Source organism: Cupressus sempervirens, chromosome 7 (genome assembly GCF_028749045.1).
Source record: "Cupressus sempervirens isolate cs-2001-9-10 chromosome 7, ASM2874904v1, whole genome shotgun sequence".
NCBI classification, from domain to species: domain Eukaryota; kingdom Viridiplantae; phylum Streptophyta; class Pinopsida; order Cupressales; family Cupressaceae; genus Cupressus; species Cupressus sempervirens.
Window position 1 is genome coordinate 523,036,869 of NC_143124.1, and position 72,089 is coordinate 523,108,957.

At 35.4% G+C, this 72,089-nt stretch overlaps 1 protein-coding gene across 1 annotated transcript; it reads right to left on the reverse strand.

The window, feature by feature from the left end:
- Window positions 1–17,011: 17,011 nt before the first annotated feature.
- Window positions 17,012–47,268, reverse strand: LOC149547825 (uncharacterized). Its single transcript, XM_089791861.1, has 4 exons — window positions 47,058–47,268; window positions 45,457–45,726; window positions 19,545–24,289; window positions 17,012–19,345 (listed from the first exon to the last, which is right to left on the reverse strand). Exons 2-4 carry the CDS (start codon window positions 45,548–45,550, stop codon window positions 17,453–17,455), a joined length of 6,732 nt encoding a protein of 2,243 aa, XP_089647987.1. The 5' UTR covers window positions 45,551–45,726; window positions 47,058–47,268; the 3' UTR covers window positions 17,012–17,452.
- Between the last annotated feature and the right edge of the window lie 24,821 nt (window positions 47,269–72,089).

Consider the following 72,089-nt stretch of genomic DNA (forward strand, 5'->3'; position numbering starts at 1 on the left):
TCATAGTCCACCCCCTTCAAACTGCCCCTAGGTTTTTCAGCCTTTTTAGATTTTAAAACATTCATAATAAGAACCATAAGTCCCTCATGAAACACATGTTCCCCATTCAAATCATTTTGAATTGCTTGAATAGAAAAACCCAGTGACTACCTCAAATAAAAGGGGAAATTGATCCTCATACCATGCCTAAAGTGGTTAGCTAACATAAAGTGGTAACCATAAAGGTTTGTGAACCGCCCATCCAGAGTAAGGTATTCCATGATAACAAACAACACAAATCTCCAAGGTCGAGAAACAAAGGTAAGGTTGAAATAAGAGTTACCAATTTTCACCAGTCGATTTCACTCTTTTGTTGAATCTGCAAATTCATCAATAGCCCTATTCGACAGCTTCCTATCTCATTAGAAGTTGATGCCTTCCATATCTAGCCCTGTCACCTCTGCAATCACCTCTTTAGTACATCCATTCTCTAATTTTCGACAAGGATAGATTCGTCCCTCCATGTTTTGATAAATTGTTGTGTTATGATAGGATTATTTCATTTGAGCCTTTCCATGTAGCCCTTAAAATTTCCACTTGTCAATATATCCCATACCTTCTCTTTCTTCTTCCACTCCTTGCAGCTTGTGGGTTCCACTCTCTTCCTTTTCCCTCCCATTTTCTTCCCTTCAATGTTGTTGGAAAGCTTTCTCTAAAAAACCCTATGTACGTTGTTAGCAATATGAATACCACTGTCAAAGTACAAAATGGTATTACCAACCCACAATCCATGTGTAATAAAGTTAAGAGTTCTAAAAATCGTCACCTGCCATTTCCCAAGTATAATCAAATCATAATTGTAAATCTCTGACATCATCATTATTAAAACATCTCTGCCTACACCTCACTTTATCATAATCGATAACTTGGCATCCATCTGTAGGTAAAGGATTATTATAATCCCAAATAACTTTATGATCACTTAAACAGGCCATGTTGGCTGCCCAATCAACAGCATGATTTCCATCCCTAAAGTTATGGGTAACAACACATTTATCAAAAGAATTGATAATGTTAATAGCCTAAAAAATAATATTGCTAATAGTACATGAAGGCTTAGAAATTTATTAAGACAATTGATGATATTAAGTGAGTCTCCTTCCATCGAAACCTTCCTCAAATTAAAATTCTTAGAATAGATGAGACCATGAAGGGAAACACAAGCTTTAGCCACATGATTAGTTTGACTACCAATAGGGATAGCCATACATCCCACTTTCTCACCATAAGAGTTCCCGATAACTATACCACAACTAGTAATACCTAGGTTCCCTTTAGAGGCCCCGTCAAAATTTATCTTGAACCAATTCACCAGTGGACTATCCCATCTAGAAATAACCCTTAGATTAGGGCCTTGCGAGTCCTTACACAAGCTTCTAAGGTTCCAATTTTGGATCACCCTATCTTCCCACTCATTATGGGGTTGTTGGCCAGAACCATTAGCTTTGATATTTTCTATAATTAAATCCTTAACTTTATAAAAGACTTTATCAGCACTAGACTTCACACCTCTAAAGATCCTATCATTACGCTCCTTCCATATCCCCCAACAAAGATAAGAGAAAATAAAATCCCACAATATTAAGATCAAAACATTATTGGAAGGAGGAAACTAACTAGTGAAAAACATTTGGATAATCGCTGGAAAGACCCAGACCATATTCAACAGGTCACACACCTTGTCCCAGAGCCTTTTGGTAAAGGAGCAATGCAAAGTAATATGGTTGATCGATTCACAATCATTCTTGCACAAAACATACCTATTAATAATTATGAATCCTTTCTTCACTAAATTTTCAACAATTAAGATCTTATCCTACAAAAGAATCCAAAAGAAAATATTGATTTTAGGTTTCATAACTTTCACCAAGCCTTAGCCCAACAAGGTCCATGGTCCTCATCAAAAGAATTGGCATAGGCTGAGGAAACAAAGAACATTCCACTGGAATCAAACTTCCATATCAAATCATCCTCTTTTTTATTTTAAAAAGACAACATTCAAACACTTGTTAAGGTCAGCCAAGTTGTCTTTCACCCTTTTGAGGTCCAAGCATATATCGTTCTTCCAATAATCCACCACAAAATTACCAATAAGATTCTCACGTTGCTCCATATAGTTGTTCCATCTTGGATCTACACAAAGTGGATGATCCAAGATCCAAGTGTCTTCCCAAAAAAGAACTGTCCTTCCATTGCCCATCTTCCATTTGACCCCTTTCTTTATTATTTGTTTATATTTTTGAACATTTTTCCAGATCATGAATCCCCCTTGCACCAAATCATTATGAAGGAATTGATTAAAATTGTTTTTCTCCCTATTATATTTGTCAACCCAAATGTTCCTCCATTCCCTTTCCTCCTTATACCATCTCCATAATAATTTAGCCAATAAGAATTCATTCATTGTTGTAACTCTTCTCAATCCAAGTCCTCCCTTGTTAAGGAGCATTCATACTTTCTCCCAAGCAATTAGTGGTAACCTTTTTTTGATCTTCGTTCTTGTCCATAAGAAGAGCTTATGAATTTTTTCAATAGCAAGAGCAAACTTTCAAGGGATTTTGAAAAAGCTCAAAGCATAAAGTGGAACACTCTAAAGGATAGATTTTAAAACAATGACCTTTCCAGCCTGACTAAGGAGGGAACCTTTCCATCAAGTTTCATGTGAATTTTATCAATCAACGAACTCCAAAAAAATTTCGTGGGGTCCAGACACAGAGGTAGCCCCAAATAAAAGCTGGGAAGAGAACTGATTTCATAGCCAATAATCTTTTTGATTTTATTTTTCCTTACCTCATTGACATTAATGAAATAAATCACACTTTTGTTCCAGTTAATAACTTGTCCTGAGGCTCGCCCATAATCCTCCAAGGCAATTTTAATATTCCTTGCATTTCTAACTGAGGCCTCTCCCATCACAATAGAGTCATCAACAAATTGTTGATGAGAGAAAATCATAGTAGTAGAGGATGGATTTAGGCCCACAAAGTCCCCCAAAATCACCATTTTTTCCACAAATCTCCCCAAGCATTCAGCCAAAAGTATAAAAAGAATAGGAGAGATCAGGTCTCCCTGTCTAAGACCTCTAGAAGCCTTGAAGAAAGGGGTAGGAGATCCATTAGCAAGTACTGAAAAAGAAGCATAAGAAACCAATATATAGATCAAATTCCTTAATCTTTTATTAAACCCAAACGCTTCAAGACCTTGAAGAAGGAAAGTCCAATCCACTCTATCATATGCTTTGGAAAGGTTCAGCTTAAGAAGAAACCCTTCTTTCTTAGACACTAAAAGAGAGTGAATATTTTCATGAACTATAATGATTGAGTCCAAAATTTGTCAACCAGGAACAAACCCATTTTGTTGTCTAGAAATAATATAAGGAAGAAGAGGTAGAATTCTAGGGGTCAGCACTTTAGAAATAACCTTATAAAAGGAATTACAAAGGCTAATAGGCCGGAGCTAATTCAAACTATATACTCCTAGCTTCTTCAGAATAAGAGCAATGAAGGTACCATTCACTTCTTTGAGAATATTCCTAGATCCAAAGAACTCCTTAACCCCATTACAAACATCAAAACCAATGATATTCCAATACTTGTGGAAAAATAAGAAAGGGAACCCATCAGGCCCTAGGGTTTTATCTCCATCAAAAGAAAAAATAGCCTTAGAAATCTTGTCATAAGAAGGGATGGAGGTAAGAGATTTATTCAGATCTTCAGAGATGCAATTAGGAATACAATCAAGAAACAAATTATACTTAGCCACATCCAAATTGGGGTCACCTTGAAGTAAGTTACTAAAAAACTCCATTGACTCCCTTTAAATAGTCTCCTCATTCTCAGGGAGTCCCTCTTCCATGTTGAGTCTAGAAATTATGTTAACCATCCTATGCTTCAAAATAGTCAAATGAAAAAACTTAGTATTCTTATCTCTTTTCTTCAAAAAAAAAATTCTAGATCGCTGCCTCCAATACATCTCCTCCTTGGTAATGATGTCATGAATCTCCACCAGTTTAACGCTTTCCTCCTCCCTAGAGACAACCTCATATCCATCAATCTAAATTTCATCTTGTATTTCTTTCAGTTCCTCCATAATCTTCCTTTTATTTTCAAAAATGTTGCCAAAGGTTTCTTTATTCCATTTTTTTTATGTTTTTCTTGACATTTTTCAATTTAGCTACAACTTTAAACATAGTTGTACCTTCCACAGTTATATCCCACCACTCCTTTATGAGATTCTCCAAGTTCGGGTGAAGAGTCCATATTTTTTCAAACTTGAAGGGGAGATTTCTCATATGGTTAAGCATATTGGCCACTAGGAAAATGGGATAATGATCCGATCCCAATCGGATTTGAGCACTGAGAGAACATTTGTATTTTAGGAGCCAGTCACTGCTAATAAGTGCTCAGTCCAACCTGACCTAAATGAGATCCTTTTCAATTCTTTTGTTAGTCTAGGTGTACTCGGTCTTCTCCATGTTTGTATGGATATGTTTTTAGAGATTATTCCAAGTTGAAACCCTTGTGTTAAAAATTTACCATTCTTAAAGACATTGTGAAAGAATTAAAGTTTAGAAACCCTTGTTTGGTAAATTTGGAGATTTGTAATTGGATTAATTAAATTCGGGATGAGGGTTTGGAAAAGAAAATCATGATTTTATTTAACGAATTCGATCGATCGTAATTATTCACCCTATCAGATCTAAATTAGAAATGTTTATTAAAAAAATATAATATTAATTACCACAATAATAAATTATTACTGTGGTAATAATATTAAATAAATTTGGGATTCTTAGTTGTTTAAAAAATGAAATCTATTATATAAAAAAATTAATATAAAAAATGGGGAAGTGTGCCATTACCCCCACCCACCCATGCACCTTTCTTCTAACGTCGTCAAGAAGAGAGGCTACCAAACAGTGTGCACCTGTTGTAAGCAGACTGCAACTACTAAGCAGCCTGCAACTGCATACAAACAGTGCACGGCTGCTTGAGCCGTGACCGCATGAGCCCAAGGGGTTATGGTCATGGGTCCCAAAAACCAAAAAGAATAATGTTTATAATTATTATTATAGTTAAAAAATTTATAATGTTATTTATAGTACATTGAATATTATCTATTAATATTTATTAAATGGTTATTAATAATTATTTTATATATTAGTTAAATTTAAAAAATTGTATTATAGTTAAGGTTAATATGATAAAATATTAAAATGTGTTTTTAATTTAATTTAATTTAATGGAGTTTTGATTGCTAATTAATAATATTAAATTATGTTTCCTTTATTTAGGTTCAAATTTAATAATTATTAATAGTAATCATTAAAAGATTTTTTTTATAAAACATAGATTTTGTTTAAATGGGATAATTTATATGAAAATGGGTTTTATACTAAGGAATTTAATTACTTTTGTAAATTTGAAAACCTTAGTAATTATGACACTTTGAAAATGAAAACTGAAACTCTGTTTGTATATTGAACCTTCGTGATTTGAAAACCAAATGAACTATGAAAACATGTGTTAAATTTCTTGATGAGATATAAGTTGTATTTCATGTTGGGGTTCGGGTTTAACTTAGTACATTGACCATTCAAGATGTTTACCAGAGGCTTGGGGATTTTTGTTCTACAATGATGTTATGTATATTTTTTGTCATGATCTTTCATACCAACCATTGTGATGTAGTCACATATTTCTATTATGAGTTTTGATCAGATGTTGTTAGTGCTTTCCAGTTGCTTGTATAGAACTGAGGTGAATGGTGTGATTTTCCTAGTGTATCCTTTGAGTTTTGATCAATTACCTTTTGATACTTTCTAGTTGCTTGTATAGAACAAACATGATTATTGTGACTTTCTTGTTGTAACCTTTGAGTTTCAACGGTTATCTTTTGGTGCTTTCCAATTGCTTGTATAGGACTGAGATGAATATTGCAATTTATTTTTAGGTGTTTTCCAATTGCTTATAAAGGACTTAGGTGGAAATTGTGATCTTACGAGTTGCACTTTTCATGAGCTTAGGGTAGGTAATCTAAGGGAATGTTGGGAAGTGACTTACAATGGATGTCGGAGCCCTAAAGACGTTGCCTAGGTAACCCATTGTAAGTTGTTTTAATAAATGATAACATTCAATTAAATGAGTTTAAAATGAATTAATAAGAGTCATTGTATTTTCTCACCCATGCCTTGAGTGTTAATACAGGCTAGAATGGGAGTAGAGAGGATGCTTGATTACGATCTTACTTCATTAGTATGCATTGTCTGTACAAAAGGATACTAATGCCGCATAGAGACACTAAGAGGCCAGAGTCAAGAGAGGCTGCCAGAGTAAGCTTAGAGTTGGCTCATATGATGACACTTGCCCACTTATATAGTAGATTTCCTACGTGTCTTTGTTGCCTTTGGATTTAGATGTCATTTGTGTCTTGGTACCTTTGAGATAGTTTACTATCAGGCTTTCCTTGACCTAGATGTTGGTTATGACTTTTGGGATTGATATACTTATGGGACTTGATATTATCATTTCAACATAGTGGGAGTGGGCCATTTAGGATCCACGAGGTCGGATGGTAATGTTTCTTTGATGGGGACACAACCCAAGAACAGAATGGACACAATAGAAAAAGGGGAAATTATATTAACTGAAAAAATAAGCTAGTACATTCAGTACAGAGAAAATAAACTTCAAAATATGCCCTAAGGGCTTACAATAGCATAAATGTGGAGATAATTTCTCCTTTCAGTACCTCCTCTCAAACTCCACTCCGAACTGTCTTTTACAATGCCAGAAATCTCCTCAAATAGACCCCGAAGGGTTAAGGACTAGGAGTACATTCTAGAAAGTGTTAGTAGGCATCCACCGGCCAAATAGAAGGTTCCAGAAGCTGCGTTAGAAGTCGACGCAAATCTAGAAGAATCCAGAAACGGTAACCGAACTTCTGGGAGGCATAACTTTTGAACCGTAGCTCCGATTGACGAACCGTTTACATTTTTGAAAAGCTCTCAAAGCGCTCTATAGCCCTATGGACCAGCTACACTCGTCCCCCATTTTTTGGCCCTTTTTGAGGTCATTTAATGCCCCTAACCTGACTTTGAAGCATTCTTAGGAGGTCTCCACAACTCGAAAAACTATAATAACTTTCAAACCGTGGGGCCTTTTGACCTGATTCTTTTTCTAGAATGCTCTAAATTAGAATTACATCCATCTAGCCAATTTACACCTCCTAGTTCACCAAAATAATGGCTCAATTACATACTCCTATTTTTTCAAGATTTACACGAACACTGATAGTGGAACTGTGAGAGTTGGAACCTTTATTTGACACAAATGGGTATCCAAAAATGAAAACACATGAAATAGAAACTAAGTCTAAGTATATTTTTTTGGGTGACACAGGATTGCCCTTATACCTCTGGATGCTCCTGCATCAGACACCCAGGGTAGATTGAAAAGTGACCCTGTCACTTTATGAATGGTAGAGGAAATCCCAAATGGGAAACCTCAGCTGCCGAAATCCAAGTTGAGTCCTCAATCGGTCGTCCTTTCCATTTGATCAAATACTCTTCATACTGCCTGTTTCTGGTACTCCTACCCACATGATGATCTAGAATGTCTTCTATCTCCTCCTTCTTAGAAGCAGGAATCGGACATGGCTCTAACACCGGCTCCTCATCTGCACCATCATCATGATACTCTGTTAAATCTGCAATGTTGAAAATGGGAGAAATGTGAATACCATCTGGAAGCTCCACCTCATATGCATTTCCTGAGTCATGTTTCTTCAAAATTTTGCAAGGGCCAAATTTCTTCATTTTCAGCTTGTTGTAAGTACCGGCTGGAAATATTTCTTTTCGTAAGTGCACCATGACTAGATCCCCTACTTGGAATTCCTTATGTCTTCTCCTTTGATCAGCCCTAGCTTTATACTCTTGATTCATCTTGGTAATGTGTGCTTGAACCTCCTCATGTAAATGTTTGATATGTTCAACAAATTCCTCAACTTCAACACTTGAACTCTCCCCTTGTTCTATCTTCCTCAATTCTGGTGCAGTCCTTGGGCTACTCCCATATACAATTTGGAATGGTGATTTTCTAGTACTCCTATTTACAGAGTTATTATAAGAAAACTCTGCTTGTGATAGAATCAAATCCCATCCCTTGGGCTTATCCCAACTAAACATCTCAGCAAATTGCCCAGACTTCTATTTACCACTTATGTTTGGCCGTTAGTCTGCGGGTGATGCGTGGAACTGAATTTTAGGTCTATTCTCAACTTCTTCCACAATATCCTCCAGAAATACCTCACAAATTTAGTATCCCTGTCAGAAACTATACTCCTTGGGAGACCATGTAGTCTCACCACCTCTCTAAAGAACAAGTCTGCAATATGGACAGCATCATGAGTTTTGTGGCATGGAATGAAATGTGCCATTTTGGAGAACCTATCAACCACCACAAATACTGAGTCATTACCCCTTTGTGTCCTTGGCAATCCAAGAACAAAATCCATACTTATGTCCTCCCATGGCTTTGATGGAACAGGCAATGGCTGATATAGGCCAGTATTGTGACTAAACCCCTTGGCAACTTGACAAACCTGGCAACTCTGTACAAACTTCTTCACATCCTCTGAAATTTGAAGCCAAAAATAATGTTCTCTAAGAATGGCAATGGTCTTATCTCGACCAAAATGTCCTGCCATCCCTCCACTGTGTTTCTCCTTAATCAGATTTTCCCTCATGGAACTCCTTGGAATGCACAATTGACTCCCCTTTCACAACATGCCATCCTGAATCAAATAGTTTAACCACTTGGTTCTATCTATAGCAACAGGTCCTTTACAAGCTTTCCATGCTTCAGCAAAATCAGGATCCTCGAGGTACAATTTCTTGAGTTTATCAAACCCAACTATTTCAACCTGCATTATTGTAAGCAACAATTGTCTCCTACTTAGTGCATCTGCAACCCTGTTAGATTTTCCACTTCTATGCTTCAACATAAATGTATAGCTCTGCAAGAACTCTACCCACTTCATATGCCTCTGATTCAATTTACCTTGGCTATTTAGGTACTGTAATGCCTGATGATCAGTATACAAAACGAATTCCTTTGGCAATAAATAATGCCTCCATTTCTTTAAGACTTGAACTATTGCATAGAACTCTTGATCATAAACAGAATACTTCTTCTTTGCATCATTCAATTTTTCACTAAAATATGCAATAGGCTTACCTTCTTGGCTTAATACAGCCCCAATAGTGCTGCCACTAGCATCACAATCCACTTGGAACACTTTTCTAAAATATGGAAGTGCCAACATAGGTTGTTATGTCACCTTCTTCTTCAGCAATTCAAAACTTCTCGCAACTACTGCAAACCATTTGAACTCTTTTCTATCCCCTCTTATTGTATCAGTTAGGGGTGCACATATGCCACTGAAATTCTTAATAAACTTCCTGTAAAAACTAACCAGACCATGAAATGATCTTACCTCAGTAGCAGACCTTGGAGTAGGCCATTCCAAGATGGATTTTACCTTCTCTGGATCCATTTTGAGACCTTCGGGTGATATAACAAACCCCAAATAGACTAACTCCCTTTTTGCAAAGATACACTTCTTTAGATTAATTAACAGTTTCTCTTCCCTTAGCCTTTCAAGGACACTACGAATATGCAATAAATGTTCTTTCAAAGTCTTGCTGAAAATTAAAATATCATCCAAATGAACAATAACAAATTTTCCCAAGAACTTCTTAAGTACCTCATTCATGAGCCGCATTAAGGTGCTTGGAGTGTTCGTCAATCCAAAGGGCATGACTAACCACTCATAAAGACCCTCCTTGGTCTTGAAGGCTATTTTCCACTCATCTCCTTCTCGAATCTATATTTGGTGATAACCACTCTTCAGATCTATCTTTGTGAAGTACTGAGCTCCACTCAAGCAGTCCATACGATCATCCATCATTGGCAAAGGAAACCGATACTTGATGGTTATCCTATTTATAGCTCGAGAATCTATACACATCCTCCACTCTCCATCCTTCTTTGGTGTGAGTACTGCAAGTACTGCACATGGACTCAGGCTCTCTCGAATCAAGCCCTTCCTCAACAGCTCCTGAACCTGTCTATTTAGCTCTTCTGTTTCAGTAGGAGTCATCTTGTGAGTAGCCTTGTTACGCAAACTAGTTCCTGGAATCAGATCTATCTGATGACTGATTTGCCTTACTGGTGGCAATCCATCTGGAACATTATCAAAGATAATATCTCTAAACTCCCCTAGTAAATCCGAAACTTCAAGTGGTATTTCACTACTACCTTCTTTATCTTTCCTAGGAATCAAAGCATAGCACATATGTTGATGTTTCATGCCATCTAAAAACATCCTTCTATCAACAAGACAAATCCTAGCATTGCTACATACCTTTTCACCTTCCTTTTTCATGGGCTTCAATTTGTGGCGAACTCCATCCTTTGTCAGAGAGTATGTGTTTGCATGCCCATCATGTACTGCATGTCTATCAAACTGCCATGGTCTACCCAACAATAGATGGCAAACATCCATCGGAACAACATCACAAAGAACTTCATCATGGTAACTCCCAATTTTGAATTTCACTAAACATTGTTCACTTACCAGGACCTTATGATCATCTTTTACCCAAGCAATCTGATAGGGCTGGGGATGTTTCTCCCTCTTGAGCTTCAGCTTAGAGACCATCTCTTCTGATACCAAGTTATCAGTGCTACCACCATCAATGATCACGTCACAATATTTATCCTCACACTTGCATCTGGTACGGAACAAACTCCTCCGTTGTCCTAATTCAATCTCACCACTTAGTAGGTCTCTTTCATTTACCAAGGTCTCTCCTCTTTCTACATCCTATGAATGTGATGATTGTGCATCCTCATCCACATGACCAACCCTAGCTTGGCCCTCAGCTCTCCTATCTGTCCTTCCTTGTCGTTGGGGGCATTCAAAGGCACGATGACCTTCTTCATTGCAAGGGAAACAGGTACCACGAAAGCCTCCTCTTCCTTGTCCACGTCCTCTACCTCTTCCTCTCTGATTTCCAAAGTCTTGGTCACGGGAGCGGTTGAAACCCTCATTCCTTCGGTTCCTGCTAGTACCCTCATCTTCATTTTTCTTTTGGGTTTCATTGCGGCCTCCGGATGACCTACCGCTTCCCCTTCCTCCTTGACCGCACCCTCTTTGTCTTCCTTCAAACCTTTTATTCAACTTCTCTTCAACTCGTAGGGCAAACTGGTATGCATCTTCAATGCTAGTCATTCTTACCAGACTTAATTCCTCCTGAATGCTAGGTCGCAACCCATTGATATAACGAGCAACCTTCTCCTTATTTGCTTCTGCATGCCTTGCTCTAATCAAGAGTCGGTAAAACTCCTCTGTATATTCTTGGACTGATCTTCCTGCTTACTTTAACCCATGCATCTTCTTAAACAAATCAAGCTCATAGTCCATAGGAATGAACTGCTTCTTCAATTTGTCCACCATGCGATCCCACCTTGTGATCTTCTCCTTTCCTCTTCTGTTTCTTTCCAATTGGACCTCTTGCCACCAGATTTTGGCATGGCCTTTCAGTTTGGCCTTTGCAAACTTAACCCTATCTGGGTCCCTAATTGTTGGAAATATTCAAGATATGATAAGTTACTGAGAGGGGAGGGGTGAATCAGTAACTTCTAAAATTTTAAACAATAAAACTGTATGCTGATATATTCACCATTCATCCAAGTATCCTACTGTAAGCATGAAACAAAAATCATTTGCAACACTTGAACACACAGACTTGGTGACCCAGAAACCTTTCAAATAGAAAGTAAAACTAGGGTGGGGATGAAACCCACAAGCTTCGTTACTGCAGTATGAAGTTGGCCGGTTAAGGCTTACAATGACCACTTCTGGTGATCTGCCCTGTCAGGAGCACAAAGGATTGCTAGATCCACCTTGTTAGAGGATTTTCAAACATACAATAAAGTATGCACTCTGTTAGGAGATTTACAAAAGACTATTAAGTCTACCTTGTTAAAGGATTTACAAAAACTGATTCACCTGTTAGAATGAAACAGTGGATCTGATTACAACTGATTGCTGATAAGATCCGCTATGCTCTGATTCACCTTGATGTGATAGATAAAACTTTTCTGCTCCAAAATTCGACCTTGCTGAATATCTTCACAATTCAGCCCACATACTTTCGCACGCATGTATTTCTTTCACACTTTCGCAGTTTCATTAATCACAATTTCTATTGCCATTGCAATTTCTTTTCATCTCATTTCTTACTTCCTTACATCTGAATGATACAATACATTACATATATATACCATCCAAATAAACAATGCATGCAAGGTCGGCCAAAACAACAAGTGCAAATCTCTATACAAAGTCGGCCCAAGGTAAAAACTCGGGTTCACTGAACTGACTCGGTGTCCTTCTAATACTCGGCGTCCACTGCGTTACTCGGCATCATCATGCACTCGGTAGAAGTGAAGGCATGGTCCATGCTAAACACTTCGAGTAGTTCTGAACTCGGTAACCACTGGAGACTCGGTAGAAGAGATGTCACTCGGTGATAGTTAGTTTCCTTGATATCCGTCTGAGCTCGGTAAAAATTAATTTCCTTGATAACCTCAGGAGCTCGGTTATCACGAAGTTCTCGTTCAATACTAAGTACATCTTCACTCGGTAAACACTGGCTACTTTGTTCACCTTGATCACTCGGTAAACACTGACTTCTTTGTTTACCTTGATTACTCGGTAAACACTGGCTTCTTTGTTTACCTTGATTACTCGGTAAACACTGACTTCTTTGTTTACCTTGGTTACTCGGTAAACACTGGCTTCTTTGTTTACCTTGATTACTCGGTAAACACTGGCTTCCGATGAGAGCTCGGTAAGCATTCAGAATCCAATAAGTGTTGTAACTAATGACAAAAATGTATCATAATGCCAACACCTAATATCCTCATACTCAAAGTATTCTTCCAGTTTATTGATCCAATCGATCAACTCATCTGGTTTCATATTTCCTGAAAATACACCCACTTCAATTGTAGGTCTTTTCCCAAACTTAATAATGGCCCTAAAAAGCCTTTCCTTTGCATGATTTAGAACTTCCCCGTCAAATTCCCCTTCTGGTCCAATTTCGTCTTCTTCGTTGTCATCTTCACTTTCATCACCTGTGGCCACAATTGTTCCTCTACAGAGCTCCTCCTGCAATGCTTGTACCTGCCTTTGGAGGGCTCTAACCTCCTCAGGATTAATAGCTCTGGCCCTTCCGCCACGCTCTCTTCGTGGAGGCATCTTCTTAACTCAAACCCACAACCACACAGTCCTGATGCAAACTGCCTCACAGTCGGCGCTCTGTCTACACACTCAGGAAAACCAGCTCTGATACCACTTGATGGGGACACAACCCAAGAACAGAATGGACACAACAAAAAAAGGGGAAATTGTATTAACAGAAAAAATAAGCTAGTACATTCAGTACATAGAAAATAAACTTCAAAACATGCCCTAAGGGCTTACAATAGCATAAATGTGGAGATAATTTCTCCTTTCAGTACCTCCTCTCAAACTCCACTCCGAACTACCTTTTACAATGTCAGAAATCTCCTTAAATAGACCCCGGAGGGTTAAGGACTAGGAGTACATTCTAGAAAGTGCTAGTAGGCATCCACCGACCAAATAGAAGGTTCCAGAAGCTGCGTTAGAAGTCGACGCAAATCTAGAAGAATCCAAAAATGGTAACCGAACTTCTAGGAGGCATAACTTTTGAACCGTAGCTCCGATTGACAAATCGTTTACATTTTCGAAAAGCTTTTGAAGCGCTCTATAGCCCTATGGACCAGCTACGCTCGTCCCCCATTTTTCGGCCCTTTTCGAGGTCATTTAATGCCCCTAACCTGACTTTGAAGCATTCTTAGGAGGTCTCCACAACCCGAAAAACTGCAATAACTTTCAAACCGTGGGGCCTTTTGACCTGATTCTTTTTCTGGAAAGCTCTAAATTACAATTACGTCCATCTAGCCAATTTACACCTCCTAGTTCACCAAAATGATGGCTCAATTACATACTCCTATTTTTTTCAGGATTTACACGAACACTGATAGTGGAACTATGAGAGTTGGAACCTTTATTTGACCCAAATGGGTATCCAAAAATGAAAACACATGAAACAAAAACTAAGTCTAAGTATATTTTTTTGGGTGACACAGGATTGCCCTTATACCTCTGGATGCTCCTGCATCATTCTTATACCATTGAGATCCAACAACTAGATGTCGTTGCTGGATGTACTTGTGTAGTTGTTTCTTTCATTATGATCTTGTGTTTCTGTTGGATGGTTATATTCAGTAGTATTGTACTTGATTATGATTATCAGAGATCTTTTGAGATTATGTATATATTCATGATGTATATTCTTTGATCTTTTTATACCCTATGACTTGTACATCACATGATTATGCATTCTGGTTGTGCCAAATGGCATCTTATGTAATTGTATATTATTTAATTAAATTCATACTTGTGATTATTCTATGATGTGGATTTTGTTATGTATCAAATTTAGTATTAATAGAACTTATGCATGTGATTCAATGTCATAGAACCCTAAGAGATATAATTTGTTTATGGATTGTTTGTATGTATGTGAGTTATTGCTTCCGCTATGTTGTCTTTTGTTGTTTTAATCTTTCAACAACAACAAAATGTTTCGCAAACTTAGTAAAACTTTAGGTTAATTTTTTTTGGGTTCCCAGGCAGGGTGTTACAATGGAAACTAAAGGATCAATGGAGATCTTTAAATACAAAGACAAAAGAAAAAAGAAAGAGGGGCTGAATTTCACAATCTCCCTTGTGAATAAAGGAAATAGGCTAGATTTTATAGTTTCCCTTGTCCTTTAAGGCAAACGTGTGAAGCAATAAGAAGAAAGCACATACATTGTTTGATAAAGGAGATATTCAAAGGTTTATTGTGGGGTATACTTTGTTGTATGAGACAGGGCGATCTTTGTACTTCTTGATTTTATTGGGGGAAAAAAGGAGGGATTTATGAATATTTGTGTTTGTTTTAAAATATTTTTGTTTGTTTGCATTCTCTTTAGATTATTGTCCTCCTTTGTGTTTTGCATTCATTCCTTGATTTTTGTCACTTTCTACATCAAACCATGAATACATTCATTATGTGATCTTTAATCGTACAAAGGGAGTTATTGTTTATCTCCAAATCATTCTTTGTGAACACCAAGAAGATGACCTTTGATTTGTGCACCATCATTCATTTCAAAATCAAATCTCTACATATTAATATTCCCTTCCTATTTTTTGGGTTAAAAGACACTCCTGAAATCACAAATCAAAAGAAGCTATGTCTCTCAAGTTTAGAAGAAAACTACTAGTTTAAAAAACAATTTCTCTTACTCTTTATTAACACTCTGCCTTCTTATTAGGATGAAGTTTTCTTTGTTTGCTATTTTCTAAAAGACAAATATGTTGACCAACAAAAATTATATATATAAAAACTTTCACATTGTATATACACTGAAGGTGAAACTGCAAATGTATGTGTTCATTGTATATATTTAAAAAACAAAAGTTTTAAACCCTACTAGGATATCATGATAGACCCAATCAAGTATATATATCAAATAGAAACATATTATGTAAAAGAAAAGAGAACAATATAATGAGATGTCCAAATAACGAAGAAGATAAGCTTCATAATATAGCATAGAATTGCAACGAACTTGGCGAAATGGTGAGAGGGATCAAGGATAAGCATCAAAATATAGCATAGAATTGCAACGAACTTGGTGAAATGGTGAGAGGGATCAAGGATTTCCATATTATACATAAACGTATCTGTATGTTACTACAATAACGATAAATAAAACTAATATAGTATTATATACAGGACAAATGTATACCACTGACACAAATACGCACAAAAAGATTTATTTAATTAAAAGATGTACCCATAAGGATATGTTTGTTAGAGGGACTTAATAAAGGACATGACTATCCTCCCACAAAAATGTACAGTTACCAATTTTCAAAAGATTGAAAATATCATGGATTTTTTTTAAAATTTCAGGTGATCTTCATGATCTGTATAGTTTGTAGTCGAAAAACAACAAAAATTTTACAATGTTTTCGTGAATCTGGTATATTTTTAAAAATAAAATAATTTTTTTTTTAAAAAAAAAGAGACTTTGTTTTGTCATTAGTACTTTCTTTTAATATTGGTCTATCCCCTTCATCATAAAATAATAAAATGGTATAAGAGAATTGAGCTGCCCACCTCACGTGCTCAAATTTAAATAATTTGCCAATAGAGATTATAATACCACTTCCATATTAAACATACACATGCATAAGGTTCTATTTTAAAATAGAGATAACGACGCACCATTTGGATGGAGTTGACTATAATGGTATACAAAATGAGAAAAAAAGATTTATAAGCAAGTTGCATGGGATAAAATTGACCGTAAATGAAACAGATCACCCGTTCAGTTCCTAGCGCTTGTGAACTGAAATTTATGAAATTAATGTGAACTTGGGTAAAGACATAACCTTCACAAAACATATACATGATTGAAAACACTAACGTCTGAACATCTTCACCTGAACGAAGAGGTTGACCAATTGTTAAGGGACCCAGAGAGGTTGTACCGTAATCAATGGCAGTATAAAATTTCTTTGCCACTGAAACAGATATACAATTGAACAATAAGTAAGATAAATGCAGAACTCCCTTATTCCTACAAAATGATTTCATAACCTGAAGTGGCTGCAATATATGTACATGTATGAATATATTCGCTTCTAAAAATTATTTCAAGATGTTTGAAATGTAAGTTACCTAAAGATTATTTGTAAAGGGAAAAACGCTACACTAGTTTTTGATGCATGTATGACGGGGTATTTTTCTGACAGAATCTGGAAAGAGCAACAGCATAAAATACAGAACTCCTTATTGGTGAGTATGATTTAAACATAGCAAGGGTCCTCAAAGGAGACCGACCTTACACATTGGGTGGCACATGATCCTTGAGTTATGTCTGATTAACTAAACTGCATATGAACATTAAGAACTACATTTTAGCTTCGCTTGAGTAGTCGGAAGGAATTAGCTTACGGTAGGATAAAATGTGTGTATTGATTGATTAGTCTTGATTCCTAGCTAGTGGATGTGTGTTTGTCTTCACTGTGAGGATTAGCTCATGCGTGGACAAAACACCCACTAGGCTATAGTGATAGTGAACACAGGTGTCCACCCACTAGGCTATATTGATAGTGAACACAGGCTTCTTGGCCGTAGGGCCTCAGAGTTTTGAGCAGGCAGCCCCACCCTAAGGTATCACCTCAGCCTACATCTTGTCTAGTTGAGGGTAGGAGGGCGCATGCAGGCACAACATGATGGTTTCTTGAGAGGACGTTCCTTCTTGCTGCTTCCAACAAGGAAGGTTCGTAATGGGACTTTGATCTTGGGTCCTTCATCCAATACTACTTGTTGGAACCTCACGAGGGTAAGACGTATTCTTTGAACCTCCGATTCCAAAACCCGGGCCTTCTCTGAACCACTTTCTAATCTTTCTGATATTCTGGCATTTTGGTGGCAGCTGATTAAAGTCTCTTCATCCGATTTATGTTCTCTTCCACTTTTATCCTCCTGTATTCTGCTAATACAAGCAAATACATATTTGACATCCTTTCTCAATCTATTGTTGTGTTCTACCAACTGCTTGAGCTGTCCTTGGTGCTCTTTTAACTGTTTTTCAAGAGACTTATAATCCAATCCCTTGTACCATCTGTCATCCTTCAGTTTTTTGTTCTTCTGCTTGACACTCTTTAGCCTTTGTTGCAACTCCTGAATAGCATTTTGAAGGCTTTGAACTTTTTTATTGACAAAATCAAGCTGGGTCCAATATTTTCTGTTTTCCTCTTGCAAGATATCTAGTTCTCCTATATCATTGGTCTCTACCGAGATTTTCAATTCATCAACCACCACCTCTTTCTCCTGTTGCAATTCCAATGGTTCCACATCAAACAACTCTGCCTCCCTACTATGGGAAAGCTCTTGAAAATCCACTTTTCTGCTATTAATAGTCTCACCTTGAAGTTGACTATTCTCCTGCTGTAGGTTTTTTACTTGAGCCTGCAATCCTTTTATCTTGTATTTCAGTTTCTCTATGTCTACTATTGAGGGTTGCATCTCTACTGACTTTATTGCCAGGTCGTGTGCTGCTGTAGACTTGACATCAATAACTGTGCCTTTTTCACTCAGTTCCTTAACTCGATTCTCTAGCCTGGCATGATTCTCTTGGAAAAGCTCAAAATCTTCCAAAACGGTCTTATTTTTGCCAGTCGTGGAATCCACGTCAAGAACACTCTCATGCATTGGGAGCAATCCCTTATCCCTGCACATATAAGAATCTGCAACCTTTATGTCACATTTTTCATGAAACATTTTCTCTTTCTCGAAGGACACTTCATTTTGACATTCAATTTTACATCCTTTCTCTAATGTCAGAAACTTATCTCCCTCTCTATTTAGCTCCCAATCAGTTGCACCATTAGGTGTACAGCTCCTGTCTTCAATATGCTTGGTCTTATGGTTCAATTTTCTTCTATGACTGTGTGATTGTGAGGAGCCATCATTGATCCTTTTTTTGTACTTCAAACCTAAAGCGGCCTCAAAGTTGTCAATCTCACATGACATGTGCTGGGTATAATCTTTAAGCTTCTCATTTTCATGTTTCAAGAAAAGCATTTCTTGGAAGATTTCCTTAAGCTTATCTTCTGCAAATTGGCAGTTTTCCACATCTAAAGATACTCCACCTGGCTTTGGACCAATGAACAACTCAAGCAGCTTTAGAGCTTGCATTTGATGCTTTTTTGTTTTGTCAAGCTCAGCCTTTAAACTTTCCACCTCTTTCAATTGTAGGTGTTGTCCATCCTGAATAATCATCATCTTCTGTAGTTGACCAGGATTTTCTGCATGTTCATGTAGTTCCATTTTGTGTGAACTGTTTCCTGATTCTAATAGCATTTCCCCATTTAATGGATCATCTAACCTGACATTGAAATCAGAATTTTCTGCAACAGCTCCATGTGACTCATCTTTTGAAGCCTGATTTTTCTCTTCATACTCTCTGCCACTATGTCGAATCTGTGCATGCAGTTTCTGCAACTCATAAACTTGACTTTTCTTTTCCATGTTTGTTTCTTGCAAGTTTCTTCTAGCATCTTGAAGCAACTCCAGCAGATCATCCTGAAGAGAAGTTCCAAAATCTAGTAAGTTTTTCTTCAGAAGTGCATCCTTTCCATGTTTCAGTTGCATTGCTAGATGAAAATGTGCATGAAAATCAACTTTTCTTATTTAATAAGGAGAATGTGTGCTTTGAAAAACACCAATACATACCATAAAACAGTCTATTTCTTTGCAAGGTTATAAAAATTAGTGATATTACCTTAAGTTTGTGAGTGTCCATTTTAAGGACATTCATTTGATCCAAAACTTCTTGTTTCAACATGCATAAGTCTTCTTTGAAGGGGCCAAGTAGGCTGAATAACATTGTGAATTTAGCTACTGCATTGTTCTTCCCAGTTTCCAGATCACCAATGTTTTGCTCAAGCAGTTTAATGTGAGCAACCTGATTTGTTGCCTCAGCATCTTGTTTCATCTTCTCTTCTTCAAGCTCCCTATTCTGTAATTGAAGCAAGTGACATGTATGATAGATCTTTTGAAATCCATCTTTTAACAGTACATTCTCTAGCAGAGTAGATTGCAGGGCTTCAAACATTTCCTCTACACCTAGTTCCAACATAGTAGCCTGGTCAGTTTGATTTTGCAATTGACTTCTTAGTTCATCTCCTTCTTCTTGAAACTGTAAAACATCACTCTGCAGCTTCTTTTCCTGCACTTCACTAGAAGATAACTTCTCGCTAAGAATCTCAATCTGTCTTTGCATACCATGTAATTCCTCTTTTTCTTTTGTCTTGTTTTCGTTTGCATCTGATAATTCTTGCTTGAGATGAATATTCTCATCTGTCAATGAGGACATTTGCTGTGAAAATTCATTCACAGTCATTTGAATTTTGGCATGCTCCTGTTTGACATTTTCCATATCTTTCAACAATGTTATCTTTTCTTCATCAGCAGCTTGCAACTGCTGCCTTAGTTCACCAAGTAGCTTGTCCTTTTCTTTCAACATGTCATCACCAGTTTGTCGCTGAAGGGTAGTTTGCTCACACTTTTCATTAAGTAGCTTAAACTCTCTCTGCAATGTATCTGCATGTCTCTTCTCTTCAAGGAATGTTTGCATCACCTCCTGAAGTTTCTGCACCTCAGCTTCTAGCATTTGTGATTTTCCAGCAACACTTTGAATTTTGCTTTCAAGCTCCATTTTCTCTTTGTGCAACTTGCTTAAACTTTCAACCAATTGCTGTACATGCTCATCCTTTTCGAGGATGTTACCCTCCAATATAGTAAGAAGATTCATTTGTGTAAGTGTTTCAACAATAAACATTGTATTTTCTTGTTCAACAGCACAAAATCTGCCTTGTAATTGATCAATTTGTGTTTTAATTGCATTGTAGTCTTGTAGAGTTCTATGATGTTCATCTTGCAATAACAAGTGCCCATCATGGGAACTAACTAAAGAGTGTTGCAGATTCTTCATTTCTTCTTCTAGATTTCTTTCTGATTCTCGGAGATGGTTAATCTCCTCTGTCATTAAGGAAACTTGCAGCTGATGTTTTTTCAATGTCACTTGATCCATGGCATGTTCCTTCTTCGTGCTTAACAAATCTTCTGCCAATATTGCATTTTCTTCCTCAACAGCTTGCTGCCGCTGCCTTAATTCATCAAGCACTTCATCCTTTTCTTTTATTAAGTAACTATCAGTTTCTACTTGATGACTCATCCGTTCAAACTTTGCACTGAGAAGAGTAAATTCACTCTGCAATGCATCTGCATGTCTCTTGTCAAACTCAAAGCTTTGTACGGTTTTCTGAAGTTGATTCATCTCAACTTCTAACATTTGTGATTTTCTTGAGCCTGTTTGCACCTCATTTTCTAGCTCTTTTTTTTCTGCATCTAACTTCTGTAACCATTCAAACAATTGCTGTATTTTCTCATCCCTTTCACTAAGATTGCTTTCTAGGACAGTTAATAAACTTAGTTGTGTCAGGACTTCAGTAAGAAATATCTGGGTTTCGTGTTCAGAAACACAAAATCTGCCTTGTAATTCTGCAAGGCGTGTGCTGACAGAATCATAATTTTGTAGAGTTCTGTGATGTTCATCTTGCAACATCAAATTTGCATTTTCACAACTCATTAAAGAATACTGCAAATTCTTTGTTTCTTCTTCAAGATTTCTGCCTCTCTCCTCAGCAACTTGCAACTGTAATCTTAGGCTATCTGCTGCATGTTGTGAAATTAAAAGATCCTTTTGCAACTTCTCTAAGTTCTGAGAACTGATTGTAGCCACTTCCTCAAGGGAATGTTTTTTTGATTGCATGGCAGATATGTCTGTTTTCAACTGTTCTACATATGTACTCATTGCTGACACGACAGTCGAAAGTCTCTTGTTTGCTTCTTCAAAACACAAACGATCCATTTGAATGATTTTGACTTTTTCTATAATATTATCAAACAGCTGCATGCTTTGTATATGTGCATCTTTCTCTTGCCACCCCACAATATCAGGTAAAAGAAGTAAGTTTTGAAGTTTTTGAATCTGTAGTCTCAGTTCTTTGTTAAATTTCACTTCCAAAGAGAGGTTATCCACCAAGGAAACAGTTTCCACATTCTGTACATGTATTTCCCTTTCTGCTTTTGCCAACCTGTCTTCTACAGCTGTAAATTCTTGAATATGTTTTTGGCATTCATCTGATAGTGATGCATTCTTCTTTTCCATTTGATCTAATAATTGCTTTAACTTCCCCGTCTCAGTTTGAGATTTTTCCCGTTTTTCAGTTTCTTCTTGTATTTGAGTCCTCAGATCCTTTCCATCTGCTTCCAATTTGGAAACCTGTTTTTTCAAATAACTTATTTGACTATGACATGCTGTGATGTCAGAATCAGCTTTTTCTTTCTCCCCTTGGGTAACATGCAGTAGCTCACGAAGGTGTTCAACATTCCCCAATGTGTTTTTCAACTTCTCCTCTAGCTCCAATTTTTCTTTTTCAAGTTGAGGATGCCTTTTCTGGAAGTCATGTAAATGAGTTTCTAATATGTTCATCTGGTTTTTCTGCTGCTCGTTTTCAGTTGTTAGCGTAAGCTTCTCTTCCTGCAAATTCTGGTATGACAGATGCAGATTTTTTATGTCATCTTTAAGCCTCTCTACCTCTAGTGTATGGACTGACACCAGATCTTCTATGGCTTTCTTTCTCTCCACCAGCTCTTCCTCCTGTTGTTTTAAAATAGTTTCCATTGTTGAGTTCTCATCATTACATTCTCTGCAAAGCTCTGTCAATTTTTGGTTATCCTCTTGCAGACTCACAAAATATGACTGTAAATTATTCAGATCCAATCCTAATGGTTCAATTTGCTTCTCAATTTTCTGAAATCTTCTGTCTAGATCGTTTCTTTCCTCTCGCAAGCAGTACAGTTCTTGTTGCAGAGCATTCCTTTGGTCCACACGAAATGCAACAGCATTTAACAAATCAATTTTCTCTTGTTTCATCTTGAAAATTTCCCCTTCTAGATCCTTGATGGACATTGATCCAGCTGAGATTTGTTCAGACATATTGCTATTTTGTTTTTGTAGCTGAGAAATCTCTCCCTCTAGAAATTCTATTTTTTTATTTGCGTCTTTAAGCCTCTCGGTTCCAACTTGTATTTCTGCTGTCAACATTTTTTGACGTTCCTGGGACTCTCTTAAAGCCTGTTGGCAGCTTTTCAAGGCTGTGTTGACCCTTCTGCTGCTAGTAGTCTCATCTTCTAGCCTCATTCTAAGTTTTTTTTCCTCATTGCGCATAGAAGTTAATTCTTCTATTAGCATGCCTGTCTTCTGGATTATATGCCCCTTCTCTAGCTGAACAGCATTCTTCTCACTTTCTAAGTTCCGTGTCTTCTCTTCCATTACCTTCAAGTGTATAGCTCCAGCTGATAACTCATCTTTAATCCTATTGTTTTCTTCTTGCAAAAGAACCAACCTAACCTGCAAATCCTTTTCCCTATTTTCAGACATCTGGAAAAGAATTAGATCATTTTGGCGCTTAAGAATCAAATCATCTTTTTCTTCATGTAATTTTGAAAGAGCCTGTTGAAGATTTTGAGTTTCTTCTTCTGCCTTTTCCAACCGCTGAACACCCTTCATAACCAATTCACTAAGCCTCGTATTCTCTTGTTGTAACTCATTAAGCTCATCTTGAAGGTTATGCATTTTATCATTTATATCTGCATTTTGTTCATAAAAATCCGCAGACTGAATTCCTTTTTCAGTGCTCCCCTGGTTTGAGTTCTGCAATCCTGCCTTTAAATTTTGCACTTCTATTTGAAGATGTTCATGTTCCTTGCTTTCAATTTCTAGTTTGAATCTTAGAGCTTGCCCTTCATCGTCAAGCTCTTTGTTTTGCTTCTTCAAAGAAAATAATTGTTCCTCAAGAGAGTTGATTTGTTTGACTTGAGACAATGAATCGTCTTTCATTTTCTGTTTTTCTATTTGGACATGATTCAGATCCTCTTGCAACTGCAATATCCTTTTCTCTAGGGTCTTGTATTCTTCGATTATACCACTCAGCTGCTTCAATCCCTGTAGTTTTGCCATTTCACTTGCATCCTCTGTTGCATTAGGAGAAGATATGGCCTTGTTATTCATCTTGTTATTCATCTGAGAAGGAGAATCTACTTTCTGACCATTATCACTTTTTTGCATTTCATCAGTATCAAATGCACTCTTTGATTTTTGTGGACTTCCAAAAGATTGGTCACTTGCCCATTCCAAGCTAGATGCTTGAGGAAAGTCTCCATGCAGCAGTGTGTGCTGCATCTGGTTTGGAAATGCCTCTGCGATGCTATGATGCACTTGCCTCAGCTCCCCAGAAATGTGATCATATCTCTCTGCTAAAGCACGATATGCTCTATAAAACTCTTCAACCAAATGCACGAGCTCTGGTCGTTTTTTGTAATACATTTCTGCCCGCTTGGCAAATGAATCTGCATCCTCTTCCAGTAGTTTCAACATGGCATTGACGTTGGCATCCATATCTAGGAAAAGTACAACAATATTATTTACAAAATATCAAACTGAATATTATTTGCTTTCATTCTGAATTATATAGATATTTGCAATTTCTAGACATCAGTAATAAATAATATGGAACGCAATGATGTCATGATAAACCATAATAAGTCCTAATAATGTTGTTGCCTGTGACAAAAAATGCAAGAAACAATACATAATATCATAGTAAAAACACCAAATAATAATAAAAAGAAATAAGAAAACACATCGCTTTTTTCAGATTTTCAGTCATACATATAAAATGCTCCTTTTTCAGATTTCAGATAGCGTGTGTCTACGTTGACTACTCTCTGCAACCTTGGTCGAATTCAATTTGTTCCATATGGGAAATTCTATATGAAGATACTTTTAATTTTAAGATATTTACTTGAGAAAATTCCTCTTGTTTTTTCCTTTTGTTTTTTCTTCAACATATCATACATTTGCTTAGACCTGTCCCTTATCTTCTATTTTACAATGCCTACTATGCTTCATATGATGGCCTTTTTTAATAGGGCAAACATCAGTGCGAAGTTTTAAATAGCTGTGTAAGTGGTAGGGTGACAGTTATGATGAGCTGAGAATAATATGGTAAAGACCACAAGGCCTATGCTTATGATGATTTTGAATTTCAAATCACTTATTTCCAGTAAAAATAGCTAGCCTTCTTGAAGCACATTGTCAACAATAGCCAGTTAGTTCCGGGGGAATAAAGACACAGACAGACATAAAGATAAGGTCTTTTCATATATAAGATACTCTTCAATGATAGACACAGAAACTAAATCTCCAGCATGGCCTTAAAGTTTACTTTTAGTTCCCAGCCTACCAAACATGCATCTTGGGCACATGAACTTCCTTTGCAAACAAAAGGTTGTCTTCACTTTATCTTATAGATATTTGTCAAATTTATCCCTTAGGTTTCAGTCTCATGACAAGATTGAAGAAAACAAGGCTTGCTTAGCATAATAGGATGTGATCCAAGATATATTTCACAATCTACAGCCTTGGTCTTAGCCATACCTGAAAGACACTTTTAACTCACTTCAATGCATGCCTTCACCTGAATGCGTTTTGGTAAAAGTTTATTGTTTTTGGATTAATGTAAAAACAGGTTTTGAGGGGACCCGAAACCCCATACAAAAATTAGCCAAAATAAAGCATTAAGTCCATATTATCAGCATAGAAACAGGTTTTAAAAGGACCTGAAACCTAAAAGATAAAACATTATAATTCAGTACAAAATCCCCTAAGGGAAACACCTTATTGCTACTGGAAGGAACAGCAACCAGCAAATACAACCAGAGCCAACAACCAGTACCAGCAACCAGAACCAGTGACACACAAGGAACAACCTAAAAAACAAAAAGGGCAAAAAGAAACAGCACTGCACTTATACGAGCTCCTTCACAGCTTTGGCCAGGCTTTTCATGAGACTAGCCACTTCCTCAATACATTCTTTAGCAGTCGAACCTGGTCCCACCTCAATAGCCTTCTTTATGGTTAGTCCAGTGCACTTACTGGGACCCCCAATCAGAGAAATGGCCACTGGGGAACAATCTCATCAGCACTTCTCCTTCCCAGGCTGGCAGCAGCAGCACATAAACTTCTCGTCCTCAATCTCATCAGTAAAAGTTTATTGTTGTGTCAAGTTTTTTACATTAATAATTGTGTATGATTCATCTCTTAATCTGTGCAAAATTTTAAAAGAATATGGCAATTATTGGCTCTTGTAGAAGGAATCAAGGATAGAAGAAACGTATGGGAGCAAAAACTACAAATATTGAGCAAAATAAAAGTGTAAGGAAAACTCAAATGTTCCTTCATGACCATTTAGCAAAGCAAATCAGATATGGATATATAGACATAGATCTTCACTGACAAGGAGGTTCATAGAACAATTGATGGTAGAATACAGACCCTCAAATAACACAATTAAAGAACTAGCCATCTACTTTTAAAGTTTAGACCCCCAGTAGAACAAGCATAGTCTTGGAGGATAATGCCTTTATGGCAATAAGATTAAGGAAGACTTCATCTACAATACATCAAAAACATGCGAACCCAAAGATAAAGCATATCATTACAGCACAATTCCCTTTGGTTTTCTAATAATTTTGTGATACCACTGGCAAGAGAAGATGTCGACTGATGATCTAATTGATTGGTAAATCAATGTACAGTTGCTGGGCTTTAGAAATTTGATTTTTCAACATTCAGTTATTGTTCCCAATGGCCAATTCCTCTATATTTAATAAAGAACAAAGCAATATTTACTTACCCTATGTACTGGGAAGGATAGGTTGGCTACAAAGGGCAAACATTAGGTGCACAGACATAGAAACACCTTACCCATACCAAGGTAGACAATGACCTATTAAAGCAGTTCATTAGAAAGTGGAGGTGCAGGAAGAATAATGAGTTATAGAAGAATGATATATTGGTAATTTGTTATTAATATTCCTCATAATTTCTATTCAAGTGTCTCTAGTTAAAATACATGACGTGTATGAGAAGTTCAATTATAGGCACACAGATAATATATGCTAATTGAGAATAATCCATATGATATGTTTTAGAATAGATGCCACATTTCTTCATTCTAATTTTCATCTTAGTGGACTGACATTTCTATGAATAATCTAAAGAACAAATCTTGCACACTGCATAAAATCTGCTTTTCAGAATACTTTTTTAACATTCCTTTTCTCTTTAAATAACACATGCATCTATATGACCCGAAAAATTAGGTCTATATAACTAGATCACTCAGGTCGTAGTGTTTTAGGTTGATTAGAGTTCTGGTACTGTAAAAGCATAAATTCTCAAAAAGGTCCAATTTCTGCAATCTTTAAAAAATCTCAGCCAAAAAGAACTTTTTAGTTCCCCGAAAGCACAATTTAATCAGCCATTATTTTCAACAATTTTATAGGTTTAAATGGGGAAAAAATCTCCCAGAAAACACGATCACTATCCACCAATTTGTTGCGAAACCCTAATTTCATGAAATTGCCTTCTGTTGATTTTTCGCGCATACTTGAATGCTAGCCTCCAAGACATGGTTCACCATCAAAGACTCACTAGATTTCATTAGATTGCTGAAGAAAATCACAAGTGCAGACCTTGAATGCGTATATATTTCTAAAAGATGTCAAGGAAATTTTAAAATGGAGACACATTCTTCAATATGCTTCTGCCTTTGATGTTAAGAACATTAACATTGAATAATTAAGAGAAGTTATTTTTATCTCAATATTCCACGCTAATGTCATTTACCTTAGGCTTGTAGTAATGCTTTCGATGAATATAAATCCAAAGACAGAATTTAGTGGGAAATAGTATACAATATCACAAGTACTAGGGCTTCTATCTGATTAGCCAGATAAAAAGCCAGTCTAAACTGAAATGAAACTCTCTTTTTTAAATGAAACTCTATTCGCTCAATATCAACCTAACAATGTTTTTTCTTGGGATTTTTCTGATCCTAACTATTCAAAACAATTTTAAAATTTCAAATGTCAACAATAATATAAGGTGGTTGTTTACATTATAAACATTGGAGAACTGGAACCAGAGTTGTCCCTATAAGAAAATTAAAATATAAACTTGTGATGCTGAAAACAATGAACTTCAGCAATACTTTTTTGGTTGAATTTAATTTTCCTATATAATCTACAAGCTTAATGCTTTCTTAATTGGTGAGAATAGTTGCTTATAATCCATGCCCTCCAAATGTTAGGGACTACCATTTAGGCTCATCACATACATAAAGGTTGAGAAGGTCTGCAAGGAGTACAATAGAAGTGCATGAATTCTTTAGACATGTAGTGTAGTATTCCATGCATGTTAAATAGTTATCAGGCAAACTAGTACATGCATTGAGAAAAAGCTTGCCCTAGTCTTGGGGGCTAATCTGAATCCCTCCCAAGCAGACCTCTTATATTTTATCTTTAATGATCCCGATAGATTTCAGCAGCTACTGTTCCATTGAAAGGGAATGTGCCTCGTGCTTTGATTTTGCATTAGAACTTGTACCTAAACTCTCAAATTCTCAACTCAAGGTCCAGCACTGTAATTAAGTGTTAACTCCATCTACTTGTATGCAAAATCAAGAAAAAAATTCTTGAATAATAATAGCTAAAATTGTGGCAAGTAGTTTCTCTCATGTTTGTACTAGCAGGTTTTTTTAAACAGGTTTCTTTTTATCTGATGGAATTATATTAAACACAGCCTTTAGTATTTTATAAATCTGCTGAAATAGTTATCAATGAGAACATTCCAATATCATTTATGGCCTTTTCAGATATAAGACTCTATTTCCAAAGAACTTCCTATTACTCTGTGAGTCTGTCCTGAGCTATTTGATTCAAAACCTACTATGTTGAACTTTGCATTTGCTTCCTCTTCCATATAATTTCCCCATCAAACTCCTAATATTAATCCTATTTCACACTATACTAGAAATTACAAGTACTAGCAAATCACAAATATGAACCAATTGATTCCTGCTTCATAATTTATGATGTTTGCTCAAAACAAAAAGACCTTATTAATGATTTTTTTTTTCAGCCGAGGGATTTTGAGATCCTAGAGGCCAACTTGGATAGTCATGAGGTTGAATGACTTAAGAGTGGTTCTAAACTAGGAGCTTCATCACTAGGACTTACAGCCTTCTAACACAGCTCTATTTTTAGTAGAGATACCAATTGGCTAAATTTGATTTTTGGAACTTTGTACTTAGTTGACTCTCTACAAACTAAATTGTAATAGAACTTTGGTCCAATGTAACCATCTAGTTGTTATTTATGCACTGTGTAAGCATTCTTTGCGCAATACATGTAATTAGTGATATGAATATTAACAAAAAAACTCATACTTTCTATAATTTATGGGTTAAACTCTCTATTTCATTTGCTCTCTATATATCTATACCATGGAAATACCCTTAAATTTCAAAAAAAAAAAAAAGTTTATCTTTTTTCTCCAATTTGTTTTTTAAAAAAAAAAAATCACCAATTTTTTTTGTATATTAAACTTTTGGTTTGTTGATTTTTTGCCCAAACATTTTTTTTCCTGCTATGGTTCGTAGATGTTGAATTTCTGATTGTGCTCATCAACCACAGGCAAACCATCAGGTATGTTGCCTTCTCAACCATAATAAACTCTTATCATCACCCTCAAGCACAGCATCTCCTTAATAAAGCAGATTGTATATTCTTTTATTTTTTGTATCCAAAAGAGGAAGATAAATCTTTCTTTATATCGAACAAATAGGATTCACAAGGGATGCCACCCTTCCAAAGTTTGGGCCCTCATCAATTAAATATTAATATAATAATGTTGAGCACCTCAACATAATATAATAATTATTATACTATTATATAATAATTATATGATAATAATATAATTGCTATAATTATATTATCACAAAATAACATAACTATATTATTAAAGAGATGATTATATTATCAATATAATTATTATATTATTAATAATCAATAATATTTTATACTAAGGTCGAAGGCCAATTAGCATATTGTAGCTCTAGTTCGACCCAAGAAGGGATCTGACCTAGCTACAAAAAATCAACACTCCCTTTTATCTAGGGAGGATTCCTTTTGAACAACCAAGTCACATGGTGACAAACATCATGGTTGCTCCCAAAGGACATACCATCATGGCTACTACTATAGGTTGGAGTGAGGGCTGATACTTTAAACTTCTCTCAGAAAGAAGAATGCGACAAGGGTTGATACCTCAAACTTCTCTCACAAAGAAGAATGCGACAATGGTTGATACCTCAAACTTCTCTCATAGAGAAGAATGCTACAAGGGTTGATACCTTGAACTTCTCTCACAGAGAAGAATGCTAGAAGGGTTGATACTACCTCAAACTTCTCTCATAGAGAAGAATGCTACAAGGGTTGATACCTTAAACTTCTCTCACAGAGAAGAATGCTACAAGGGTTGATACCTTAAACTTCTCTCACAGAGAAGAATGCTAGAAGGGTTGATAATACCTCAAACTTCTCTCACAAAAAATAATGCTAGAAGGTTTGATACCTCAAACTTCTCTCACAAAGAAAATTCTACAAGGGATTGTACCTCGAGCTTCTCCCTCTCGGAGAAGAACTCATTAACAAGGTCTTCATGATGATGTAGCTCTCTCTAAAACAAATATCAACCTTTTGACCTCCTCATCCAAGGTTGCTTCCGATGAAATGTTAGATTCCCTCTAAATCTGATATCAAACTTCAAACATGATGTGCTCCCCTTGTCCAATTCTCAGCTTATTCAGGTTGTAATCACCTGCTCTAAATTAAATTCCCCTTCAACTTGAGACAAGTAACAATTTCTCTCCATAAGGCTTCCTTTGTGTTGCCACGACAAAACTCTTCCTTATTTAAATTCCTTGTTTCATTACTAATCAACATTCTCTAATTTTATTTATGTAAGGGTTGGTATTTCACTGACTCTCATCTCAACAAACATTACTACTTGCATGCTCTCACCACCTCAAGGAATGCAAAATGGTGTGTTGAGTCATCTTAAATATCGAGAAGGATACCAACTGAGCTAGAAGCAACTCACACCAAGAAGGAATAATATGAAATCAAACCACATTCATATTGTTGGAAAAATCTCCAGTGTAACAATATCTAACTTGACAGGTTTCTTTGGAAGGCACTTACAACAACCACACACAGAGAATTTGAAAAATATTGGATTTCCCTAGTTTTTGCCAGCACTGCAAACAAGAATATCCATATATAGCAAGTTGTTCATAACCAATACCCTTGAGCAAATGTATAACCAATATGTTGTTGCAGGACTTCCTTTGATCGATGTTGGCGCAATCTTCTCACCCCCCTATGTCACGTACACGCGAAAATAATCAGGTTAGAGACTACATAATTTTATGTTAATATGATTGCTATGGGCCTGGTCTTCAATTACTATCAATTGTATTCCTAGGTTATCCTTTCATCCATTTAATCTTGTTCAGTCTTTGTAATGGAAAGAACCTGTCTATCAATCGTGAGTTTCTTGCTTCAACATTAGCAACACATGTAGGGACAATTGCTAATTGGTCATCCCTTTCACTTACAGAACCCTACATGGTTTGAGTTACACACCTAGTATCTAACTCTGTTAGCTTTCGTAGTCCTCAAATTACAACTCTTCTTTTCAAGGGTCTAAATCATTGAATATTATGATGATTCTATGCCTCGTTGAAAGTAGGATTTTTATATCAACATATACTAGCACGAGTCTTCATCACTAGTGACATTGTGGTCATAATTTCCATGAACCATATTCATATCTAACTCTTATGATATTTACTCCAAACAATTTTAATTTTTTTTTTTTTTTTTTTTTTTTAAGTTAATATAATGTCTAGCCATACTCCAAACAATTGTTCATTTGTTTGCATCCTTAACAAGGTTTATCCTGCAACCAGCGAAGTGGGATAGTAAAACTATTTTAAGGGAGCCTATTGATTTGAAAGTATTGGTCCTTTTCTTTTCTCCCGGACTCTATTTTACTACACAAAGAATCTATTTAGACTCCTTCAAAAATATTAATCATACTCCTCCGTTGCTCATACCATAGTTACAACCATGGGAAGGTTATCATCATCATTTCCACACGACTAATGAATTAAAGAAAAACCACCAGCCAATAAGGGTTCGTAGTTGGCCACAATCTATACAAATGTCATCATAGATGGCTTCCTAAGCCCTCTATTATGCCCCCTTCATTCTCGTGGGCACCAATGAGAGTTTGTAATTGGCCACTATCTATATGAATGTCGTTATAGATGGCATCCCGAGCCCTCTATTGTGCTCCCTTCATTCTTGTGGGCACCCATATTGCCCTTCTCCAAAGAAAAGTTTTTGGTATCAATTGTGCCACCTTCACTAACCTTTTTCCTTTGTATCACCAATTTCTTATTAGGAAAATCAGAACATCTTATTCATGCAATCTATTCAATTATCATTGTAAGAAGCAACAAGTTGTTAATCCTTGGGGTAGTCAAATATTAAAACACGACACCCAAAGTTCCCAAATCTTTGTCAATAGTTTCACACTAGCATGCACAGCTAGTGGGGATGAGTGCCAAAGGTAAGGACGCTTGAATTCAAAAGCATTTTCTGGTAATTCGCTTTCAAATTTCATATTATCCAAATACAATTGTTGTGCCAAGCTCTCTACTAATCAATTGGGTTTGGCTCTCCAGTCCCTTACGTCCAACAAATCTCAAGGAAATTTAAGGTTGGTGCTTGCAAGTCCTTGCTAACCATCTTGAAACTATGCAAACATGAATTAACTTTCCACACTCGAAAAAAAATGAAGAGCAAAATACTTCTAACCTCACAAGCTTCAAGGAAGGCTTACTCTAATAACATGTTGGATTTTCAACAGTGCTCATAAACCACAGGAAAACCATCAAATTTGTTGCCTTCCCAACCATAGATGATAACTCTTATCATCACCCCTAAGCAAAGCATCTCCTTAATAAAGGAGATTGTATATTCTATATTTTTGTATCCAAGAGAGGAAGATAAATCTTCCTTTATACCGAACAAATAGGATTCACAAAGGGATGCTATACTTCCAAAGTTTGGGCTTTCATTAATTAAATATTACTATAATAATGTTGAGCCCCTCGATATGATATAATAATAATATATAATTATATAATATAATTATATAATATAATTATCATATAATTATATTATCACATTATCTCACTAAATAATTACATCTCACAATAATATAATAATTATATTATCAACATAAATATTATATTCTTATTAAACAATAATCTTTTATAATAAGGTCAACATAAATATTATATTCTTATTAAACAATAATCTTTTATAATAAGGTCAAAGGCCAAATAACATATCATAGCTCTAGGTCGGCCCAAGAACGGATCCGACCTAGCTACAAAAAAGTCATCAATAGAGAGCTAGGAGACACAACTTTACACTTCTTGATGGGTCATGTTGGAATAAAGGCGCATTATGTTGGTTAAGAATGAATGGGAGATTTTTAGAAGTGTTTAGGAAAAAGCTGTACACTTCAAAATAACTCAAGAAAATTGTTTTGGTGATTACTTGCTTTCAACAAGCACAATACATGTACATTGCCCAACAAATGCGCATTTCACCCCAAGCAAAATCTGCAATCTCATCAATAAGTAGCCAAAGCATGATTTTCGAAGAGTTCATAGTTTCATTTTCTCGTTTTCCATTTGTTTTGTTTTTCCATGCATGGGAGACTCAAGGGAGGTTGTGATTTTCTTCTCCATGAAATTTGTGGGGTTAGTTCTAATTGTAATGTGGATTTGTTCATTCTTGAACTCTTGCAAGTGTGTTGTAGCTAGTCTTTTCATGGTGAGAGTACTTGTAGGTGTGTTAAGAGTTGGAAAGCTGTTGTGGGAGCTCATGGGTGTTGTTATGATATTGTAAAAATCTGTAATCAGCCTTTCAAATGTGGAACAAAGGACTATTTACACTATAGAGCTTGAACTCTTAACACAACTAGGGTTTTATCCAAGACATATTGTGTTTGTATGTCTAATGTATATGTTTCTATTTCTTATATCCAAATGGTGAGAATGTATACGTGTTTTTCTTGATGTACACTTGTCTTTATTAATTTGACATTCATTTTAAAACATTAAGTGTCCAAGTTGAGAGCATTTTTTTAGAGAAATATCCTCTCCATTTACAAATCATTATATTTTGATTGAAGATAACATAAAATTGCCTCAAGAGCTAGAGTAAGCACTCCATTGTTGTCCTTCAAACATTTGTGAGGGGCTAACATGCCAAGTTTTGCACCAAAATTAACAGAAAAATGTGTACTTAATTTTCTCAACATTTTTGTGTTGTTTTATTATCCTAGCATTCTCTTGATATAGGTTTTAACATAGGTTGGATCTCCTCACACACATTGGAAATAGACTAGAACATAAATCAGATCATTACACAATGTCACTTACTTCATGAAACGTGTAAGGCTTGTAAATGCTACTCTTTACCTCCAACTATAGCAAACTAAGTTTGTCTTTAAATACCCAAATTTTTCCATTGTGGTAATTAAGTATTGATAACTACAAATTGCAGCGTTGCGGAGCTTATGTTGTAATGGATTAAATATTGCATTTTAAAAGATATATGTTGATTGTAATTAGGATTGACTCTTAACACTTCAAGATAGAAAATATTTTAAGAGATATAATATAGAAATCAACCAATTTTGACAGTATATTAGCTCCTAAGAATTGGCAATTGTATTCCATTAATACACCTATCAAGACAAATTTGGTTTACATAGACAGCCACATTTGCTCTATGTTCCACAAAGATACCTTCCTTGACCTTTTAGGAACATAACTGCATTGCAAAAGGTTTGCCTCACAAAGCTCAACTGACTCTTAACTACAAACATAAACATTTTGGAGATGCATAGAAAACAGAAACAACAAATGAGGTTAGCAGGTCATCCTTTTCCCAAAAAGTAAAGAAATAAGAAAAAGATAAAGAGCCCAAATTGAATTGAAATTTAATTTATTGTCTTGGTTTGTGGCCCTTGAACCAAAATTGGACCAAAAAGAACAAAAGATAGCTTTCTTCCATTACAGACTATTTTTTCATTACCAAAAAAAATATTGTAAAAAGCAAGGTGTAGCTTGATGTATGAAAAGTGAAGCAGCAAAGTGCAGCCTTAGTGAGCAGTGAGCAGTGAGCAGTGAGGAGAAGTAGGACAACAATGAAGCTTAAAGTATGCTTCTTTACTTTTTCCATAATTCAATTCAAAGTTTCAACAAAAGAAAATTTTCCTTATCTTCTTTTAATCTATATACATTTTGTGCTTGCATTTTTGAAACCTTAAAAAAATGGAACTATCAATTGTATTGACAATGCACCCTTAAATGAGCTTAAGGGCAACACAATAAGCGTTAACTAAAAAGCAAAGTTGTCTAAATAAATATGTTTAAAAATAGACTAAACTAAGAAAACTAAAAATAAAGTCTAAATGACCATTAACTAATGGTTCTAGAAGAACAAGCTAAGTTTAGCAAGAACCTAAGATACTAAAAATAATCTAATAAGCTCCCTTAAAAGTCATTTTATCAACTAACTTGTGGAAGATTGTATGTGTCTTATGGTCATAAACCATTCAGAACATTGTGTTACTACTAAGAGCCTCCTTGGATTTGCAGAATGTCAGTGACCAAGAGTAGCCAAAAAAAAGCAGATAAGGATGTCTCCTCCTTTAGAGTGATCTGCAACAAGAGACAAGAGCCTGGCGCTGACTTTGTCACTGAGATGAGTCTATCACTAACTCTCCCAGAATTTGCAAAATCTCTTATCAAAAATATTCAAAATACATCAAACCTATTTTTGGATAACACAAACGACCTTCGTTTTAGATGAAGACAAATATTGAGAACAACTGCCATGATTTTGAGGAAAATTTGGCAAACCCTCCAAACTTTTGCAGGAGAATAGGATGGCCCAAACTGCAAGATACTTGATTTGAAGATAACAAAGCATTGTTTTCTCAGGAAAAAAAAAAGTAAAAACCCTAAAACAAGAACACCTGATAGAAAATCCCCACACAAAGTTAGGGAATTACAAAAAATGGAAAACAATTTTTGAGGAAAATTGACCAAAACCAAACATGATTTTTGAGGTGAAAAATTGAACAAAACCAAACATATAGCTGGCACAAAATCTAAGACACGGATTAGCATACAAAACATTCATTTTTAGGAAAAATGGTAAAACCCAACAAAAACCAAAGAGCCCTCCCGAGCTGCAGAAACCTTGACAAGGGAATTCAGGAATTATTCCTTAATATTTTTTTGGAAAAAAAATTAAAAATCCTCCAAAGAAATTCATGAAGGAAAAAACATATTACAAAAACCCCACAAATATTTTTTGAATGGGAAAAGATTAAAACCCCAAAAAACCCACAACTTGAAATCCAATTTTCGGATTTAGGTTTTATGCCAAAAACAATTGCTACAAAATCTAAAATATTTCTTATGGAAAAATTTATTAAAACCCAAATAATATTTTTTTTGGAAAATTATTTTGACCCTACAAAAATAACTTTAAAGGAAAAATATTAAAACCCAATAGAAATGTTTTAGGAAAAATTTATTAAAACCCCTCTCATAAGGGATTCCCAAACTCGCTCCCATCCTAAACATGGATACACCTATATTGAGGATTCTTTCCATTCAGCCCCTGCCACAGGTTGTATTGTAAAGAGAAATTGGTCCACAAATAGCCTCATCCACTCTTTCTAAGAGAAACAAGTTTCCCTGACGAGGAGCAAAGAAGTTGGTACCTATGCTAAATGCCTTGTCACTTGAAGATCAATAAACCTTATCTTTGTGATGGGATGTTAATCTACAAGACACCACATTGATTAATGAGGAGCCACAAGAGAGATCAGTTGGGACTCCCCTCATAATGGTATATTTTTTATGGATTTATCATTTTATAATTGAAATTTGCAACCTTTGAGCTTTTGTTGTAATTTTTATAAGATATGCACATTGACAATGAAAGAAATTAAAATTCGTTATTTATTTGTTGATTCACATGTGAGCGGACAAACTATAGCAATATGTATGCATGTTTCTAAGCATCATTGAAGCCAACATCAAAAGGGCAAGTGGGATGTCATTCTGAGACCTAGGGTTGGTTTTTTAAGGGTTGTGGCAAGGGCGGGTAGGGCTTTGAAGACATTTTTGAGGTATTTGAGCATCAATCTGCGTACAAGTGATCATATTAATCTCAAAAAAATAATATAAATTTATATCTAATAATTTTGGGCAGATTTAGAGTGTTTTCTGTAAAAACATTATGCAGAGAAATTTCTATAAATTAGTAGAAAAAAATAGATAATATGAATTAAATCATGTCGAAGGATATTTTATTGCAAATAAATTTTCAAAAATTTTGTTCAATATTTTGAAAATGTTTTTGTTTTTCATTTATCCCTATTTGGGGACATTACACTCAAGGACTAGCAGCATGACCTCAATGAGACCACCGACTCTGCATGCATCTTGGCAAATCCAATTGGTGTTAACAACCTCCCGTCAATAATTAAAGTACTATCGGTGGTTAAATTTGTGTCAATGTTGAAACAAGCAATCCTGAATAAACACAAACTGCCCAACATGAAGGAGAAGCCATCAATGGCTGAAAGAAACCATTGATGGGTAGAATCATAGTTGGCACACTCACAGAGTAATCTGCGATTAGTAGGTAATCGCTAAGTTTTCTTGGCTAGCAAGTATTTGGAGAAAAATCTCGCCATTTCAAAAACTCAGCCAAGTCCAAAAAATCGCAAACTAATCATCGATTTCTCAATTTTTGGTAAAAACTCCAGAGTTATAAAGGAAAGCTTGGTCACGTGTTATTAGGAGCAATATAGGCCAGAAATTTTCATTTTTGGAACACCAATTTTCTTTTGTGCGATCAGAGGCTTGAGGAGGGGAGAGAAGGGTTCCAAGGTATTCTTAGGTGATTGCAAGCGATTGAAGCCAGATTTGAGTGGGACTGAAGAGGATTCCAACCGGTTTCAAAAGACAAATCTCTTTCCCAGGTAGGTTTGATGAGATTGTTTTTATACTTTTACAAATTGTTCTATTGTTTTCTTGTTGCTTGTGAATGAATTCAAATCATTTGAAAGCATTTAAACTCTATGTTTGAATCATTTGAAAGCCATTCAGCTCTATGTTTGACAAATTTTTTTGAAGAATATGTAAGATTTTTTAAAAATAAACCCTAGATGTCTGTTTAGTTCACCAATCTAAGTTCTAACTTTGTTTATTCATTTTTTCTATAAATTTATGTGTAGGGTAGTGGTTAAGCATTTAAAAGGCATGACAAGTTCATAGGAAGAGTGGCCACAAACTCCATGCCCATCTGGATATATAGGAACTCGGACTAGAAATGCAAAAGATCAAGCATGGCGGTATGCCTGTGAAGCTCCAAATGATGTTGGGAAGGTTATATGCATTCCATGTGAAAAACATGTTTTTGGAGGCATAAACCACTTCAAATGCCACCTTGCAGCCATAAAGACACATGATTCAACTCCTTGTTGCAAGGTAACTGAAGAAGAAAAAAAGATTCATCAATGCCCTACTTGCAGCTACTAAAAAGAAAAAATTGAATTGGGAAGGGCGAAATTAGCTATGAGAGCAGCCATAGCTGATCTCAAGGAGCTCCTATTGATATTCAAGAAGAAAAAGAAGCACTTGAGAATATAGTGGGATCTCTTCGTGGCCCGCAGATCCGCAAACAAAGTGCCTCTTATGCTGGTTCCACTCCTACATTACCCAGTTCTTCATCGCTATCCACATCAAGGATAGGGAGTTATTTTGTGTCCAAGAACACAGCTGGATCACAACCATCATTAGAGGGCACTAGATGGAACAAGGAGGTGCATAAGCAAACTAATATTGCAGCAGCTGATTTTTGGTTTGTCAGCAATCTCTCAATGTATGTGGCTGATAGTCCCTATTGTTTGAATTTGGTGAACTGCTCTTCTATGGCAGGCGGGAGGTATGTTATCGTAGGGGCTCGGGCAAAGTGTACAAACCCCCTTCTCGCAAGGATTTGAGTGGAAGGTTAGTATTTAACTGCTTAGTAACTGTAAATAATTGAAATCCACTTGAGTTCATTGTTATATTTTAAATCTTAATTGTTATTTCCTATTTTTTACTAACAGTTTATTACTCCTAAATTTTGTAGGTTGCTTTACAATGTAGTTGATAGGGCAAGAGTATTGATAGAAGACCAAAAGAAAGAGTGAAAGAAATATGGCTGCACCATTTTACCTAATGGATGGACAGATAGAAGAAGTAGAACTATTATTAATTTTTTGGTTGCTTGCAACAATGATGTGGTGTTTTGGAAATTTGTCGATGCCTCCAATAAAGTGAAAAATGCACACACATTGGCTTTAATGTTGAAGAATGTTGTCATGGAGGTGGGAATATAGAATGTAGTGCAAATCATCACAGGTAATGCAGCAACATATGTGGCAGCAGGTAAATTTAATTTTGTATGTTCAATGTGAATCATGAATGTAATGCTATGGTATTACTCAATTTAGATTTGATGTAAATATGGAAATTTTGTAACTAATTATTGATTTTTTACTAATCTTATAGGTAGAATCCTCCAAGAGAGGCATCCCACACTTTTTGGTCACCTTGTGCAACACATGTCCTTGACCTTCTTTTGAAGGACATAGGAAAACTTGAATGAGTGAGTCCAACTATGTAAAATGCAAAGCAAGTCACCAAATATATCTATAATCACCCATGGGTTCTCATTTTGATGAGAAGGATCACTATAGACAAAGATTTGGTGAGACTCACTATCACAAGGTTTGCAACAGCGTTCTTGATGTTGTGAAGTATTATCGACACAATATTGCCTCTGAAACAATTGTATGTGTGTGCTGATTGGGTTGCTTCACCTTACTCAAAGAAGCGAAGGAGAGGTTGTGGCATGGATAGTCTTTGATAATAGTTTTTTTGAAAAGCTACTGAGATTGTGGAGGTAACTTCAAGAATCAAAACATTAATTTTTAAGTTGATTCAAGTTTTATTATTAATTTGAAACTTACTATGTTAGTAACTAATTTGTATTTTTCAAATTTCAAATGTAGATGTCTATGCCCTTGGTTAGAGTCCTACTCATATGTGATGGGCAACAATCCCCAATGGGATGGTCTTTATGAGGCCATGGATAAGGCCAAAAAGGCTCTTAGAAACTACTACCATGCGAACAGATTCAAATTTGACCCCATTTGGGAAATAATCGATAGGACGTGGAACAATATGCTCTACTAACCCATTCATGCAGTAGGCTACTTCCTCGACCCCAAATTCAGGTACTACGATTCTCCTTGGGATTTTACAAAGACTTCATTTTACTTTATTTTGTACTAAGACTTGATTTCATTTTCTATTTGTTTTAGGGTTGATGATTCTAATGGAGAGATCATGGAAGGTCTCTCTAGATGCATTGAGAGGATGATATCCGATGAAGCGGAGAGAAACCTTGTCGTGACCGAACAACAGGTCTATGTGGAATCAAGGGATAATTTCTTCTCTTCTACATTATCAAAGAGAGAAAGAGGCTCTCAAGCCCCAGGTAAACCATCAAAGTTTAAACTTTAAAACTTTTGCAAATTGATAAGTTGTGTTTTTTTATTATCTTTTTTCATTGCTTTATAACATATTATATTTTGTGTTGCAGATGGCTAGTGGTCAACTTGGGATGGAAATGACCCCAATTTAAAGAATTTGGCTCTCAAAATCTTGTGCCAACCTTGTAGCGCATCCCATTGTGAGCACAACTGGAGCTTATTTGAGTCCATCTACACAAAGAAAAGAAACAAATTGACTCAAAAAAGGCTCAATGACCTTGTTTATGTGCACTATAATCTTAAGTTGCGCATAAAAAGAGCACAGAGTTCAGTAGTACCTAGTCCACTTGATCTAGATGAGATAGATCCTTATTCTGATTGGACGGCACAAGAGCCAAATCCATTGTTTTCAGCAGAGGAGGTTGCTGATTTGGAGAGGCAGGCCATGGAGAGGGGTGTTAGAACGGATTTTCATTTCACAATGGAAGGAATTGAGGACGATGACGATGAGGATTCAAACTAAGAGGAGGAAGCATTACCAAGGCCACATATAGGATGAGATACATCCACTTCCAAGATGCGGCGCCAATCAGTAGGGATGTCGAGCGAGGAGGCACAGCCATGGACTTCACAATCATGCAGCTCACGCCCAATCCCAATGCGGGGCACCTCTTCAAGGACTAGACCCCCTCACTTTTCTGCTATTAGAGCTGGAAAGAGGAAGATCTGATTGTATTGATGTATCTACTATTTAGTATTTACTTCTAGACTTCTAGTTTCATAGAAACTATTTACTATTTTGCTTCCCACCATCAGCATTCCGCATGAGAATGCGATTTTGTACCCACTGTGCATTTATATATATCTAAACACTCCTTGTTTCTTTTGTGTTCTCTTTAATTAACTCATTAAATGCGTCTTCTCATTGAAATTTGCAAATAATATGTATTTTTAATTGAATTTTAGCAGATTTTTAGGTTCTTGAGTTTTTTTTAAAATTGGCCGATTTTTTCTCGGATATACTTTCAGGGGCTTGACGAGTTGTTGCCAAGTGAGAGTTTTCCAACTATGGGTAGAATAAACCCATAGAAATTTAAGCACATGACAAATCTGTCAAAAGTTCACCAAAACTACAAAAAGTGCCTCACATAATTATACAATTTGACACCGACCAATCCAAAATGATTTGATATGTCTATATAGTTTTCTTATAATTTTTCAAATGCAATTTTGAGGACTTAAGAAAGTTTTTAACACCAACTAAAATAAAACGAGCCAACAAAGAACTTTTCATGCTAGCAAAACACAGATGCTATGACTGCTTTGTACGACAAGGGGGGACTTTTCACGCTGGCACAACACAGATGGTATGACTGCTTTGTACAACAAGGGGGGAGGCAAAAAAAACACCAAAGCCAACTTTCTCTTAAATATATTGAGTTTACTATAGATCCATAGAGTTTTGAAGATTCTAGACTCAAACATGAGGTTAGTTTCACCCTGAATTGCACCTAGTAAAGGCTCATACCTTATTCACCCTCAAGCCCATAAAGGAATCTACAACACTGGAGCTCTAATACCATGAAAAAGTAAGTGAACTCCCAACACCTACAAGACGAATATAAATTCCACAAGAGAGAAAATGGCAAGATTAGATTGCTTGATTGTGAATGCTTCAATGATTAAAATGTACATGAGAGGCCTTGCTGGTAAAGGCAAGATGAATGATTAGATTAGAAAGGATGCTGACACTTCTTAATCCAGTACATAGAGATAACTCCTCAGCAAAATTATTAATGACGTACGAATGGGATATTAAAAAAGTACAAAATATAAGACTAGACAACAAAACTTCTAGAAGAGCATCTAGGACCTAAGTTTATTTAAGTCATGTAAATAAGTCCCCTACTAGGAACTAGCTAGGTACAACACCTTTGCAAGGTACAAAACCTTACTGACACCAACACAGGCATCTTTGTCTTCTATGTCTTGTACTATTTTTATATTTTGCAACAGATCCATAACCTTCAATGACTTTGAAATATATTTTATCTTCATAAACTGCGAAATCTCAATCAAGTACAGAATTCTCACTAACTTTGACATCTTACCCAACTCTGGCAATTTCAGTTTACATGTATCTACATGGTATTTCAATATCTGCAATAAAATACTTAAAGACACATAGACAGGACAAAAGACAAAGATGATAACACATTCATAAACAGGGCCAAATAAACACACTTATGGAAAGTTAATAATAATAGACAGACACCAATGGACAGGAATACAGAGCAAAATAATTTAAAAGGAAACAATAAGCAACCTATGGACTAGGCACTGACAAAATGAAAAGATAGAAAACACAGGAGTCACCTTGCTTGCAATATTATTGCTCAAAGAATAAATTCAGTTTTTTCTCAAAGCTCAACTCTGACTGAGGAATGCAACCTTCCAGTGTGGAAGAAAAACTGTGAGGCACCTTGACACCTTACCCCCATGTCATTGCAAATTGAACTTTAAGTAATATTTTTGCCCAAAAACCAATACAAAGACTGTATACAACCTTTTCAACTTATATAGCACAAATTAAGAATGCATCCCATTTTAGATACACCAGGAATAGTTGTTCAAGATTCTGTGGTTAGTATTATTTACGGTGCATCTCTCTGCCATAAAAGTGAAAAATAATTTTCTTCAATTGTAAGGCCTTTGGTTGGATTCTTTGTAAGAAATTTTATCATTGATTAGTTTAATACGCTTTTTCGCTCATGGAATAGAAACAAAGTTCTGTACCCAGTATCTTATCTTATTGATGTAGAACAATAAACAGAAGCCTGAGCTGCTCACATTTGCTGGCCATTACATGAAATGTATTGTTAAGGTAGTACTTAGAAGCTATCAAGTTCTGCAGTTGTTTTTCTCTCTTCGGAAAATAAAATGATCAAGTACAATCCCAGATATGGAATTTAGCAGTCTCCAATTTTTCTTACTTTGATTGAAAAACTCCCTTGCAGGGAAACCTTATGGCTTGGATGCCACATTTCAAAGGTATCTCTTCCATCAATTTCACCCAGGACTCGTACCTGGTCTCATCCATTGGAGCACATCACCCCTTGAACATGGATGTGGTAATTAACCCTTCAACTTAACTAACAGAATCTATGGCTCTGGGAACTTGAAAATAAATCTTCCCGGTGATTTAATCATTTGAGGTCAGACATTCTAACTCCAATCTACAATTGTAAAGTCACCTTTGAGAACAATATCCTACCATATGTGGAAGATCTCCTTCTGACAACACTAGACGAAGAATATACAAGTTCAAGAGTTGGGGATAGTAAAATCAAGCCCACAAATATGGCTGCAAAGATCCTGTTGAGAAGATTGTTCTACCTCAACAAGGTCAAAGACAAGCAAACAAAAATGTAATTATTTTAAAACATTCAAAAATAACTTGCAAAGGCAAAACAACATGAAGATGACAACTTTAGAGATTCATTTTGACAAATTTATAAACATATACCAATACCCACTGGGAAAGAAAATTGTGGCTACCATTTAATAGAACCAGCCAGTTCTTCTCTCATTTGAGAAGGCCTGCTGAAGTTGTTGCCTTAAAACATCATGATAACCAAAGAAAAACATCATTTTAAAGACATTACCCTCTACTTGCCTATTTTATTATCTACCAACATTACCGCACTTCCCATTGACTATACCTGCTGACAGAACTTTAATAAGCTGGGTCAACTTTTTTTCCTGTGTAGGTAAACTCTAACCCTCGCCCATCATCAGATAAATGCAAGGAACATTGATTGTAACTGCTAACAGACCTTTAATAAGCTGGGTCGACTTTTCTTCTGGTTAGTAAATTTTAGCCCTCGCCGATCATTAGATAAATGCAAGGAATGTATCACCAACCTTAAACTGCTTTATTGGCCTAGCAACACATCCGTGAGTTTTTGTGCTGCCAAAATTTTCCTGGTATTTGCAACCATCCTCATCAGCAACGCCTGCTTTACAATAGCCACTCAGAGCCCCATTTTACTGATGCTGCATCCAAGGGGTTTTTCTTCGGCAAAATTTTGCCTGAGATTGAACACAATCTAGTCAGCAGGGCCTGCTGCCTCATGGACGCTTCGATGTTAAATCCAAGCTTAGGACTTACCCAACCTTGTCTGTGAGGTCTAATTCATTGCAGCCACATCAGCACAGGTAGAGTGCCCAGCAGGACTTTAACCCAGGCCGTCATTATGGCAATGGCTCCCCCTTATCACTGGACCAAGCAAGCTGAATCGATATAACACATACTTCCCTAATTATTTATTAAGATTTTTGGACTCTCCCAATTGCACTAATCGATTTTTTAGTCTGTTATCCTTTTTCTGTATGTGTACTAGGGAAACATAAGATACAAAGAGAAAGCTTGATTGGGTGAACCGTGAAACTTATCAATGACCATGACCATCACCAAATAGTCATGTGATGCTACCTCAAAACTCCTAACATCAACCAATTACTCCCACTTCAAGACTCATTTTGCATACGACCTTCATCATCTGATACACATCAATTTTAGGAAAATACCACATAACTATGGATGTAGAGAGTCACACTGTAACACAAACCTTGTTACAAAACACAGGCATAAGGTTTATTGAAATGGCCATGCGATTGACCACACTATCACTGGATGCTAAACTAGAATGCAGCTTTTTCTCTTGCAAATGCAGCAATAAAAAATATAGAACTGTTTTGATATCTATCAGGCAAGACAACAGAACTAGATAATGGAAGTAGAACTTCTTATCCCAAAACTATCCCTACTTCAGCAATACAATAAAAGTAAATCATTTTGCATTCCCAAAGTTTTCATGAGATTATTCATAACAGGCATGATAATATATTAATATTACATCACATATAGGCAGAAGGGCAATACCTGTCAGATTTTCTTGAAGCCATTTGGAATTTTTGGGGCTAAGGTGACTATCCCACCACCAAGAGTAACGACGATTAGATTTAGCTGAAAACATAGCTGGTTAATTGGGACACCGTTTGCAAATTTCTAGTTTTCCGGACTTTGTGTTTTGTCCACTTCACATAGTTAATAATAAAGCGCCAGGCTTTAACGGTAAACTACTGTTAACACTTTCATTTGGTAAATTGTTTTTTGCAAAACTCCACTCATTTAGAAAATAGGGAAGAGCACCTGCACGGCAAATGAAAAACAAAAATTCATAAATGTGGAGTTCGCAACAATTCCAGCATTGCAAAGAAATCTACCTAAAACTGTCTGATAAAAGTATATATATATTGCTTATAAGGCACCTCTATCATTTGAGTGAACTGCAAAACGCCAACTGGAAAAAAGGCTCTAACAATACTTCCATCATTGAAAGAATTTGTAGCAAAGCTGGTTAGTGAATGTATATAGATGTATATTGCTTGAGAAATAGAAGAACATTTGCACATATTTATGATACGAAATTTTGTGGGGCTTGCAACAGGCTAACTGAAATAAGGGCTCTAACAACACTCTCGCCTGGCTGATAAAATTAGATAAATGTATTGCAACAGAGGCAAATCTGCACGTGTATGATACATAACTCTGCATTTGGAAAAGGAAGAAGAGATAGAACAGCACTTCTATTTCCTGTTTTATAATTCAATAGACTCTTTATTTTTGCCCTGACGTAATTAGACCAAAACATGTGAATTGCAGAGAAGTCGAGCACTAATTCTCGACTACCTTCAACCAATCGAAAGGCTCAGATCGTTTCTAGAATACTAGCATGACTATACACGTACATCATGCACACCTAATACACATAAACCATACACACGGTCACACCTAGGACTTTAAATAGCACCTGTATCAAAACTGCGCAGATATCTCGAATGCTTCGAGTACCCACGAAAAAATCACAGAAAGCATGTATAGAATAACGTACAGAACATCAAATAAGGCAGAAACTAATGATATGCACCTTAATACAGTTCGAAGTTTTGGAGTACCCACAAAGGAAGACATCAAATCACAACGATACAACTCAGCAGATCAGTAAAAATTCCTATTAACTAATTACCATAACATATGCAAGATAACTAAGCAAAGTATGGCCAAATCTAGTTACCCACATTTCCATGACCTTTCTGCAACAAACAACTTCATCAAGCAAATAATGTTGACACCTGAAGAATAAATGAAGTAGAAAAAGTAATCACGCATAGATCACAGATTCCGAATCATGTGATCAACTACAAACCTGCCCACTAGTCTCAGACTCTTTGAAGTTCAAATTCTTCGTGTGCAAACCATCCAAGTTAAACTAATGTCACAAACCAATAAAATTGCCAAGGAAGTTAATTTACTTGATTGATCATTAGTTTACTTTATCTGATCATCTACACAAAAACCCATTTTGTTTCAGACCCCCACAAAATATGAAATCCTTGATTATAAACCATTCAGATTGGAATCATGTCACAAACCAATAACAATACCAATGATTCAAGCAAAATGCAGTCAGTTCACTTAACCTTGAACATGTGAAACATCCATTGCATCTTTCTCCTCCACCGTCAAAACTTTGGCTCTGCAAATTCATGTTCTACTGCTAGGCCAGGTATCTTTTCTGAGTGTATGGATATTATTAGTGTTGGTTGAGAGACTTGGTGATGGTCTCTGTACCACCCACCTGCTATTCAACGTTGCAGAGTAAAAAGAAAGGGAAAAAAGCTGCTACACCATGGGTGCACGCAGTTACTTACAAATATTATAAAAGTGGCAATGATGATGTTTGATTAGGTGGATTTCATCACCCCAACAATACCATGATGGGTTGTGCAAAGGACTTGAGGAATTGGCTAATTTGTCTGTTTCATACAACTTAGCGATGGCCACACGAGTTGAAAGCTCCATTTACCTTTCATTTCCACTTGTTAGCTTAGGAATCAAGGAAAGAACTGTGTTAAATTAGTGCCGTTTGGTAAAAAGTCTGGCTTGACTTGGAAATTTCCCTAACAATTACCTGCACTGACACTGACTCATGTGGGTGGATGTACTCTGTAGGCCCTCTTGGTTGGATTAATTATGGCGGGAATACTAGGAGATCTGGCTAAATGATAAGAGAATTGGAAGGACCGTGAGATAAAAAGTACCAAAGGAAAGGCCTAATATTTTAAGGGCAAGATGTCACATCCCAGAAGCATCTCTCAATGTACTTAGGTAAAGTGATTTTTTAATGTGTTAAGATGGTTAACACTGTCGTCGTATATAATTTTATTGCAAGGAATGTCTTAAATTGATATCCTGTGGAGGTCGAGGTATATGGTCCATTTATTCTAATTAGTTGAATAAGTTAGTATTTTCTATATAAATTATGTTTTTAAAGTTTAAACTGTAGGAAATGTTCACAACCCATCAATAAAAACTCTTTGAAATTCATGTTCTGGCTGATGATTAATATAATAAATTAGTATTTTCTATATAAATATGTTTACAAAGTTAAGAGTCTTGTTTTGAATTCTTTCGAGAGAAATGGAGAATAATTTAGTCTTTCTTTTAGTAATATAAGTATTCTCAATATATTGTACATATTTTATTCTTCTGGTTTGAAAAATGGTATGATAAAAGAATGACAAAGCGAGAATAGTTTGAAAAATGGTATGATAAAAGGATGACAAAGTGTGAATATGTAGTGATGAGAGTTTTACAATAGAGAGGTATCTAATATTAAGTTTTAAATTGTTGTTTTATAGATATGTTTTCAATTCATAATTTGGAATGAAAAGATATGGGAAGATTGAATGAGAATTTAAAAACAGAAATATTTTTTGAAATGTATAGTGTGTAAAATGTTTAAAATATTTTAATTTGAAATTTTTTATTTTTTTAATGAATTTTTAAATTAATAATTAGAAATTATTTAGATAATTTTGGTGTGTTTATAATGTCGTGAATTTTTTTATTTTCATAATAAATTGTTAGTTGTCTTGTCTTATCTATATATTTTACCTACATTATTTCAATAGAAAGTATAAAAGAAATAATTTAGAAATTGGTAGTTATAGAGAAAGACAATTAGCCTAATAAGATAGGCTTCGTACAAAAGAAGATAAGTTTCAAACTAGATGCTTTTAATGTTGAAATTAGTTGAAAATTTGTAAATTTTATAATCAAACATTCAATTTATGAGGATGTGGTTAAATATGGAATGAACACATATTAGAAAACAAAAGATACTAGCATTCATAATCCATTAATGAAAATAATAAAGATCTAAAACATAAGATAAAGGGTAATTAGATATCAATTTCCTCCACCTTTAGTCACTATGTCTCTTAATGTTTGTAATGTCTTGAAATGGAAGCACCTATCATTTAAGACCTTTTAGCTCTGTGTTGGAATTCTTTAAAATAGCTGAGAGGGGGTGAATCAATTATCCAAGGTCCAGATGTACAAATAAAACTTTTCAATGCTTAGTAGACCCATATCCATAAAACCTTATTATGCATGCATCCATTAGATCATATAATACTTAAACTTTGTAGGCTATTGTCCTAAGTCAAAACAACTTTGCAGAAATGTAAACAAGAAACATAACAAATTTAATAACACATTTGACACAAGGATTTTACGTGGAAACCCAATTTGGGAAAAACCACCAGTAACATGCTAATAATTCTCTCTTCTGAAGTGATGCCATGTGAAAGGCCAACACTGTTAAATGTTACAATGCACACTGTTAAATGTGACCCGGTGAAAGGATTTCAATCACCCTATTAGAAGTGAACCTTGTTGGAGGACTTTAGACCATTTCATTAGAATGTCACCTGGTTATAGGATTTACAAATGATTGTTAGGTCAACCTTAATCCAAAGGATTTACCCTAGACTGATACAATGATTAGAAAGTAACAGTAAGGCTTAATTTGATAACAAATTACAACTTACTTGTAGTTTATAGATCTATGTTTCGACCCTCCATTCTGCTTGGCATTCACACACTTCAACTCTGATAGCTTATTCACCCTTCAGGCATTCATACTCTTAAGCCTTCTTGCTTTGCATGCCAATTGTAGTCTATTATGTTCGGCCACTGAATGAAGCAATACCCTAGACTTCTTGTCTTCCTTAGGTTCTTGCAAAATAACAACCTTTGCTTTTGACTAGCTCTCTCTATAAATAAAGAATTGAAATCTTTTGCCGCTTAACCACAATCTTCCATTTTAGGGTTAGGTAGGATTAGGTAGGATACAATGAATCTACCCACTTTTCCATTTGGTTCCTCTAGAAACTTCTTCTATAATCTTCGTTGAATTCACCACAAAATGGTTTACCTTGAATTCTGTGCCATGAACTCATCATAGTTATTTTCTATATGCTTCACACAATTCAAAAAAATAAAATAGTGAGCTCAGATTCGTCAAATCTACGATTTAACACAAATACTAACACTTAGCATCAATATGTTGTCACCTGACTTCTATATTGTTCTTCCACTCGGCTTACACTAGTTTACTCGGTGAACACTAAAGTTTACTGATGCTCGACATCAACTAAACTTTACTCGGCATATACTGACAATCACTCAGCTTGCACTTTTTTTCATCTATGCTCGAAACCTCTTATTTTTCAGTCGGCTTCCATTGATTTATGCTCGGCTTGCACTAATAGCTCAGTAATGCTTGGCAGACACTTTTCATACTTGATCTTCTTCTAGTCTTAACTTGAGTAATCTTTCATTTCATACTTTTAGTAGATAAACAATACACTATAATATTAATGTCTTACTTGGTTTTAAGGCTTCTTTTACATACCAAATAACTCAACCTTTCTCTAGGTGCTATTATTATCTCCTATTTTCAAATCCTTTTCACCATTCAACTAAATAATAACTTTCATACCAAAAAGAAATTGTCTCACCAGCAAGTAATGGGTTTGACATCATTGACAAAATAAAGATTATTCCATTATAGGTTCTTCACTTCAAAACAATCTTATATCAATAGTCTTGTCCTTTGGTGATTTTATGTTCCATGGATTCATTTAAGATCAAATCATTATATTTTCGCTCTCTTACCTTTTATCTGATTCTTTTTCACACCACCCTTAAGACATCAGTATTCTCAATCCTTTAGATAACCTGGGTATAGGTTGACTTAGTCCACCTATGCCTAGAGGGTTTTTGGTCATGGGACTTGCATTGTCTCAGGCGTTTAATTTGTTTTTATCGATGCTCTAGTTAGCCCTCTTTATTTTCACACTCAAAAATAACTATTTAAAGGGGGGTTGGGTATTTCATTTTCACCATATACACATACAAGGAGGCAACTCAAGGCATGCAACAAGTTGTCTAGCATTCCTCAAGTTCCATCCAAAGATCCAAGGATTCATTGTGAGCATCTCCTCTTCAAGACCTAGCATTTCATTGTTGGCTATCAAGGGAGGAGATCTACATCATCTTGGCACTCTTTCTTTTTCATTTGCGTACATCAGGATATGTGGCCCCATGATATGGTTTTAATTAGATCCATTCCATTTGTGGAAATTTTGTACATTTCACATTGAAGACTCAACATCAACATCATCTAGCATTGCAAAACAATTCTTCACAAGGGTTTCATCAAGAAAGGTGAATTATTTCATTTGTCTTACTTCTTTACTTGCCTTTATATACTTTTCTCTTTCAAGGTTAATTCCTAAATAGGGTCTTGGTCGAGACAAGTCCTTCCGCACAATAATTCCTCATTTTGCTGCATGCAACTTTTGAAAGTAAGTTTTGTAGACAAGTCATGATACTCTTTTCATGGTAGATTCCAAATGAGTTGAAGTCTTGAGCATAGGTACAAGTCATTCTAATCAACTTGTACCTTTTAAGTGAACCTCTACTTGGGAAGTCAACCTATACCTAAGCAAAATCAAAGACCAACCCAATTTTGATATTTAGGTTTTCTTTTGGACAGCATAAAGCTTTTCTATTTTGGGAACTGTGGGTGGTACAAAATTAGCATTCTTCTCCATCTATCTAGTTTCCCCTCTAAAGGTATGCACTTTTCTATATTCCTACCTTAATGTTTCAAATTTGATTTTTCATGTGCCTAGTTACCATTTAAGTTTCCTGTGATCTCAATCCACCTAATCAATTTAATTTAATCACATTACAAATCTAAGGTTAATGAACATTTCATGAAAGACAAATTTCTTGCACACTTCTTTAATTTAATTTTGAGTTTTGCATTAGCGTCCATTCATCTCATTTGGGTTGTGCTAGTTTAACTTGGGTTATATTGAGAGTTATGCTTGGAAGCTCCTCAATCTCTTGTATCGAATGGCTTAGGGTGAAAGATGTTTAAGCAATGAATTCATCCCATCTAGTTTGTGTTAATAAATTGATTGCTTCCATTTCCCCCCTAGGTTTTATTATTTCTCCAATATACAACAAGTTATTAACAGATTCAATTTGAAACTACAAAATATAATTGATTTCTTCCTATCCACATGAAATTGAAATCTAGGTGTACTCTTCTTTAGTGATCCCACAATACTAGTTCCCACTTTTTGGCCAACTTTGACACTAAAATAAACATTTGTTTACAAAAACCCACTTTCATATGCTTATTACTCAAAAACCATAAAGAATTTGAAGACAATGTAAACTAGTGATTTGTAGAATTGTCTTTCTAGTTTCTAAAAATATTTTTTATTTCATTTTTTGAATTGATTGAAGTCCATTTTTGTTTATCCTTCGAGAAGTGGTATATATGAAAAATCAACACTTTTAAAGAGTGATGGTTGTTTTGATCAACATAGCTTTAAAAAAAATATGATAATGACAAAATTCTTTTAAAGCTAGAATGGTAACATCAACACCTAGCAACATTACTTAGTTTCATTCAATTTCATTAAAATTTATGGATTTTATTCGATGGTAAAGTGATATCAATGATAAATTAAACATAGGTTGATTTTAATCGATATAATTTATTTTGTATAAATCGAAATGGATTTTTTCTTGTTTTGCTAGAAGGTAACACACATACCTTTGATGAACATATTTTTTAAAATTTAGTTACTTCCATTTTCTATTTTTCCCAAAGCTTCAAACAAAGATTTATGAAATGGCCAAACAAATTATATTTAATAAAATTATCAAAAAACATCACAATAAACACAATGTATATTAAAAGTATAGTCATTAGAAATCTTATTCAAAGTACAATAATGTGTTATATTTAGTTTCATGAAATGGACCTATTCAGGCCTTGCTTGAGCCCTCAAGAGGGAAAATTTTGATAGAAAATTTGTAAAAAAATTTATTTTGGGACCTTCGAATGAAGCCCTTAAAGAGGGTTCGTACAAAGAGGGCTTCATTCGAAGCCCCCTAGGTGTATTTTGGGTGGCCCTAGGGGGGTTTGAATGAACTCCCCTAGCCCACTTTTTGGCCTCTTATTAGCCCTAAAAGGGTTCAAATGAAGCCCCCTGGCCCACTTTTTGACCATTTATTGGTCGTAGGGGCTTCGTTTGAAGCCCTCCATGTCGATTGGCATAAGGGGCTTCATTTGAAGCCCTCCATGCCGATTGGCATAAGGGGCTTCGAATGAAGCCTATAGCTTCAAACAAAACCCCTAGGGCCACAACTTCGAACAAAGCCCTAGGGGGCTTCAGTCGAAGTGTAGGCTTCATTTGAAGCCCCTAGAAAATGATTTTTACACTTTTCAACTAATTTCTTCATGATAGAAAGTGGGAACCATTATTATGGCCTTACTAGAGTAGAGAATAGTCTATAACGAGACCATAATACACCCACATAATGCTAATAACACTCCAAAGATTTACACTCAATATTTTGGTTCAAAAAACCCCACAAAACTAGCACTCATGTGACATGCCAAAGGTGACAAAATCTTGGTTGATTCTCAATTTGAAAGTTAAGAAATCACTTAAATCTCAAAGTACAATGAATTTATTTTTAAATTATCAACAAGGAAAAATAGACAACTATTAGGATTAAACCACGGATAGAAATAACAATTACATGCAAATATAACTAATATCAGAAAATAATAGATCACACAAAAAAGAACACAAGGCACCAAGATTTAACGTGGTTCACCCAAACCCTGGGTTACGTCCACCAAATAGCGAGTCCAATATTTTTTCGATCCAATGATTACAACCTGATTACAATCTGTAATCCCTTACAGCTCAATACCACCACAAGAACCAATTTTTGCATCACCTTATGAAACAATCCCTAACCCTAAGCCCTTTTATACAAGTATTTTTACCGCTTTAGGGTAATAATTAATAATTACATGTCGGCCCAAAATTTCGATAAAATAGGGCCCAAAAAAATAGAATTTATGAAGTATGTACAATACTTTCCTGCTCAGTCACCACAAACTAACAACAACTAGATACAATATACAAATTCTCCACACCACCATCATATCAAAACCTAGATCCAACATGCCATAAGTCCACATTATAATAACTTCATTTTAGGATTCTAAAAGCCACATTGTATAAATGTCAAGCAACCAATTACATATTGACTTTCAGTTTCAAAAATATTCATCACATATACAACAAATAGTGAATGAATACCTTAAGTATCAAGTTGATTGTACTCAATCCTAATTATAGATTGATGAGGGAAACATTAAGACATGCCTAATAAGATGAATAGATTGTATAAGAAACCAACTATTTCAACGAAATATAAGAACATAATTAATTAGATTTATCTCAAAGAAAATATAAGAACGTGACTACCAAGATCAATAGATTAGGTTTGTAGAGAAATGTGAGAATATATTCAAGAAGATCAATAGATCAAGCTCACGGAAAAAACATGAGAACATACCCAAAAAGATCAATAGATTGAACTAAAAGGAAGGACAAGAAGATTAATACCCTACACAAGAATAACTCTCATCTGTTCTCAACAAAATTTCACACTAAGATACAAAAGTCATAATTTAAACATTTCCCCTACCCAAAAATCAATTCAACTCCGTCAGCCATGGCCCAGCTATAACAACTTAAAGACCAAGTGAATCAGCTTCAAAGTAATTGCCATATGGACCTTTGCAAAGTGTTTCGTCATGTCTCAATGTAATGCCAGCTATTGATTGTATTGTATTGATTTGTTTTATATGATGTACTCTCTTCCAGCTACCTCGTGTAACTTTATTCTTTGTAACCTTGCTTTGTTTCAATAAATATAAATAAAAAAATCAATTCAACAAACTCAATCTTAAATAAAAGACCTATTTTTATGTGTGATAAAGGGAATCAAAACATGTAAAACTCATTAATTAGTGAAAATTATATCTTGCGACTACCATTAATATCCCCATCATCTATAAATATACTTATTAATGGACAATGATTTGGGCAGGTGAGATGCTTAAGACCATGTGGCCCTTGCTAAGACTGAAAAAGCAGAGTCTAAGCAAGGGCTACGTTGCACTATTCTTTAGCCAAGCCCCCTCTCCACCATTATTGTTTACAAGCAGGGAAGACGTGAGAAAAGGACACTGATTAAAAGTGTAAAAGGGCAACCATCCATTCATTTTCTTAAGTCGCTTCGTCTTGTACGTATTGGCAACATCAACACTAAAGCAGGAATCAAATTGGTACATGCATTTTAGGAAGCAAGCTAAAACCCACGTCCTCTGCGGGACCGCCCACCTTTATTCCACCTTAGATTACTCTTAAAGTCCATTTTTAATACGTTGGTATATTTCGTGCGATTGCTTTGAATCCAGTCATGTTGCACCGCCCATGACGCCCGCACACCGCCAAAAACACACAATCTTATCGTTGTATTCCACATGTCTAAGAAATTGTTATATGGTGATCTACGTCTCTCTATATTGAATTGTATGTGCAAGCATGTGGAAGGCCTGTATATGTCTCGTGTTTAATTATTTGGTGGACGGTGGCAGGTCTTTATGGGCCTTGCATATTCTTGCCTTCCAAGTGTGTACTCCTAGTCCTCCATAGCATGTCATATGTGAAAGCATGTCAATTTTCTATAGTAGTTTAATATCCTATTATTCACATGAGCTATGTTGATCCTTTGAAACTCTTTGCTAATCTTTTATTTTAGTGGTGGAGAATTTGTGTTCTTGAAAGGTTATGAATTCAAAACCTATGAAGGGGTAAGTATTTATGGATTGCTTGTTGTATTGAAGGCGTCTTCAATAAGAAGCACCGGTTACTTCCGTACTAATATAAGCTATCTTTAGATCCAAACATAGATTGCCCAATATTGTAAATTGTCTTTTCTTTCCTTTCATTTTTTACATTTACCTTGCTTGTTCATATCTATTGCATTACCCTCAAAGAAGAATGGGAAGAAATTATATGTGTTTTAGATTCAAGTTGTAGAAATAAAGAACATTTTATATTTTGAATAACTAAGGTGTAAGGGAGTCGAATTCAAATATAAAGAAAAAGTTAGTTTCATAGTAGAAACTATTTGAATGAAATGATTAACAAGTTGGGAGAATTGTTAATCCAAGCCAACAATTGAAAATGAGTAGTCTTCAAAAGGGCACTGCATACCCATGAATATATGAGTGGTTGTAACATCCAATACAATTAATGCATTGTTTTGGTCTCATAGACATAATTAAAGATCGATTCATTTTCATTTAAATTCATTCATCTCTCTCCCAATGTCTCCCTTATCTCTTTTTCTATTGTCTATATTGACCTCTCTTACATTCCTTGTTAACCTTTTAGTTTTCATTCCTTTAAATTGACTTAACATGCTCAAACCTCCAAGCACATATCTGAAGTCCCATTTGGATGAACTCTCCAAGTCCACATTCATTTATTTTTTATGGTAGTTTTGGGTATAGGTCGCCAAGTTTGACCTATACCTATTGTTGATGTTTTGTAGCTTCTGTTGGATAAAATTCTATGAGACTGTGTGTGTGTGTAATTGATGTATACCTATATACATTTAATATATACATATATATAATGATGATATGTATATGTATACATATACATATACATATAATTGATGTATACATATATACATTTAATATATATATATATATATATATATATATATATATATATATATATATATATATATATATATATATATATATATATATATATATATATATATATAATGATGTATACATATATACATATGTACATTTTTATATGTGTGTGTGTGTGTGTGTGTACTCAAAAATTGGCAAAGACCTAAATCACACAATTCCAATCAACCAATGCAAATTAAGGAGGAAATTAGAAGAACACAACAAACTTTTAAATCAAAAATCATACCAAGTCATTAATTATTTATCAAATCAACAAGACCTAAATCAACTTTAAAAGAGGAGAAAAAACAATTCAAATTCATAAAATGAAATTCAAAAAGGGAGGAAGAAAAAGACAATGTGTTGAAAATAAATAAGACATTTATTAAATCAATAAAGTCATTTATCCTCACAAAAATGAAAATCCATCTTTTATATTTAAAAGAATTAGAAGAATCCTCATTTATCCTCAAAACCAAGTCTGTTGGACTCTTTCTCCTGGTCTCTTATGAGATATTTTCAGTTTCACTTCTATCCACTAGTCAAAGGTGAAAACCCTGATTCTTACCCCAACCCCTTCTGAAATCCTATAAATCGGAGGGAAATCCAAGAGCTAAAGGACCCAAATTTTAGGCATCTGCACTATAGGCACATTCTGAGTTATCATTATAGCATTATCATTCTAGCAAGTTCATAGCATTTTAGCATTATTTTAATGTTATTTAGCATCATTTATTGTGTGTTTAGCTCATTGTATGTCCATTGTCATAGCATTCTAAGAGTTGTTATCATCATATAATTTGTATTATAGTCATAGATCTTGCATGCATTCTTGTGGATCTGCATTCTAAGCATACTCTTGTTCTATAACTGTCACTGAGATGTTGGATTGAGAGATTTCTTAGTGGTTGTAGTCAGGGAAACATGAGACACTCGTAGAGTTTACATTTTGATAACGATTTATTGGGTTTAGGCTAGTTCATTGTCATTTTATCTACATTATGCATTAAGGTCTCATGAGTACGCGATTATATCATGTACAAAATGGTGCCCATTGTGGGGCTTGAACTCAAAACCTCACTATTTTCAAATCTTTCAGTCTAATCTTTCATTTTTAGTATAGATATGGATTCTTTGTTGTTTTCTTGTGCAGATCTGATCGGTTACATTTTCTACAACATTTAGGAGGTTTCATAATAGCGACAGTAAACTCCCAAAGTCTTCTCTGAATGCACAAGGGTTAGATCTGAATCTTCTGACACTTTTGAAATCTATTTTAACACTTCCAAACAATATTCTGACACTTCTGAACTCTGTTTTAATGCATTTAAAACCCTTTGTAGTGCTTCTAAAGAGTTTTGTAACACATTTAAAACTTTTTGTAGCGCTTCTGAAGAGTTTTGTGGTGCATCTAAGCATTTTTGCAGTGCATTTAAAGTATCTTACAGTGCATTTGCTTTTATTATAGCATATTTGCTAGATTAAATAGCACATATAACATTTTTTGTAATGCATATGAGCATTCCTATAACGCATTTGATAAAAATTACAATTTCTTGAATCTAACTTCCAGATCTGAATATCGGTTGCTTACACGTCCCTTTCGAGTTAATGAAAGCTCTCAGATTATAGACAATACGTAATAAGAATGAAGACCCTCATAAATGCGCCTAGCCTTTGCTAGTTTCGAATCAGGTAAGTGGACCTCGACCCTTTTTAATTCAAAGTGTGGCAGTTCTAAGTTCCAAACCTAGTTTAATAGAAGTGTTTGATCTCACTAGTCTAAACGGGAGTAGGCCTATGCTCTCAACTTTCTTGAGCTGATCAAAATGCCCAGCCTTCTGTAAATATTAGTTCCAATCGAATGAGGGAAGAACCCACACATAGTTTAACTAGGAGCCCCATTGTCTTTAATAATATAAGGGCTAGTGATTGAAACTTTGTATCTGTTGTGTTTGGGAAGTCAAGACAGTAGGAATATGCTCTCACTCTTCTCGAGTGATCAAATTCCCAAACCTATTTGTGATTTCCATTTCCTACTTTCCACTAGGTAAGATTATCTAGCCATAGAAAGGTTACCTCCTGAGTTGCCTTAGCAGGGCCGGTAAGAGGGATCGCCTCCCAATCTTGTATTCCCAATCGAATGCAAGCCACCCATGTTCGAAATATAGCCTTCCTCTAGTAGTCCTATGAGGATTACGCCAAACCTCCTTAGCGTTGTTGGGAAGCTCTCTGTCACAAGAGAGGTAAATTCAAACATAGTCAATTAAACACTAAAACCCACTAGTTATCGACTTTAGATAACCTTGTTAGGAAAGTTTTTTCTTCCATTTTCTAGGTGTGTGCGATTTTATATTTTACTTTGGTTTCTACTGCTATTATGCTTGGATGTGTCTTAAAACTTAATAAGAAACACTAGTGCGGATCACTGTCCTTCCAAAAGATGCAACTTTAAATTGGTATTGAGAAACCAAGTCCAAAACAAGGACATTGTTGACCAACCCTGAAGTAGCGCATCTACTGCATGAAATAGTGCATTTGAATTATCCTATGACGCATTTGATCTCTATTATAATGCATATGCCTACAAAATAACACATCTAAAATATTGAACAACGCATTTGCCTAGCCAAACAACACATTTAAACCCTTGAACGATGCATATGAGAGATAAAATAGTGCATATGAGTATTTAAACAACACATATGATCAATTAAATAATGCATTTGACCATTCCTATGACACATTTGAGGGAAAATCTAAAACAGAGGCTATCTGCATATGTGACACTTGCAAACCAACAATAGATTTGGATACCCCTTTCCTCACTGGTATTTTCCAAGACTGAGAGATCCTGAAATTGATCGAAACCATTTTTGAAACAAGAAAAGGTACAAATGGCATCACTAATCCAACAATCATTATTGCTTCCTTTCGTACTCAAGTCAGAAATGTTCGGAGACACACATCCATTCCCTACCTGACTTCGTGAAAGTAACTCACCCTATCAACAATCGCCAAACACCTTGTCCCACCTAGCCTTGTCGCTCCAAACGAATCATGGTCAACGAAAACCCTTGTAGTGCAAAAATGCATAAGAACTAAAGGAATCCTACCTACATTTCATGCCACCGTGTAAAACCAGTACAACCACAAAGCTGAAGCGATCACCTATACGAGTGAGTGCTAGAATAGCCATCAGAACCATCAAACTCACAAAACCTCTAAATCTCATTGAGCCTGCCACACCAATAGATTGTTTACCAAACGTAGTTACTCACGAGTCACCCTTGTTCAACCAAAATTTAGAATCCTTTGCCATAATGGGTTCACCTAGCATATGGGATGACAAGAGTATTGAAACCAAAATTGAGGAGTTTCAACAAAATCCCAAACTTGTCGACATCATGGACAAGATACTCGAGAAGCACAAAGAACAATACATATTAGCCTTAGCACAATAAGGTGTGAAATTGCCGATTGATTTTGATGTGACCAATCTAAAATGAGAAGAAGAAGAATCACCCCTAGATGTAGTGACACAAAAACTACAAGGCCTACTATTGGAAATGGAGCGAATGAAGCGAGGAAAGATACAACCCGTGGAATTTAGCCTCGAAAAGGTGTGTCCTCTTCCTTTTGATAAGAGCATTACCTTCACACCTTTCCCTCAAAATGTAAAAATAACAAAATATGATAAATATTTGGCACAACATATCCACAAGATCACCTCCGACAATTCTATACCCTAAGTATGGAGTTTGTCCATGGCACGACTTACCTAATGTGTCTGTTTCCTAGGAGCCTCAAAGGGCAAGCCATGGAGTGGTTCTCCAAACTACCCTCCAACATTAAAACCTTTGACCAATTGGTGTCTGTGTTCATCAAGGCTCAATATTCCTATAACATGAAGAAGGAAGTTACAATGATCGATTTGTGTAACACAAAACAACTTCCCGATGAGTCACTCAAGATCTTCCTCCAATGGTGGAGGCACATGTTCGCCAAGTATCATAGAGATATACCTAATAAAGAGAAGAGTGACATCTTTGTTAATAGTCTCTCCAAACCAATGAATTACTAGCTCCAACTTCAAGGGCCTAAAGATTTCAAAACTAGCTTAGAGAACACAACTAAGGTAGAGGAGACCCTACTAAACAATGACATTATTAAACTATCAAAAGATGGTAAGGGTTTTTCAAACAATTCCACATAGACTCATAATTCCTTTGATCAGGTCACCGATAAACAAAAGCCATGGTGGAGAAACAACAATAAAAATATTGTCAATGATGGGGTGGTCGAGGCTAACCACGTTAAACCACAAACCCAACCCCATCCAAATTAGTCATATCCCATTGTCAACAACATTAATTCAAATACACCTTCGAAAGACAATGCTCGTTCATTCTATCGACGTAACACGACAACTACCTCAATGTCTAATCAACAAGTCACTTACAACCAAGCTCCTCCTCCACGCAGATCTCAGACTTCCGAGATGCCTAAAGAGTATACACCCATTGGTGTGTCTTATGAGAGTGCTTTAAAAACCCTCTTGGTTGATGAACTCATTGTACTTTTCGAGGCCAAACCTTATGAACCTCAAGTCAAGCCGAAGTGGTGGAATGACAAGCACATTTGTGCCTACCATCGAAACAGGGGGCACTTAACAAACAATTATTTTTCCCTTAAGGGGCAATACAAAAATTAATCAATGATGGAACCATCGAAGTGAATAATCTTAGCAATAATGATGACCATACGACCTTCAAGAACCCTTTCACGAGTCATGAAAAGGGAAAATTTTCTAGAGCCAATTAGAACACACCTCCTTACACTAAGGTTAATTATGTGCATCATTATGACAACACCATCAATATGATCTCTGGCTTTGATGACACCATAAATGTCATCATAATTAAAGATTAAAAAAAAAAGCAATCCTCAAATGTCGTTACCCAAGGCTAGGTCTCTAAAGTTATCTTACCCAGACTTGTGACAAATCTCGATCCTACAACTACAAATTCCTCCTTGCCCAAGAACAACCTGGTCAACCAATTACTTAAGACTCCGACCCATATCTCCATTTTTGAACAATTTCAAATCTCCCTGGAGCACAAAAAAATACTTGCAAAAGCCTTAGTACCAAATGACTTGGATGTGAGTAAATTTTAGAACATGGTCAGAAATCTAGTTGCCCCTCACTGCATATCTTTTTCAGCCCAAGATGACATGTCCGTCATCCAGACACAAAACTCTCCTTTGCATATTGAAGTCTTTATCCATAGAAATAGAGTCAAGAGAGCATTGGTTGATGGTGGGGCAGGTCTCAATATTTGCACACTCAATTTAGTAAAAGCCCTAGGATATATAAAGGATGTTGTTGACCTAAGAAAAAAAAATCACCATCAAAGCTGACGACAATGAGGAGAGATCCTCCAAAGGCATGGTTATTCTACCGATCAAGGTAGGACCAGTTGTAAAAGAAATTATTTGTTAGGTCTTAGACCTGCAATTAACTTATAACATCTTGTTAGGAAGACCATGGATCCATGACAACAGGTTGTTCCTTGACTTATCATCAGTGTCTTAAATTTCCATACATGGGTCAAGAGGTGACCATACCTAGGGATCAACACTTCGCCCAATATTGTAACTCCCTTGTTCCTCATAACAGGGAAGAAACTGGTACCTCACAGACAACATTAGCCAGTCCACATCCATAGGCACTCCATGCTCCACCAAACGAGATGACAACCACTCATCAACATCGACTAAGGGAAAAGAGAAAGTTGGTTGTTCAAGTCCTTCCCTTCCTTCACCATCATCATCCAAAGACCCTAAATAGTCACACTATGAAGAAATGGATAGATTGATGAAAGAATTTGATAGAAAGTGTAAATTGCAACACAAAGGGGTGGGCGAGTACTTAGTCTCCTTATTTGATCCCCCACTTTCTCCAAGATCTCATGGAAAACCATCATCCACCACTAGGCCTTATTGCACACATTTTACCAAAGCAAGTGGAGCATCTCCAAGTTTGGTAGAAGAAATCAGTCAACAAAACATTGACATCTCCCCCCACCTACATGGAAAAAGGTTTTGATCTAATGAAAAATATGGTATATACAAAGATGGTCCATTAGGGAAAGGGACAGGCATTGTCGAACCTCTAATGGCACATTTTAGGTCCAATAAATCCAAAAAAAGGGTGGGGTATGGTGAACAAGATAAGACACAAGCCTCTTTTGAGGCTCATCCTAAGCATAGTGATTCCTCCTCTTCCACCTTAGTGTGGATACCTAAAAAAAGGGATGGTAATAGCTAGAAAACAATTGACATCATAAATGTAAATTTATCCCTCCTAGGTTCACATCCCATAGGAGGACCACCCATAAATACCACTAATAAAAAAGATGATGACAATTCCACTAAGTGGGAATTCAAATCACTATTCGATGAGTCTCTTCACGATAAAGAATGTGATGTTGTTCACATGTTCACACCCAACAGTTTCACTACACAAGGAACAACCTCCCATTTGGATCTCACTTCACCAAGAGTTAGGGTACAACAAAGTAGCTTAGACGATGATGAGCATATGGAAAGGTTCCAGTTTAAAACCCTATTTCCTAACTTCTTTCCAACAGAAGTTGAAGATGACTACTATGAGCCTCTCACAAGCTCTACTTTTCCCAACACTTTAGAGGAAGCACATGTCATAGATCTAACTGATGCAACGTATGAGCCATCTAATAAGATCATGTCTTTAAACCCCGTTGAACCCTTTTCATATTATGAATCACTCTTTATAGTCCATCTCAAACTCATTAGCTGGGATACAAATGAGTTGCACCACATTTTTCATTTTGACAATGACTATGATGTCCTTCATCTACCTTAACGTGGTTGAGTCATCTCATCAATGAAGAACAAAAGAAAGGTATATAGTTGAGTCTGATATTAATCACTTCAGTCACACTAGAATAGGTCAAGCATTTCATAGTCTTAATGATCACTACCAAGTTGTAGCTAATCTTGAGAAAAAATAGAAACAAATAGATGTGACACATCCCAAGGTGAAAACCCAATTGTGGCACCCACAGATGGGGTGATTGATCCCTTACCTGAACGCTTTGAGGAAAGATCTTCTATCTTGATTGAATCAGCATAACAAGTCAACATTGGCACAGAGCAAGAACTGAGGGTCATTTATCTGGCACAATCCTTACGCATAGAGGAAAAAAATGCATTCATTCGCTTCTTTGAATAAAGGCAGTTAAAATTTGAGTGGTCTTAAGCAGACATGCCCGAATTAGACCCAATTTTAATCCTTCATCATCTAAACATTTCTCTGGAGGTCAAGCCAGTAAAACAAAAGCTTAGAAAGATGCATCCCCATATAGTTGTACTAGTCAAAGCAGAGTTAGAGAAGTTGATCAGCATCAATTTTATTTGGCCCTTGGTGTATGCATCATGGATATCTAACATTGTTCCCATATCAAAGAACAATGACAACATACACATCTACATTGATTTCTAAGATTTAAACAAAGCATGTCCTAAAGATGATTTCCCCCTTCCCAACATTGACACCATTGTAGACCTGAAAACATGCCATTCCATGTTTTCACTCATTGATGGATTTTTGGGGTATAATTAGATCATAATAGCACCAAAAGATCAAGAGAAAATAACCTTTAGTTGTGTGTGGGGTACGTTTTGTTGGAATGTAATGCCCTTTGGGCTAAAGAACACTAGGGTCACCTATCAATGGGCCATGACCACTATCTTTCACGATATGATGCACATCTTTATGGAAGATTATGTGGATGATATCCTTACCAAATCCCATACTCGAGAAGAACATCTCCCCATATTGGACTATGGCTTGGATGATATCTTGAAAAGGTACAAGCCATAGTTGATCATTTTCCATTTGGATGCTCCTGATTCCCTCTTGTATAACTCCATCATCACTTACCTTCACGATAACACAATTCTATTTGACCTCTCACATAACCAAAAATGTAATTTCATTTGAAAAACCTCATGCTACACTTTGGTGGCTGATACGCTATCACTAGTACATTTGAGGTCATTTTTTGACCATTAGTGGTCGAAATTTCAACCCGATTTTCAACCAAATTTTGACTAAATTCAACCAACCCATTGGTCAAAATTTTTCTCATTGAAATTTTGACCAATCTATTGGTTGGTCAAAATTTCAACCAACATGTTGGTCGAAAACTGCACAAAATTGTTGGCACAATTTCTACTTCAATGCTTGGTAGAAAACTGTCAAGCATTGGTCAAAATTTCGATCAACGCTTTGTCATTTTTTTTTAAGGCTCACACTTGTTGAGGTCCACTTCAGCAATGGCCCTTCCTATGAAATTGCTATCTAAAACCTTTCTAATGAGATAATGTGTTATGAGCTCTTCATCAGTGGGATTGAACGTGAATCTAGGAGGTAGTTATGCATCACCCATATCATGACTGTAACTAAAGTTAAGAGCCTCTATTATTGAAGTCTCTTCCCTATCACCCATATTCATTTCCTTTTCTATAAGTATGATAGTATGATAAGTATGCAGATAGCTACTATGAAGACCAAAAACCAAGTGATAATTTATCAATGATCATATGTATATCCAATGATGGTCCATGATTACTATGTAATAGGATGACACACAAATCGGGAGAAGCTATATCAATAAATATAAATAATCAAGAGAACATCAATCAACATATGACTAAGAAATGATAAGCATACAACACTCATAACCAATATCAATATGGAGGAACAATAATTATGTTATGATAATGATTAAGTGAAAAAATGACAAACTTTGAGATCTATTGAACCAATGAACCATATTATTATACTAGCTCATGCACATTGACTAGTGAGATTATTACTATTGGCATCCAATAAGGAGAATATTATAATCAATAACTAAAGGCTGATTAATTATTGAATGAAAGGATGCAAATCTAACAAGGAAAAGGTGTGTCTAGAAATGATCATGAAGGGATACAATCTTCATTATTAAAAAATGTTATACTAACTGATCTTATTGTTAGAAGACTTGTAATGGAAAGGTACAATTAGTAAAGGAAATGAAGGGACACGAGACATGTCCCATACAATGGCACTCCTCACTCAAGGATGTAGATATAAGAAAGCTTTTCCATTGATCATTCAGAAATACAATACAAATTAGACAAAACACAAAACAATTTAACACAAATGTCTTATATTCATTTAAAGAGGTTCTTCTAAATCTATTTCTTCTTTTAGTCACTTTATCTTTATTATTCCTAGCTAAAAGAAGTGAATATTTCTAAGTTTTGAATCTACATGAACAGTGCACAAATTTTATTCAATAGAGGTATGAAGAATACTCGTGATAGATAGTCGTTGTTAGTACGCTCCAGAATATTGTCAGTTGGCTTGTTCTCGTATGTTTTGATTGTCTCCAAGTAACAAGCACACTCTTCCACACTATAATCTCCAAACAAAAATCCTAATTAAAGACAAAAAAATTCTCCCATTTAAAAGAAAATAAATTGCATAGGTTATTTACAACAGGAATAAGGGGCAATATATCCTCAGACCGATGATCTTCATCTTTGTTGTGGGCTATGGACTAGGTAATTCTTCATTTGGAAAGAAGGTTTCTGTCATGGCAGCAGTGCATAAAATATCTCAAGGTAAAACTGATATAAGCTGCTTGAGCTCAAAGTTCTGTAGTCCATAGATGAAGAGGCAAGGAAAGAGCTCATACCCTTAAAACTAAGAAAGAAAGCTGCTCAATTTGCCAAGAAAATTGTTGATGCTCAAAGGAAATCATTTAGGAGATACAATGTCAATACTTCAAGGATATGGTTTGTTAAGACTATCTTCAAGGCTCCCTAAATGAAGGATTTGGCTTCATAAACTTTAAAACATTTGAACTCGAGGATTTTAAGGCTCCAACACAATTTCAATACCCCAATACAACACTCTCTCAAATTGTTCCAATAGTCCAATTCTTTGCCCTTTAAGCTTGCTGCATACTTGAATTTGGATTTTCCCAAGATATGTGACAATGTAATGATGCTCACTAATGCCTTATTTGGTGTATTACAACATATCATGGATTTCCTTATGTTTGTTTTGGATTAGCACAACTACCCTTGATTGGTACCCTATTTTTATGCATAAAAATGACTACTTTTTCAAAGGAAGTATCATCAAATGACATCCAATCAACCCCAACTCCTGGAAAGTGACTTATTACCTCTTCAATTGCAAGGAATTTCTATCTAATACCCTGCAATATCAAAACCCCCAAAGTAGCACTCCCAAACCCTTGAACTAGGGCTTCCTCAATCCCCCAATTACACACACTTCCAATCCCAATTAACAATGGATTCACCTTCACATGAACATTTTTCAATATCTCCAATCATCAAATAGACCCCTTGTTTAGGTAGAATGTCTACTACTATACCCGATCATGCATTTTTAATGCACTGTCATGCTGTTGTTTAACTAAGATCACTCCTATCTTGTTTAATCCTACATGTGCTTGGTTAGTAACTTATAATACATGTCAATTCTAGTCATTTCATGAATATCAAGCCCCCATACTCATGGCATGATTTCCATTATTCTTAAATTCTATTGCAGTAAGTAAATAGTTAAAAGAAGTCACTGGTTCAACAACTGGTGCGGCAACAAGTTTAACATAATGTGGAAAACATCAATTATAAATGTGGATGGTTAATAACTCCTATCAATGCATTAATAAAGCAAACCAAATTGATTTGAGAGTCCAAAGGATCAAGGAAATCTTGCAGAAATTGAAGTTTTATTGCTTGTAGTATTACACCAATCCATACACCCGACTCCCTCTTCTATATCTATAACAGTAGCTCCCTCTTACATACATAAGACTTCACAATATAACCAATTCAACCAACTTTCATTGGGTTGAAAGGTTCAAGTCTAAAACTAATACTTCCCTCCAAAATCTAAATGATTGTCATATGTTTGAAAATTTGAACTTAAAACATAAATCAGCTTATTAAACATTAAAGCCCTTTTCTCATTTTTAAAGTCTTTCACCTAGTTTCCTAATATCCCTACTAGACTCATCCTCAACCTATCTTAGAATCCTAGAAACCTTATTAAGAACATTTTTGAAACTTGGACAACATTGTTCTCAAGCTGAAACTGATGTATTATATTGAGGTCCAACACCTCAAAATGTTGGAACACCTTTAATTCTCATGCAAATTTGTAACTCATATTGGGCTTGCAAGAGATGAATTATGCATCAATCCCCTATGGACTAGTATAATTCACTGTTGCCATGCATAATTTCACCTTTGATTTAGATCTCCATAAGGCAATGCATTAAATGTGAATCAAACAGTCTATTGTAAAACCTCAACAAAACTAAAATGTGATTAGCACTAAGGTATGCCCTTCCTAATTAAGCATCAGTCCCATATAGGCTAGTGTAATTCATAATTACCATGCATTATTTGATGTTGATTGATATCTCCTTGAGACAATGCATTAAATTGGAGTGAAACATAGTCTGTCGAAAAAACTGTTAATAAGACTTAAAAGTTAAATGTTATCAATAATAAAGTATGCCATTTGTAATGAGCAAAGCACTTTCAAAATTGTACTGGGTGATTGATCAATCAAGAGGAAATAGTTGAGAGCTTAGAGTGACACAATTTTCAGATGATCATATGAAATGAAATGGGTGTGCGAGTAGAAAGAAACTAGAAAGACATTGTGTACAGATGAAGGTATGAAATAGATGGTTTTGGAGCACTCAACACAGATACTTAGCATGTAGTACATATCATCATTCGAGATCAAACTTATATACTGTCAACACAAATTGACAATCAATAGTAAACATAATAAAAGCATAGAACATTATTAAATAAGGCCAGTAAGTGATAACTCTCCACTTGCTAGAGCAAAATGGCCCATCTAAGGACAAAAATAACATAACTTCATTTGCTAGCTTCTAAGCAGTGTAAAACAATCACCAATATAGTCAGCAAATTGAGAAACCCAATCAACAATTCTTGTCCAGCAGATTTGAAGCATTGGTTGGAAGCATGGTGGTTGTTTCATGTCCTTGGTTGGGAGCCTCAATTAATAGATGTAATAGGAGTCAATAATCGATAAAAGGCAACCTACTTCTAGCCCTCAATTCAACCTTAAGATATCTAATGATCATCATTGTAGTTCTACTTTCATAATATCAACAATCCTGATTATTAAGTCCTAGAGATCATATCCATCCTCTGTCTTGACTAAGAATCTGGATTATAATTAGCTTATCATTTCAATACAAGAAACTCTTAGTATACTTGGTACCAATATTAATGCAATATCTAGTTAACATAAGGCTGCTCCAACTATTAAAACATATTGATATCAACATTAAGTTATGTGTGGTGATCTCAAACTACGAGCTACAATGGTTACTTATATCTATTTGACAAAATAATTTCTTCAATAATGACCAAAGCCTAATCTACAAGGCTATTACACCCATGCTTCACATCTTTATTAATGTCATAAGTCTACAAAGCACAATACATGCTATTGATCATTGTGAGCAAAGAGAACTTGAGGCCATTACCAATAGGGAACAATACAATAACTTACACTGAAACGTATTATCTTAAGAAATTGTGACAAAAATCCTATGTTTTAGTAAAAGTCCTCAAAACTTGGACATAATATAACCGCGGAAGACAAGAAAAGAACATGATAAAAGCAATATAACAAAAGAATTGAAAATGCATTTTTAAAAAGTAGTAAAATAATGCCAAACAACAATCTAGCAATCTAATCCATATTTATTTATCAGTGATTTCATATGACTATAATTTAGAGAAATAATTCATATTATCTGAGTAAACAATAGTGTTGAGTAAACCACAGTATAGCATCAAACTTTATGAAAAGGCATAAAATCCACAAGTTGTGCTTCATGCACAGAACCCTAAAACTTCTAATTCTAGATAGGGAAACTTATAGGCCAACTCAGATCCTCTAAGTCCCATAGAATGCTAAGATGTAATAGATTTGGAGCCATAGACACAAGAAGACTCATGTATAGGGAGGAGGACTCTACCACTGTACCCACTTTCTTGTGGTAACAATATTTACACATAATATCTCCATACTAGACCACATACCCCAAATCTCTGGGATTATATAACCTTCTCCATATCTAATTTTCTAACAAGTATATTAAATATTGTGTACTTAAAATCATATTCATGTATTTATGTACCCTGAATCTATGTGATATCACCATCCATGCACCCTTTTGTCTATATATCTTTTTCTAGGTATCCATTGCCATAAAAGAACAAATTTTTTGCTCATCTATTGCAAACCCTAATTCCACATTTGTCAGTGAAAGAGGGAAGTAGTTTTAACACGAGTAATTAAAAGGTGATGAGATGAAACTAAGAGCACATTCATGCATTTCTACTTCCATCCATGCATGCTCAACCATTCAAAATGACTACTTTATGAACTAAATATATTTTAAAGCCCCAATCATGCCCTTACTGTTATTTTCCTTGTGGTTTCATAGGTTAGCTATCCAAAGTACAAGAGCATGCAATCGACTATAGTCAATGTACTATCCTTTTAAAAACTTTAGATTCTCGCAGTATACCCTAGGTATTATTGAGGTTTTGTTCTTAAAAGTTTAAGGTTTTAGAATCTTTGCATAAATTGTTACTGTTATACTCAAAAATAGAAATCACAATTTTGCCCATAATGTTAAGATTTAGATATAATGATGCCTACCTATTATTCTTTAATGAATTCATACCCTGAAGGTAATTCTTTGATAAATTTGGGCCCTGAAGGTAATTATGGAAATGATCCTTAAAATCTTTGTGAAACTTTGCGTCTTAGGAAATGATATTTCACTTCCTACTTCACAATCATGCATTCTGCATCTCAAGAAAAGATCAACAAAAAGACAAAGTCCAATAAGCTAGCTAGACGTAGTGCATAAACTGTAAGAGTTGCTGATACACTGCCCAAAGAAATAAATTGAAACATTTCTGTAACATTAAGGAAATCCATTATCAAAAAAATCAAAACCAAAATCAATATATAAAGGAACATACCTACAAAAAATTGGTTGCAATCAATGGGTTTCTTTCCAAAAAAAATAGAACAACCTTTTGTTGTAGTTCTCTCTATATAGTGATTTCAGATAGTTAGGTTAAATATGTCTGCTACATCTCCGATGCAAAGGTAAGAAAACAACCTATAAAGTAATCTATAACATCCACTAAAACTAAAGAAATAGGAGATAAAAATAAGGTAAAAATAGTTAAAGGGAGATTGACATAAAAATTGTTTAGAAAATAAATAATGGCAAAGGCTGACTATTTTATAGGAGCTTTGCTCCCACACAAATCCTATCAGCTAAAATAAATATCATATGCCTCGCTTCCAGAATGCTTTGAGTTAATTGATGAAATTAGTGATTTATAAAAAATTAGCCAATGATCTTGTAGATTGTTCACATAAAACAAAATAGAATATCATCTTCTAGCTGGTCATAGGTCAATGTGAAATGCACATGTCACTATATCAAATACACATGACATGCAATAATAAAAAAATTAAAAGAAATAACATCCAAAGATGAACTTGCTAACTAGAAGCATCCACACCAACACATCACATCAAGGCACTTTGACAAATTATACAAATGAATCAGAATAGTCAAGGAGAGTTTATTGGTTATTAAATTTTTCTTAAATAGCTATTGCTTTCTTCTCGGTTGGCCCCTCATTTATATAATTGCTGCTACTACTATTATTGTAAATTTCTTTTATTCTAGCTAGCCTTATTTCTCCAGTTGCCTAGGAATTATTATTTATGAGTGTAGATTGTGTCTGTTCTTAGTTTAGCAAGGGTATAACACTTTAGACATAGGAGATTAGATGAATTTTTTTAATTTGACTATATTTATTTCATTGATACCCTTTTTCCATCTATTACCCTTCCAAAAAATGGCCTCAATACATCCCATACTTGGAATGTGTCTATGTGTCCCAAAATATTGCTGGAACATAGATTCGGTTTTTTATTTTTTATTTTTAAAAAATCTTCTTCAAGTACGTATAATTGATGATGATGTGCCTCTAGCACAATTTCTAGTGGATTTTAATGGAGCTTCATGGACAGATCCAGACTCAATTGCATTGATGGTTATGCAAATAATTTTGGGGTCTTGGAACAAGGGTGTTGGAGGTGGCAAGCACATGGGGTGGGTCCTTTTTGAAGTTGAATGCATATTCATGTCAAGCTCTATGTTAAGAATTATTGCAACTAAGTGGTTAAGATGATAGTTCAAGACCCATTTTAGATTGCTCATTTATTAGTTGATGGTAAACATATATTTGGAAATACTCGTTTAAAAAAATGCAA

Coding starts and splice junctions, on each gene's coding strand:
- LOC149547825 (XM_089791861.1), bottom strand. CDS start 45,550: ATGTTTTCAGCTAAATCTAATCGTCGTTACTCTTGGTGGTGGGATAGT. Junction 24,290..45,456: donor GCTTCAAGAAAATCTGACAG/GTATTGCCCTTC, acceptor TACTTTTCCTAG/ATATGGATGCCAACGTCAAT. Junction 19,346..19,544: donor TGGACACTCACAAACTTAAG/GTAATATCACTA, acceptor ACTTCTCTTCAG/GATGATCTGCTGGAGTTGCT.